Raw genomic sequence first — 72,089 nt, forward strand, 5'->3', positions numbered from 1 at the left:
GCTAGTGCTTAGTAGAATACATGATGGAAGCTTATGGTGGAGGATGGTCTAGTGAAAATCACTAAAATAATTTTACATAGAGTGATAGGGTACCCAACCCTAGATCAACCAAAAACCCTTAGAAGTGATGCCAAGGAAACAATTGAAAAGAATATTGGTGCTAAGTGGAACAAGAGAGGAATGATAATTGATACCATTCAAGACCCTCTCATGGAATTTTTTGTTAGAGTCATTACACATAAGTTTGACCAATCTAGTAGACTTAATAGTGTGCCTTACATTGCAGTGGATGTAGGCTACAAATTAGTCAAAGAGGATCATACTTACGATCTTGCAAAACTACAACTACGACAAATTAATGAGAATTTAGTAGCAATAAGAAGGACAAAGGGAGCACAATGCAAGTTTGGTGCTCTTTTGATTTGCATTTTCTCTTACGTGTAGAATGAGTTTCATTCTTTTGAAAAAGTTTCATGGAAAACTGATAGGTCAATCATAGCTCAAGTCAATGAATACATTGAGCAAATGGGAGCTAATTTTGAGACCCTAATGACTAGCTATTTTGAAGTCTTCAAGAAGACAATGAAGCAAAGGCTAAGAATACCAGTTTCCTTAGTAGAGAAACATGTAAATGATGTATGTTTTCTTGTAGATATTGACTATACATACATTCAAGATGTCATACCAAGAGTTAGATGGCTAAGACCTCTTGACTATAAAATAAATATAGATGAGGCATCAGTAGCTATAACTGCACTACTAGTAGAAGAAGTGGATAAGGGTGCACCACATTTTGGAACCTATAACATGGTAAGGTCAAAGGTGGATATGGAGTTAAAGATTGCCTCCACAATGAAAAAGAAAGAAAAACTTGTAAAGAAACTTAAAGCCAAATTTTGAGAGGGCACAACAGAAGAAGGAGAATAAGAAGAAGAAGGGGAAGAAATAGAAGGTGATGAAGAGGAACAAGGCTAGCAACCACTTTCTTTAACCCAAGGAATGGGGGAGGATGTTGTAGAAGAGGAAGGCATCGAGGAAGAAGCACCCAAGGCTGAGACAAAGAAAACAAAGGCCAAGAAATAGCCAATTGCATAGCCAAAGGCAAAGAAGAAAGTAAGAAAACCAAGCCCAACCAAGCCAACTATAAGGGTGAATACTAGGGCAACAACCCAAGTGGCAAAAGAATAGGAGAAGCAAAAAGAAATAGAGCAAGTAGGGCTTGCAGAGAAAAAGAAGAAAAGAAAATATGTTGCACCTCCTGAATCAGATGAAGAAAAGATAGATTTTTATAATGAGTAATTTAGATTGGTAATTTGTTCTACTAAATCTAAATTGGAAAATGTTTGCAATGACATTAGAGACAATGCATATTTAATTGGTTTAAAGACCATTTATTTTAATACATTTTCAAGGGAAGAAAAAACACAATGGAGGAGTTCATGTACACTATGATGGCTAAGTTCAAGACCACCCCACTTGAACTTGACAACTCAATGCCTAGGGAGCTAAGCTCATTAGTTGAGAATAAATGGTATTATTGTCTCAAAATGGAGAAGGAAATAAGGGAGTCTACATTGGCTCATGTAATTCCTAACCTAACTAAAGGTCAAATAACTAAGGCTGCTAAGGAACATGGGAGGAAATTTGCACCCAAATATAGAACCTTTAGTATATTGCAAAACCAAATTGAGTATGTTGTGCAAAAATCCACTCTTATGTGGAAGGTTATATATGGACTCCAAAAAATTGAGGAAGGGAAAGAAGACGCATTTGAAGGAAGAAATGATGAAGAAACTGTTCACCTTCAATGATAGAAAATTGGTATTATTATTTAGTATTTGAAACTGAAGTAAACTAATGAAATGTGTAGAAATGGATGAAGTTTAGGATTATAATTTTTAATAATTGTTTGGAATAAAAATTGGTATTTTTTCCTAATTTTTATAGATCATTTTTTAGTTGCCGAAAAATGCTAAAAGTTAGGGTTTTTTCTCCCACCACAAAACTATATGGAAATAAATTTATTTCCATTTGAACTTAGACTATGTTATAGATAACATATATATCTAGAAAAATCACAAAAAATAAAATAAAAAATTTAGACCTATACTTTCTCTTTTATCATGATTCAAATTTCAACTCACGTGAAATCGATAGTTTTGATCTCCCATGACATTTTTTAAAACAAATCTAATCTAACCAAAAGAAAAATTATGCATTCTAAAAGATGAATCTCTGTTCTCGAACATCATATGATTTAATATTTTTTATATGATTTAGTATTTTTTCTTTCTCAAAATCAACATATTTTTTAGTGTTAAAATATGTTCTTGTAGAATTTTTAAATTATAATATATTATATGTAATTAAAACACTATAAATTCTATATGATGATATTCTTAACTTTGAGCTCTATAAAATAGTGTTTATATGTTACTAAAAAAATATCATAAAAAATAGTAAGAGTTATTGAAACAATGGTTTTCTAAAATAATTTTACTTTCTTAGTAATTGGATACAAATTAGTATAAAACATGCATTTAAAATTGACATTTCCAATTGGAAAAGTGTGAGACCATATATAACTTAGCTAGAATGAATTTATCTACATCATATGTTTTAGAAAAAATGATTTTTTGATAGAAACACTCAAATTCAATCATTCTGATAAGTTAGCCTAAAAGGGGACACAACTTTATACTTTTACCTGTTCGTAGTGTGGGTAGAAGTTAGTAAATGGGCTAGAAAATTGATTTGCAATATTCAAGATTCCTTGTACCCATTGCATAGTGTGTGTTGTATGTGTTAGCTATATTTTAGAATGAGAGTTTTTTCCATTTGAAAGATGGTTTTATATTAGCTCTACTATTTTTTGTGTTATTTCATTTAACACTTGCAGTGCAATTTTGTTGTTTAGCTTGCAGATGAATGTCAATAGGCCTGTATGAAGTGTTTATTCTTTCACATTTTTTGTCACAATATTCCTAAAAATAAATTTTGGTGTTTCATTTTGGGGAAGTTGTTCTTTTGTAGAAATGTAATGGTGAAGAAAACTGGGATGGATTTCTAGCTTCCCAAAAACATACATACAAAGTTGTGAATATTTTGTGGAAACTACATAAATGTAAGAGTGAGTAATTGCAATAAGTGAAAAAGAAATGAATATTGCAACTTTTTCTTTACTTTTTCTTTGTCTTCCTTAGAATGACCATTCTTGATTTGTAGAATATTGGTATTGCCTTGTTTTTGTGTTGCAACCACCAATGCCTCTATTGTTCTAATAGGATAGTTTCTTGTGCTATTGAGGAGGTCCTTTATTGTAGTGTTGGGAATGAAACTATGCTCATTTCATATGTGATTAAGCATCTCAACTAAATACTAATCTCCTTTAGCTAAAGAATACAATCACAGTTTCCTTTATCATAATCTAATTTTGATGCAATGTCAAAACCTTTTATAGAAACTCCCTTTCCTACAATAATTTTATCTTCATATTGATGTACCAAGTTTCCACTTATAGTCACTATTATTGTCATCTCTATTTTATGATCTATCAAGTCTACTTGTAGCACTTCACGTGTTTTGTTGATCTTGTCAAGATTTTTTTATACACAACTAAAACATCTCTTTCAAATGTGTCGTCAATTTTCTTGCATTCAACTCTTCTATGGAAATGCAACCACCACTTTTAACTTTTGTCTTATAGTGCGTTCTTTGTTACTTTATTTTCAAAAAATAATGAGGAAGATTAAATAATTCATAACATGAAATTGAGGTTACCTTTTTGTTGATTGTTCTTGCCTGATTTGTGTATTTTTCCTATTCTTTTGTTTGCATCCATTGATTCCTATGAGTAAATTGTAATTAGGAAAAATTTCTATATTATTCTATAAGTAAATTGAAATTAGGACAAATTTGTGTATTATTTTGTAACTATTGCAATTATGAAAAATATTTCCAATTTTGTAGAGATCGTTTATCAAATAATAATGTTTAATGTTAAAGAAATAGAACAGGGATATGTTTTACTCAAGAAAATTTTTATGGAATAATTAGTTGTTTATTTTAAAGTTGGAAATGGTAATATTACATATTCTATTTGTTCAAATACAATGGTTTTTAGCATCACAAAATGTAGAGTAGTTATACTATGTTGTATGATTTTGTCAAGTTGTTGGCATTATATTAAAGAGAGTAGTTGGTTGTGGGAAATGTATTTAGAGGAATGTTGAGAGATGGTCTGACAAATATGTTTTTGTTTTATAAATGAAGCATACATTTGATGTAGCATTTGACCAAATGTGATCAATGAGTGGGTTATTCATGCTATGTGAATCATTGAGTAAGAATTTGAATTGATGATGTTGCATATAATTTTTTATTTTTTTTAAAAAGTTTTTCTTGATAACATGTCTATGTTGAAATCTCTTGTAATATAGGAGAGTGCAATTGGGTCCATTTTTCTTTTTAGAATGTCTAAGGAATTTTCAATCTCTATGAAGGGAAATGTTGGCCTTGCATAGATATTGCAAAAATTGAGTATATTATTTAATTTGGATATTATCAATGTCCTTCTCTCAACATTTTCAAAGGTGTGATATGTTGTTGCAATTACATTGATGGTATTTCATATTAGTCTCAATATCCCATGTATTCCATAGATGAAGTGAGCTATAAAGTCTTCATAGAGGATGTTTGAGGTGAATGATTTCATATGAATTTCTTGAAGGCACAATATGTCTGATGACATAATTTCAACATCATTTAGTAAATCATTTTCATGAGCATTTAGCCTATGTGTATTTAATGTGCAAAGTACCAAATGTCCTATACTATTTTTGCATGTAGGTTCATTGTCAAGTGTCCAACATGCATTTTTTTGTAAACGTTCCATTTCAATATTTATTTTTTGTTTTACTTAGAAATTAGTCAGAGCAAGAGACTTAACTAGAAATAAAATTTCAATTGATTTTGTATGTGATAATGTTGTATATTTTATTCCATGTTGTCTTATGGCTGGTGGATTAAAAGATAGTGCTTCCATTGTCAATCATTGTTATCTATGAATTGTGCGTGCACATGCTAGTTGTATTAGAAATTGTTTTCTAATAGTAAATTTTCTTTTATGTTTGATATTTTTTGGATTGGTCTACCAATTCGTACAATGGGGATCCAACCTTTGTCAATCCATTCATTGTAATGTTGTGCATATTTTACTTTTTGTTGATGACCAATAGTGGGATCATTAAATTTGATCTAGACTATGTCAAAATTGTCATGATTTGTGTAATCCTTGAATAAACCATCTAAACCATTTACTAATCCATCTATAGTATTGTAGTTTCCTAAGTACAACTCTATGAGCATGTTTTGTTTCATTTGTATTTCAACTAGAAAAATTATTGTGTGGTGATAGAGTCTTATGCCATATATGTTGTCTTCATATTCATTTATTTCCTTTAGAACAATAGTTACTCTAGACATGAGTATTGGTATTTTCATGTTGTGAGCATCTACATCAATTTTCCTATAAAAAAGGAAATAGAGTGTTGGGTCATTTGGTATTGGTTGCAAACATTTGTGGTTGAGATAATTTATGTCATCTATTGTTTGATTTTCCTTACAAACTCTATTTAAAATTTGAATAATTTTTTCATCTTTTTGATGCATTTTTATAGGTAAAGTATAACATTTGACAATTTCTTTCCAAAATTTGTATATTAATAGTTCTTTGTTTGTAGCCATATTTTCAAACACATTAGAGTCCAATACTGGTTGAGCTTGGTATAGGTCACCACAAAAGATCGTGCCCAAATTTCCAAAACAAGATGTTGGCAAGTGCATAATTTATCATAGTCTTTTGTCTATGCAACACAAAAAAGTTGAACCTACTAAAGAGATCTCATCGATCAGCATAACTCTAAGTTTTGCATAATGTTTTGACAATTTATCAAGTGTGTCACTGTTCAGTGATAGAAATTCAAATTTATATAAAGAGATATGTAATGCAAAATGTATTATCACACCTCCAATATTGTATGTTGCTTTTCCTATATATGCTACAACTTATCCTTTCAGTATGTTAGGATCATCCTCTATAGTATTGTTATATATATGCAAAAGTGCTTGATAGATGATCTTGGATGTAAGCATCTTGCTAGTGCCTATACCACCAATAAGGAATAGATGAATTGGACTAGTGTTGTTTTTAATTTTTTTGGTGACTATGTCTTTGGTGACAATTGTGTCACCCCACTAGAGGGTGCCCATGTTTTTGGTCTATTCCAAGGACTCAATAACATATACATTGAATGACCACCCTTGTGGCAGTGGTCAAACACATATACCACTTTCCATCATCTAGCTACATGCCTATGGTGAGTATCTATAGGAAATATTCTTCCCCCTCCTTGCACAAAGATTATGCCCCCTTTTAGAGTTGAACTAGGTAGCAACTAACTAAGGGGTTTTTACTTGGCTTCCATTCATATTAACCCCTAGTGTCTTTGCAAATCAAGTTGAGGCCAGCAGCCCACACCAACATTTGAAAGTACACACACATGACTAGGAAGACTGGGGCCATTGCTGGCTAGTGCAACAGATAGAGCCTCTTCTTGATATGCGATATAAAAATGAAGAAGAGGAAATTAACATGGCTTTGAAGTCTTCCACTCAAAAAAGATTTTTTATTATGGTGAATTGGAATCACTGATGAAGGGAGCGTGGTCACTTGGGTCATTCTCGGAGGTTGGATTGCTCCAGTAGACCCTCTAAAGGTTGATTGAGATTGGTGGTTCAGATCTAATGATCCAAGTTTATAATTTCCCTAAAGGGGAAAGAGCATACTCCTATTTATCTTGTCACCTTACCCAAACACACAAGACATGTTCATCACTGAGTTACCTTATTAATCTTGACTTGTCTTTTCTCAAGATTTTGATTTCCTAAAAGGAAGTCATCATCCTTTTATAGAAAAGACTCATGTAAGAGAACCACTAACTTTCTTGCCTCCCTTGGGTACCATCTTTCAAAGGCATCTAGGTTTTTGAGTTACTCTTGGGCATCACTTCCAAGCAGTAAAGAGCATACTCCCCTATTCCTTTGTCTAGCACCCAATGAAGTTCACAAGCCCTATTAAACTATGTTTGAGAAAGCAGTGAGGAAAACACAATGTTTGAATGGATTTGAATTGACTCTTTGACATGCATGTCTTTGACAAATGTCCTACAATAAAATGGTTAGTACTATTTCAAGGGTTTGTAATAAGGATTCTTTGACAAGCATCCTACAAACCATTGTTAAGCTGCTAAAAATCATAAAATCAAAATCAAAATGCTTTAGTAACAATCATTAGTTAAATCATTATGATAAAAACTAAATCTAAAAAATTGGACTTTACATTTATTGATGCATAATTTCATGCAAAATCCTACATAGGCCCATGCAAGAAAATGTCATGTACAACATGAAAAATTACATAATTATACATTTTTTTCTTGGAAGGAAGTGCATAAAAGGGAGCAAAATCTTAGTTTCTTCATGCGAGAATGAGATTTTTCACATGAGAAAATGGAGTACTATACGAACTATAGTGATAGCACATTATAATATGTAGAAAAAGGAAACAAACGAGGCCAAAAATTGAAATGTGGGTCTCAATCTTCACACACACTTCAACATGATCATTCTCTAAGAGATCATCCTAGAATAAACGTGGGACTGTTCATCCAAGATGTCCAACAGATCAATTTGTTGCCTTCTAAATAGAATAATTATGTTGTTGCTCTTAGACTGAGAAGCTAGCAACTAGACATTTAGTATGAAGGGTTTTTAATAGCTATATGATAGGTAATGTTAAAGCTAAATCAAATGCAAGTATTAATCTAAGAACAATTTAATCTAAATGAATGCATTATTAAACTATATGAGATTAATTTAAATGTTTACTAAATTAAGAACGCAAGAGAAATGGGTAATTATTTCAGCATAAGTTTGATGCAAAAATCAATTCATCCCTTGATTTTGAGCTTCTTAAATAGAATTCAAGAATTGATCAACAATTGAGATCAAATTGAATGGACAATCAAGATCTGAAGAAGATTCGATCAGAATAGAAAGTTTCCTTATGAAAAAGGAGTTAACTGATTTTCTTTTGAGTGGAATAAGGAGTTAACTAATTTAATTCCTTTTCTAATTTCAGTCCACTTAGAATTTCCATTTCTGAACTAAAGAGAAGATTTGGAGAATATATTTAATTTAATAAAATAGATTATGACCTCATTAATGAATATTCTTAATTAATTGAATAATTAGACTCAATAATTAAAATGAGGAAATATTTCATTAAATCAAATACATTTAATTTCATAGTATGTATTTTAATAAAATGTATCAATTTAATTTAATTAAAGTGCTAGGACTCATAATTAAATTAAATTAATTAATAGGTTTATTTTTGCTAATTCAATTAGGCTTAGGAATTAAATAAAGAATGTAATTAATGTAGAGTAGAGATTTTCTACATTTGACTCTTAGGTCAAGTAGTGATTATCAAAATCAGAATTTCCTTGTAAAATAGGACTTAGGATTGATTAAATAGAACAGAATTGGTTTAGCATGGCAATGTGCCAATTTTGGGGTATTACAATTACTTTATATTGTTAATATAAAAATTCAAATACAAACATACCATAATGCCTATGTAGAGATCAGATCTCAAAACTTGACTTATTGTTTAAGTTTATCAATTAAACTAAAAATTTAAAAATAACCATATTATGATTTTCAACCTAATTAATAAATACATAAATAAACTCAACCAATAATACGTTTATTTCATGAGTAGAAAAAGAAAGAGAAATAAATATTTTTTTATAGTTCGTAAAATTCAACAATCTAGATATGAGTCTATAGATGACCTCTATAAGAACATTAAACCATTCCATGCTTCTTATTAGAGACACCTTATTTTTCTATAGAAAACTCATAAAAATTCTAGTATGCCTAGTATTCATTGCAAGAGGTACCTAATATTTCTAGGCATAGCTTATAGTAATATAAGGCACTATATATTTTGTGAGAGAGACACCCCATCTTACAACAAACAAGGTTTATGTACATTACCCTCTATAAGTTTTTAACCTATAAGCTCTCTTTCAACAATGTCTATGCAACGACCATAATACATTTGAATAGACAATTTTTTTTGCATTTATTAATTATTCTATAAATTCTAGTAGTTTTTTTGTCAAATTTAATTTACTTAAAAAATATAAACTACATGAATACTAGAAGAATTAAAGATGAAAAGAAGGCAAAGGCTGATAACATTAGAAAAAAGATGAGATAGAAATGGGTTCCAAAGTCTACCAAGTATCCAAGTGCAAACAATAATGAACAAGTCATTCAAGAATTGGGTGACTCCACCATTTCTACTTGATTTCTCAAAGGGGAACTAGAATTGTGATACTAAAGGAAACATCAAATATCAATTCCAGTTGATAGGATGAAAGATCCATATCAACATTCAAGATGCAAAAGGGTTCACCGAGCAATAAATGAAAGTTATCATTGAGCAAGGTTGGGTCATAGACTCTACCAAGTGAGGTTGTGAGTAACTAAATCTCATATGGCTACTGAGTCACAGAGACTTCACCGAGAATTTAGTAAAAGGAAGTGGATGACTATCTGTTAATTTGAAGTCAATTTGATCTAGCATTCGTACCAAGCATTTATGACAAATTTTGATAAAAGGAATGAAATCAAAGTCATTTTCAAAGTGAATGTTCAAGAGCTATTGCATAGAGTGATCTTCAAGAGAATTCAAGTGATTTGAATGAATTGTTACCAAAAATTTTCAAATTTTCTCAAACCCTACTGAGCAAAGATTGCATCCACCAGTAGAAAAGAAAAATAAGGATTTGATATGTCAGTTTGTGGAGTTGAATGGAAAGCACCAGACTTCAAGCTAACACCTGCCATCGTAGAAACCCTAGATCTGAGTGGAGTTCAGTCTCAAATCCCTCCTAAGGTACTATTGATTAATGATATCCATTTACATTTCATATGTGTTATATAATATATTAGTACACTAGAAATGCATGAATGTCTAAAGGAGTTATGTGTTGATGGAGTGTTGAAACTTGAACATCAACATCTTGAGGCAAAAGGTTTAACACATATTCCTCACATGCCAAGGGAATTCCAAGTGAAATGGATAAGTTTTATCCTCAATCGTGTGTATAATGGTCAATTGTGGTTGGAGCAACCAATTTTGATCACTAAGAAAATGATCCATAGGATCACTAGACTTCCAATAATGGCAAAAACTAAGATGACCAAAACTCTAAGTCGGGTTGAACTAGAGAAGAAAACCCTAGTTGAGTAGGATAGAAGAGGTATGAAGATAAGCAATGTAACTGATATGGAATTGAAGTATTCCATTCATATCATTGCCCATAAGATCTATAGTTCAAGTAGGTTGAACAGTGTCTCATGCGAGGCAGTAGACTTGTCGTACAAGGTAGTCAAGAACAACCTATCTCTTGATCTTGCCAAGTTGCTATTGAATCAATTCAACAAGAACATGAAGAGAATCAAAACATCAAAGAAAAATCCATGTAAGTTTGGCTCACTTTTGACACGCTTATTCTTCTATGTTAAAAATTCTTTCCATCAAAAGGTTCTATTTTTTGGAGGAAAGATGTGTGAGTACTCTATCAAATTAATGAGTACATTGCTAAAATGGGAGAATATTATAATAGTATCATGGATAATTATTTTGATGCATTCAAGGAGAAAATGAATAATAGATTTTGGATCCTCAAGAAACTAGTAGAGGATTATAAGGATGATGTTTTTTTTATGGTAGATAGTGATAAAGTATACATTCAAGCAGTTAGGCCTAGGATTGCATGGGTGAAACCTCTTAGATATGAGATTAACATTGATAAAACAAAGGATATAATTGAGGCATTAGTTAATGAACCACTTGATCCTAAGGAAGCTTATTTTGGCACATATGATGAAGCCAAGGCTAGGATAGACTTGGAGGTTAAGCTCCCTTAGGTAGTAAACAAAGGCAAGAAAAGGATTGCCAAGTTGAAAACTAGTGCCACTCTTTTGTAAACCAAGGGAAAAGGTGAAGCTGAAGAAGAAGGGGATAAGGAAAATTTAGAGGAGGAAGAGCCAGTAAAGAAAAAGGGCAAGTTAATCATTACCAAGCTAGTTCAGGCATCCATTGTAGTGTTCTTCAAGAGATCCTCTAGGAGGAAAGTGAATAAGGAATGAGGAGACATAATATTCAGAGAAGCTCCACTCACCTTCCAAGATAGATTGAAAGATTTGGAGTCAGGAGATAGAATAACCAATTTTAAGGTACTGAAGTATGAAACTAGGACTGAAGAAGAGCAAAAGAAGATTGAAGGTTTGGTGATAGATAAAATGGGTAAGTGGAAATACTCACTTGATTAGCTTACACTTTAGGTCCCAAGTATTTTGCTGGATAAGATCAAGCCAAGATGGGAATTTGTTAGGAAAATTGCAATTGACATATATGAGAAAACCTTGAGGCAGCTTATGCCAAGTTTAAATAATAAAGAGGTGAAGGAATCTCTAAAGAAGAATGAAGAGAAATTAACCTTGAGATTCAACACTTGTCTGGTATTGATGAAGGATATTGAGCATGTTGTGAAGAATTCTACGAACACATGGAATAATGTCTATCTTCTTCACCAAGTGATTTTCATGTTAATGTAAATGATGAATTTGATGATGAAGAGAAAGATGGAGAGGAAGATGATGTAGAGGTAACTCATTTTGATAACATTGATGATGAAGAGGAACCGAAACAAGAGGCTACCAAGGAAGAGACACATGATGTTGAGGAAATTGACCCAGTTAAGATTATTGTAGCAGTTATAGCCTCACTTACTCACTCTCTAAGGAAAATATTGTCAACATCAAGCATGGAGACAGCCTCAACAAGATTGACTATAATTAGCATTGCAAGCACACGCATCCAATCAATCTTTGCACCAGTCCAATTCAGCAACAACATTGATTGAAGTGACCTCCACTTCATCTATCGAGCTGCAAACTCTGTCCTCTTCAAAAATGTTGAATACATTAGTTTTGGATACATAAATTTTGGATACTATAGGTATTTTTACTACTACTTCAATGAGTGCAGTATCAATTTTTGCAGCAAGTCCTACTATTTCTACTATTGTTTCCATTCCTAGTACACAAGCAATAAGTGCAAGGATAGTTGAGACCAAGCCTCAACTAAGCACAAAATTTTTAAGTAAAGGAAAAGAAAAGGAGGAGGATATAGATCTTGATGAGGAATTTTTGATTCCAAATTGGGACATTTCCAAACTCAATCTAGACTAGATGCAAACCTTTGGTGAACTTCTCCAAAAGAAAGCCAAGCAAAAAAGGCTTAGAGAAGAAAGAGACAAGCAATTCAAAATCATTGAGGATGCCAAGAATATTCTGCCAGAAGCTCTAGGTATAGAGGTTGATACTTCTCAACTAATTTTGTATCAGTTGGCAAAGGCAGTCCAAAAGTATAGTGGAGACTTGGATGGATAGGAAAAATTATTGTAGAAAGTTGAGAAAAAGCTTGAGAATGAAGTGTTAGAGATCATTGCTCAACAAATTTCCATTTACCAAGTAGAATTATCTATATGTTTTAGTTCTCTGGAAACTTCATGTACAAATTTATCATCACTTTTTGGTAAGTTATGTGATGTTTCAAATTTTACTAAGGAAATAAAATACTTCTCTAAGATTGATGAAGACCTCAAGGAAAGTGCAAAATAGTTACAACTTGCCCCAAGTTCAAGTTTTGCCCATTTCAATAAGATTAGATTTTTGATAGATATGTAGGCAGAATTTGATTAGAGAGTAAGCTAGAATTAGATCTACATTGGTAAATATCTAGAATATGATTCTCCCTAACATGGATACACTACAAAACCATATTGTAAATTCAAAAGCCCTCATTCATGATAATAGTTTATCTATTGTAGACCACATGTAAGGTCTTGTAGGACAACTAGGACAAGACTTTGATGATTATTCTCAAAGTACATTAAGATTTCTTGTCTCATTTTGGCATTACTATGTAAATATATAGAATAAATCTTTGGCATTAATGTCAAAAAGGGGGAGAAAGATGTAAAGATGTGTAAAGGGGGCAAAATATGTAAAAATTTATGGGGGAGAAGATGTAAGATGTAATATAAAAATATTGTAAAGAAAATAAACAAAATGAGGGAGAAAGATGTGAGAAAAATGTGAATAAGGAAAGAAGAGTGTACATCAAGTGTATATTGTATATAGAAAGAAAATTTATTTAGATGTATAGTATAATATATAATATACTATGCAGGAGCCTTACCATGTACAAATATATATCTTACAAAACCAATTTTGAAAAATCTCAAAAATAGTATACTCTACCAAGTTAGAATCACAAGGTGATGTATTAAGGTATTCAGGAACTTTTTGAATTCAGTTTTGACTAACAAGTATTTTTCTCACTAATGCCAAAGGGGGGGATTGTTGACATAACAGTCAAGTTTGTTATTAGTGACATACACTTATTCAAATTGTAAGTATCTACCAAGTTTATTGTATAGTTAACAATGTTAACCAAGCATTTTAGTTGTTACCAAGTTCTATAGCTACTACCAAGTCCTTTGGACAAATTTTAGTGTGTGCCGAGCAGTTACAACTATTGTGAAAATCAGCAGTCTTAACCGAGCATCTTAGTGTATGTCGAATTTACCAGTGCAAACTAAGTTTGCAGTTGATGTGACATGAATCCAATGTTAACTGAGTTAGTCACTATTAACCAAGTGATTCAGCTTATACCAAGCTCATAGTGGAAGCATTGACCAAGCTAGAAAGTGCAAATCAAGTGATTCAGTTTATATGCAAAGTTTTGTAGTATTTATAGAGTCACTAGTGCATACTGAGTTCAAGACTACTTGAAAGTGATCAGTATGGACCAAATTTCTATATCTATGAAGTTCATGATGATGTGGAGCTTTGGAAGTGGATGTCGAGTATCAAAATCTCATTGAGTTCATCTTCAGAACTTGAGTGTCTACATTTGAGCCAACTCTATAATATTTGTGTAAAATGGTATTGTGGCCAAGTTTCAATTGTATAATTGGATTAATATATATGTAATTTATTGTATCACATCCAAAGTATGTAAGGAAGTGCATTTTAATCTAATATAATCAAAGAAGAGATTATTACAAAGGCTACAATAGTATGAGCAGCAAAGATATACCTATCACAATAAGGTGATTTATACACACCAAGGAATCTCACGCAACAAATCAAGTTGTAGATCAAAGATTAGCTATTTCTTCATCCTAATAGGTGGATCAATTAAATCCTTTAACAAGGGAGACCTAACAATCTTATATAAATCTCTTTACCAAGTGCCTACTTCATTCTATGTTTGTAAATCCTTTCAAATAGTGGACCTAGCAGTCCTTATTGCTCCTAATAGGGTAGATCATCAGAAGTGATGAATATAAGCCTTAACATGCCAACTTTATACTTTAGTACTAAATCTTGTGGGTATCATCCCCACCCTAGTTTTACTTTCTATTTGGAAGGTTTTTGGGTCACCAAATCTATCTGTTAAAGTGTTATGTATGTTTTCATGTTTTCAATTTCTTATGCATGCAATTAGATCAAAATTCACATAAGGGATTAATTGAAGATAAATGTTTTAAGAGTTACTGATTCACTTCTCCCCTCTTAGTAACTTAGCCTTTGATAATAGTCCCAACAATCCATAAGCTCAAAATAAATAAATGACATCTCACAAGATATTTTATAAACCTTAAGATGGGTCTTGAGATTAGCAAGAATAAGCCTCATGTTTTTATTATATGGTGCACACATCTGTGTATATTAACACACTTTTGGGAGTGGTGGTAGATGGTATTTGACCATCCACCACACACAAAGCAAGAGGTTCCCATGTACTTCCTTAGGAAGCTATGGGCTGAATTTTAATTGGGTTTGAAACCGAATTATTTTGATATTAGATCATTTCAGGGGGTTGGTGGAGGGATGCCTCAAGATAGGCCTAGGACAAGGCTAAGTGATAATATGAGGAACTGTAAATGGCCTCAGCCTCTTGTACCTCTTCCCCCCTAGTTATTCTAGTGCCACACCATCATCAACCAATGTCATCTACTCTTACCTCACTAAGTGCCCTTTGAGGTAATATAGTAGAGCAGTGGATGTAGGTGAGAAATATTTGTCCACTTGAACACATTTGTACTAGTTGTGGAGATATATGTAGAGGCCCCTAGAGTGATTTTGATGCAGAACATGATGACCATTATGCTAAGAGTGTTATTTTTGTATGATGATGCATATGTTGCCCATGGTGATTGTAGTGATGATATTGATGTGTCATCATTGGTTGACCTTCTGTAGGGAGAGCCCAAAGATAGTTAGGAGTGGTAGGTAAAATTTTAATTTTAATTTAAATAAAGTACATAATTATTTACATTCTACATACATGTGTAATTGTACTAACCATATTAATGTATGTTTATTTTGAAATAATAGAGGATGGATGATATTGTTCCTCCTAGGAGATAGTATAGTTTTTTTGAGACCTAGAAATGTTGGCATCCCTCATATAGTATGCACTTTGAATTACACTATAAATAATTTACATTCAAACTTGAATTTAATAACATGTCCTCATATGTTATTTTTATCTAATTTTGTAGGGATTTTCATTTGCTACACAGTTTGATGTTTGTACAGGTCCTCATCATTGACTTATAATCTTCAACTTTGATTCATGTATAATTTTGTATTTTTTGGTTTTACGAATAGGAGATAGATTGTACTTATCCACATAGGCCTCAGTATAGTTTATTTTTGACTCCATCTTTTGACCCTTTGAGACATGATGATGATCATCATGGTACCATATCTTTAGACATGTCTATGAGATTGGCTACTACTTAGGTATGATATACATACATGTTTTTATAGTTTATAAAAAGTGAAGTGCAAATTATGTACTTTTTAGTTTACATTATTTGTAATTTATGTATATATAATTTTGACTCAACATTTATGTATCCATAATTTTAGGACTATGTCACCATGAGTGTTGCTGAGAGTATGGGACTAAGCTAGATGGAGGTACCTACATCATCTTTTGAGGTTAGTATTGTGATTTATGTACATACATAGTTCATTATGCTCTTTACCAAATTTTTAAAATGTATGTATTGTAAATTACAATACCTCACCATTGCCACATTTGATATCTTTCACAATGCACCTCCTTCTGCTATAGAGGGACACCCATCTCATGTGGTATTATTTTTATTGTATAGTGAATATTTAATTTATTTGCAAGCTATATTTTGAAACTAATTTCATTTAAGATTGTGCATGATGAGACACCTCATGTTACACAAGAGGGTCTATCTACCTCACAGGGTGTCCCACATGATGAGACAACTTATGTTACACAAGATGATACATATGAGTCCTCTTTAAATGGACTAAAGAGGACTGCAGATCAAATAGATTAGGTCTTTTTGTAACCCTTAGATTGTGTTTTTATGACACATATTGTTTATTTTGATACACTTTTTATTAGGACAGTTAACTGTATTATACGTATTTTTTGACTTTATAGATCATGTTATGACATGTTAGACCATGTACAATTTTTTACGACTTCTTATCTTGCTAGTGTATGTAGTATAGATCATTATGTTATCATGTTCTAAGTATGAACCATATTGAGACATATTCTATTCATGTTATATGACACATTTTATAAGTATATGGTACATGAACAATAATTATAATTATTATAATTATTTATATAGAAACATTAATTTAAACATGTTTGAATGTAAAAGTAATGAAAAAAAATAGGTCATTACTTGAATTGGCAATTGATTTATAATATCAAGTGCATACCTTTAACTTTCAAATAGAAGTAAACTCCTATTTTTAAATGTTTAAAACATGTTTCACAATATATGTAAGACAATTTCAATGACATAAATAGAAGTGAACTCAAAATATAAAATTGGTTTGACATAGTTATTCAAATGAGGTCCTACAAAATAAAATTGTAAAACATAAACAAATGTTAATAATAGCATAAATTAATATGAGCTATCTAAACTATGTAAATATGTGTAATTTGTATGTACTTACTATGTGTAATTGCACAAGATGTTGATGTTCGATCCACCTTAACATTGAAATTTGCATAAATTGTAATTGAGACCTGAATAAGAAGTATATATAAGTTATGTAATTTTGTATTGACAATGCATACATACATGTAATTAAATTATATAAGTACATATATTAAAATAGCACAATAAAGTAAAAAATTACACGTGTTTGATTTAAATGTAGTCATCCCACTGTACCATCCACATCCTCTCTCTTTTGCAATGCATCTATGATTGTCTTGTCCTCGTCCATTGAAATTCTCCTTAATATCTTATTGGTGGGTCTCCCTTTGTATCTTTCTAATTTGATATTCATTGCTAAAACCAAATGAGAATAGTATAAAATCTTCTTTCCAGATTGATAGTCTTCAAATGCTAGTAAACCATTTCTTCTTGTTAGGTATGTACATAACCAGGTGCCAACTATAATGATAGACCCAATTGGATACTCAAAACCATCATCATCTACTTGATGATATATAAAAAATTTCTTAGGTTCCACACATCTAGCTAGCTAATACTCAGTCTTTTCATCATTATCATTAGGTGAAATAACAACATAAACATGTCCTGCAAGATAACATAAAGTATATATTTACACTTTAATCACATGTGTAAATATATAAATAATATATTAAATACATGTACTTGAATTATATTAATGACACTTACATAAATAAATAATATAAATTCAAGCATGATCACAACAAAATTTAATTTAATAGTGCATACTAGGTTGTATGAGGTCTGAAATACTGTTAGCTTAAAGAATAAATTTGACAACTGAGTGTCAATACACTTAACCAAGATCAAGAATAGGTGCCGAGTGCAATAGATGCCAAGTAATCTTTAGGTGCCGAGTAAAGTGTAGGTGCCAAGTAAAGTGTAAATGTCAAGTAAAGTGTAGGTGTCAAGTAAAGTGTAAATGCCGAGTAAAGTGTAGGTGCCGAGTAAAGTCTAAATGCCGAGTGAAGATCAGGTGCTGAGTAAAGTTTAGATGCCGAGTAACACAGTTTTGTGTAAGTGCCGAGTAACTCAGTAGAATAGCATGTGCCAAGCAACAGAAATATTTCAGGAGCTGACTAATCTAGGATATCAGCATAAGAGTTTGGAATCGCACAAACTATGATGAAAACAGTCTTTACAGCCGACATAAGGAAATCTCGAAGGATTTAATGATCAGATCGAATCTTTTATATTTCCTATGTAATTTGCATGCAGCCAATAAGAAAAATGATAAAGGCATGCAAACAATCAGCAAAAGATAAGTATTAAGTGGAAATGAAGATTGAATATGGATCGTAGATCCAGATCTAACCCTAAATCCTTGAATGTCTTTATAAGGAAGACGATATCTCATAGAGATGATATGATAGAGAAGGAGATGATGTAGATGATGATATAGAGGAGAAGATATAGAGTGGTTGATATACTATTTTCAGAAGCAAAAGATATCAGATCACAAAGGATCAAGATCAGACGAAGCAGAACAGAGCCAGCATTCAGCAATCAAGGATTGTAAACTATCAGGTTCATTTTACCTAATACTTTCTAGCCATTGTATTAGCATGGAAATCCTATGGTGATAGGTTAGCTTAACAGCTATTTCATTGAAACTAGAGATAGGTGATTAAATCCTTTAACAGGGTGACACTTCATGTTAAGTGTTTGTAAATCCTCTAACCAGGTCACTATTGACACAGTGTAAAGCCTTTAACAGGGTAGGCCTTTAACAGGGCAAACCATCAGAAGTGGTTAAACAATATTGCTGCAGTAATTTTTGTGGGTATCATCCCCACCCCAGTTTTACCTTCTTATTCTTGGAGGGTTTTTGGGTTACCAATTTCAGGTGTTATGTGTTATTGATGCATGTGTTAGTTTCATGTTTACTTAATGTATTTACATGCATGCAATTTATTTTCACATAAAAGTTTTATAGGACAAATTTTAGTACTTCTGATTCACCCCCCCCCCCTCTCATAAGAACTCTTTCCACATTTGAATGTTGCAACAATTGGTATCAGAGCCTTACCAGGTTCTCATAAGGAAAAGTTTAACAGCTTGGAGGAAAAGATCTAGAGATGGAAGCTTTCAAACTTGGAAAGATCATTGAAAATCAGGTGATAGATGTGCAACTTGCTCTGCATAGCTTGGAGGAATTTAGAATCAATTTGAGAAACTCATTAAAAAAAAGGAAAGATCTAGCCATAGCTGAGAATGATATACACTACAAGGAAATTGACACCACCAACATATTTTCCAATGGAGATACCAAAGAGTTTGATGCAGCAATAGCAGAACTGATGGAGAAAAACAAAATTCAAGCAGAAGAGATTAGATCTCTCAAGATGGAACATGAATCATAGGCCATAATGATATGTGAAATTATAGAACAAAAGAAAAGAGCAGTTGATGATAAGGTCATGATGGAAAATGACAAAAGGAATCGTGCAAATAGACTTGAAGAAAAATGTACTGAACTGACAAGGATCTCAAACATGCAGATGGATACACTTGCTCAAATGATGAACCTTCATCATGAACTCAATGTGAAGGACATTGAGATCTCTACTCTGAAGATACAGAATGAACAAATGCAGAATGAATTCAACAGAGAAAAAGAGGTAGCAGAAAATCTCAACAAGTCAAGTGAAGCCATCAAGTATTTTGAACAGTTGCTGAAAACTCCAAGATCTGCCCATGATACATCAGGACTTGGTTACACTAGCACTGAAGTTGGAGAATCATCAAAAAGTGCTGAACAAAGAAGTGACAAAGGTAAGAATACTAAACCCACTTGTCATTATTGTAATAAGAAGGGACATACTGCTAATGTGTGCAGGAGCAGAAGATTCAATCAACCAAACACACCCAAGAGTAAGAGTTTCTGTCACAAGTGCAACATGCAAGGACATATGACACAAGATTGCAGATCCAATTTCACAAGGACTCAGAGATTTGATGGACATTGTTATAATTGCAATAAGTATGGACATAGGGCATTTGAATGCAGATCAAAACCTATGTGGACATCAAATCAACCAGCAAAAACAGAAGGAAAAGAAAGTCATCATCATTGGGATTACAATACCAGGTACAGTTGTCATTATTGTCAAGAATATGGACATACACCACAGAACTGCATAAGAACACATTTCAGAGGGAACTACAAAAGATGGTTGAACCAAACCACATGTTTCAGTTGTCTGAAAACTAGTCATATCAGCAAAAACTGTCCTACAAGATCAAAGGCACCCAAGTCTGAAGAGAATAAAGGCAAAGAAAAGATTGATATTGAAAAGATAAGGGGGCAAATGAACAAGACTTGGCAAAAGAGAGATGAGTGCAATACATCAAGTGAAGGGATCACCTCACCCAATGGGTCAAGTGATCACACTTCATCAAACTAAGCATGAGAAGTGTATGGGACTGATATACAAAGTTATATCAAGACATCAGTCCCAAGACAAAGAAGCAATTCAAAGTATAAATCTACATGAAACAAGATGTCAAGACGAAAACTAAATGTTGATGCCGAGCTACCTTTGGATATCGAGTCAAAACTCAAAACAGATGTCGAGCTCCCAACAGCGACTGAGCTAATAACCAATGCCGAGTTAAAAAAACTCCAATGGAAGCCGAGTAGAAAGGAAATTTAGTAGATGCCAAGTTAGGTTGAAATTTCTTCAGAAGCTGATTTGGCAGTTGAGCATTTAATGCGATGAAATCAGGGTATATTATCGCGATTTCAATCAGTTTTTCGCATCGCGATCAAGAAGCAAAGCCGAAAAAGGAGCGAAGAAGATCAAGAAAATTTCAGAAGCAATTCGTGAAAGATTCCAAGAACAATCTCGTTGATTCAAGGTATTTCTCTTAAGTGCCGAGCTACGTAGGTCTCACAAACTTTTTTGAATTATAAAACCCTAGTTTGGAAAACAATGGCATTCGGGTCAGGAACCACCAAGGGTTTAGAAAGCCATGAAGTTCAGTTGGTCAGCAACGAAGTAAAACAACCTGAATTTAAGCCCATACCTGAAGTAGCATACAAGAATGATCCTGCAGGTGCATTATCAGTTATTCCGGATAAAGTTGTTATGGTAGAAGATGTTCGCAGATGCTACAATTGTAAAATTGGTGCCATAGGAGACTTAGAAATTCATAATGCATATGATAAATTATGTGAAAACAAAGTACTGAAAAATGAGTTTTCCATTGTAGAAAGAAAAGGATTAACCAAAACCCTAGCATTTTCGACTGTCTTCAAAACAGAATGGGTACGGATAGTTTTGAGCCGAATACATAACAGAGCTTTTTGGTTAGAGTCAGGGCCAGTAAAATTCACCAAGAAAATCGTTCATAGGGTTACTGGTATTCCAACCCTAGATCGGCCAAAGACCCTATGAAGTGACAAAAGGGAAGTAATTGAGAGAAATATAGGTGCAAAATGGAACAATAGAGGGATGACTATCGACACAGTCACTGATCCTCTACTAGACTTTGCTGTAAGAATTATTTCACACAAATTCTATCAATCAAGAAGATTAAATAGTGTACCTTGTATAGCAGTTGATGTTGCATACAAGATAATAAAAAGGGATCACGCTTATGATCTGGCAGAGCTCATGTTTCAACAGATTAATGAAAATCTGGGAGCTATAAGGAAGAGCAAAGGAGCTCAATGTAAATTTGGATCAGTTTTGATATGTATGTTTTTCTATCTGATGAAAGAATTTCCTTCTATAGGGAAAGTTAAATGGAATCTAGAAAAAACAATTGTTGAACAAATTAATGGATACAATGAACAGATGGGTGAAAATTTTGATGCCCAAATGACTGGTTATTTTGAGGACTTCAAAAAGTCCATGAAACAAAGAATGAGAATTCCAGTTTCAATGACTGAGAAATATGAAAAAGATATTTTATTTCTTGTAGATATAGATTATACTTATGTGCAAGCAATTATACCTAGAATAAGATGGCTTAAGCCACTAGGATATGAACTTGATGTTGATCAAGCCTCTGCAGCAATAACAGCCTTACTTGCAGAAGAAGTAGACAAAAATGCAAAAATCTTTGGAACTTATGATGTTGTCAAATCAAAGATAATAACAGAGTTGAAGACTGCTTCAGCAGTAAAGAAGAAAGAGGAAATGGTAAGACAAATCAAAAGAAAGTTTGGTGTAGAAGAAGAAGGGACGGCAGAAGAAGAAGGAGATGACATTGAAAAAGAAGAAGAAGTCATTGAAGAAGAAGAAGACAAACTTCAGGATCAGACTCAAGGGTCAAAAGGAGACAAAGAGGAAAGTGTTGAGGTTGAAGTAGCCAAGGAAGCACCAGTCAAGAAAAAGACCACAACTCCATCTGCTCCTAAATCCAAAGGGAGGAAAGTAGCTGCCCCAGCACCAAAAAGACCAACCATAAGGGCCACAACTCAAAAAGCAAAAGAAGAGGCTAAAGGGAGGAAGAAAGACTCAAAGAAGACTGTCGCTGAGTCAAAGAAGAGGAAGTTCATTCCCCAGCCTGAAACAGATGAGGAGGAAACAAAGTCAGAAGACAACAGTCAATCTCAAGAGGTAAGACAAATACCCCAGATTGATGTTGATAAATTATGTATAGAAATTAGAAATAATGATTTGAAAGGATTAAAGAATTTGAATTTTTCTAAGCTCACCAAAGGAGAGAAAAATAAATTAGAGGAGTCTGTGTATGCTATGATGGCTGAATATAAGCACACACCTCTAGAATTAGATGACTCTATGCCGAGAGAACTGTTTACAATCATAGAGGATAAATGGCATTTTTGTTTACAAATGGAAAAAGAAATAAGGGAGTCAACATTGGCAAGATTGTTGCCTAATTTGACTAGAGATGAAATAATAAATGCCATAAAAAGGCATAATAACATATTCACTCCCAAGTATAGAGCATTCAGTATTCTACAGAATAAAATTGAAGAGGTAGTTACCAAATCCACAAGATTGTGGAAAATAGTTTACAAGAAGATTGAAGATGTATATAATGAGGAATATAAGGCATAAGCAATTGCCAAGATAAAAGAAAAGGGAGCATCAGAAATAAAAGAGAAGAAACTAGTGGAGAAGGAGAGTAAAAGAGAAAAGGAAGGAGAGGCACTCAATGAGGAGAAAGAGGAAGAGAAAGATACAGCTGAGCCACAAGATCAAAGTATGCAAGACATACAGGTATCTCCTCCTAGTCCTCCTCATGCCACCATCACACCTGCAGATTTCATAAAAATAAATGTTGTTGCAGAAATTTCAGTTCAAAACATCAATCCATTAACTGCAGAGGATTTGGAAATCCTTGATCAATCATCTTTAGTAGCAAAATTAAGTTCAAATCCTATATTGGTCAGTGTTGATGAATTACAGAATCCAAAAGTCAAAGAAAAAGCAAGGGTAAAAGCACAAATGCCACCTTTGATCACACAAACTACTGGTATTCTATTCCTTCCACCACCACCTCCACCAAGTATAAGTACTGATACACTCCAAGTGCCAAGTACAGTAGTAGGGGAAACAAGAGAAAAATTTGAACAGCCACCAAGTTCAACCCCATCTAGCATTTAAAAAAGGGATACTCAAGCTGAAGAAAAAGAGACATAGAAAAAGGAGGAGACTGCAATACAAAAACTGGTTGCATTACCCAAATCTGGGACTCCAACACAAACTCTTCAGCAGCCGAGCACAGATGGATTACAGCTGAAAGTCAGAACACCAGGCTCGAGTTCATCAAAAGCAGTCAGGAGACTTCACTATGGAGTTCCTGAGCTTGATGAAGAAATTAAAATCCCATATTATGAATCTAGCACTCTTACAGAAGAAAAGATTAATGAAATTCAGAGTGCACTAGACAAAAGAAGGAGACAAGAAGCACTAAGAAAGGAAGACAAGCATAAGCGTACATTGAATGAAATTAAGGACATATTCACGGAAGCTTTTTGCTTACAATCTCCAGATGAGTCAAGACCAATCATGGAACAACTTTCTGATATAATTGACCAGGTGACTAATGAAGACTAGGAAACAAATGTAAAATTACTTGAATGGTCAAAAAAGAAGTTCCAAGGAAAAGTAAACAGTAAAATATCCAGTGATATAGCACTAGCACAAGAAGAACTGGAAAAGAAAGTTACAACAGTTAAAATTGTACTAGGAAACATCTTTTCCCTGTACAACAAGTTGTGTGATTTTTCAACATTCACACAAGACACTAGCCAGAAAATACTAATTTTGGAAATCAATCTGAAAACTTCTAGTATGCAACTCCCTACAGATCTAGCTCACAGTGAGAAGCATTTTGTCCAATCGCTTCACACACAAAGAGAGCTAGCCGTTTTGGCAGCAGAGGAGGTGACTACAAAAGCCAAATTGATACAAATGCAATCATCAATTACTCATTTGGGATTACTTCATAAGGAGCAAATAAATGCAGAGACAGTCCTCAGGAAAGACCCCAATCTTTTTTCATTTGATGGACTTGTACACCTAGCAGCAAAGATTGCCATCCAACATAAGACATTAGATGTTGCATTAGCAAATTGGGATGCAGCTCTGAAGATACTCCTTGAAGTAAATAGCACATTTTTGGCCAAATATGGAATTTCATTGTAAAGACCCTTGACATAAGTGTCAAAAAAGGGGGAGAATAAGTAATTAAAGAAAGAAGTTGAGTACAGGAGTGAAATGATAAGTATAATAAAAGGGGGAGTAAGTATAATAAAAGGGGGAGATAGCAGAGATAGCCAATTTTGAAATTTTGAGAAATTTTGACAGGGAGATAGCAGAGATAGCCAATTTTGAAATTTTGACAGGGAGATAGCAGAGATAAGCAAATTTTGGAATTTTGGGGGAGAAAGCAAATTTTGGGAAGCAAAGTTTGAATGAAGGATTAATTACTGAGTCACATGGGTTAAGTGTTTTTGCCACTCATGTCAAAGGGGGAGATTGTTAGCTTAAAGAATAAATTTGACAACTGAGTGTCAATACACTTAACCAAGATCAAGAATAGGTACCGAGTGCAATAGATGCCGAGTAATCTTCAGGTGCCGAGTAAAGTGTAGGTGCCAAGTAAAGTGTAAATGCCGAGTAAAGTGTAGGTGCCGAGTAAAGTGTAAATGCCGAGTAAAGTGTAGGTCCCGAGTAAAGTGTAAATGCCAAGTGAAGATCAGGTGCCGAGTAAAGTTTAGATGCCGAGTAACACAGTTTTGTGTAAGTGCCGAGTAACTCAGTAGAATAGCATGTGCTGAGCAACAAAAATATTTCAGGAGCTGACTAATCCAGGATATCAGCATAAGAGTTTGGAATCGCACAAACTATGATGAAAACAGTCTTTACAACCGACATAAGGAAATCTCGAAGGATTTAATGATCAGATCGAATCTTTTATATTTCCTATGTAATTTGCATGCAGCCAATAAGAAAAATGATAAAGGCATGCAACCAATCAACAAAAGATAAGTATTAAGCAGAAATGAAGATTGAATATGGATCGTAGATCTAGACTTAACCCTAAATCCTCGAATGTCTTTATAAGGAAGACGATATCTCATAGAGATGATATGATAGAGAAGGAGATGATGTAGATGATGATATAGAGGAGAAGATATAGAGTGGTTGATATACTATTTTCAGAAGCGAAATATATCAGATCACAAAGGATCAAGATAAGACGAAGCAGAACAGAGCCAACATTCAGCAATCAAGGATTGTAAACTATCAGGTTCATTTTACCTAATACTTTCTAGCCATTGTATTAGCATGGAAATCCTATGGTGATAGGTTAGCTTAACAACTATTTCACTGATCCTAGAGATAGGTGATTAAATCCTTTAACAGGGTGACACTTCATGTTAAGTGTTTGTAAATCCTCTAACCAGGTCACTATTGACACAGTGTAAAGCCTTTAACAGGGCAAACCATCAGAAGTGGTTAAACAATATTACTACAGTAATTTTTGTGGGTATCATCCCCACCCCAGTTTTACCTTCTTATTCCTGAAGGGTTTCTGGGTTACCAATTTTAGCTGTTATGTGTTATTGATGCATGTGTTAGTTTCATGTTTACTTAATGTATTTACATGCATGCAATTTATTTCCACATAAAAGTTTTATAGGATAAATTTTAGTACTTCTGATTCACCCCTCACCCTCCCCCCCCCTCTCATAAGTACTCTTTCCACATTTGAATATGCCAACAAATACAACCATAGTCCTCTGGTGCAAAAGTAATTATGGCCTTCATTTACTATATCATCTTCAAAATGTGTGTCAATAGGTGCTAATGATTTTTGTTGTCAATCTTCAACCCATTCTATATTATCACATTCTTACCATTCACCTACAAAAAAAATATGATAAAAACAAGCAAGCTCCCTAGTCCATATAGTCCAACTGTTAGAGTTTGAACTCCAAAATGAATGTCATTAGCTAACCCACTAATTGTATCATAGTCATATCTTGAAAGGATATTCTTCTCTTTAACTAGGTAGTAGAAATGTTTGATTGTAGAGTTCTGACTTGATCCTGTGTATAAATATTTGTTATACCATTTGACAATCTCATTTGCATTTTTGAGTTTGGCTTTTTCCTCAAATTTTAATTTCTCTCTACTAAGGGCTCTCTTCATGCATGCACCAACACCATAATGTTCTCCTTTCCCTTGTCCAGCCTCAAAAAAACTCCACACATGTTAGATATTAGTTTGCCTACAACCAATAAAACATTCTAGCATTCTTGAATTATCCTGTATAATTATCTGACCATATCCAATGTTGTGTCATTTGAATTTTTCTCTTTTAAATTATCATAAAAGACCCTAAAACAATATTGGACAAATGCAAACGAATGAAGTTTATTATTACTCATATAGAAATGGTACTCTCAATATTTTTTGATCCTCCTCTATACTATCAAGTGCATGCATATAAACTATATGAACATAAATTGTTACTTGCACTAAATTGTAATATTGTAGTTGTACCTCATCTTGCAGTGCAAGTGTGTAGTTTTCTACAAAGTAAACAACTGAAATTATAGTACCACTTGGAAATGTACTCTTACATATGCAAAACTGTCCATCAAGCCATCTAGCATATTGATAGCTTAACATACTTTGATATGATCACACTCTTAAATTCATCCATAAATGCATAAAAACTAACTTTATCTATAACTAGATCATACCTTCTTCGAATATTCTCATCCTTCAATAGATATTTAATAGTTTTGAATCTTTTTACATCAACTAATTATTGTCCAAAAGTAGTCAAAGCATTTTCATGCAAACATTGATCTAACGAAGAAAGATTGCCACACATATCACATGTACCAAAAAACATGCATTGAAAATAAAGTATTGATTATTAGGTGGCTTACAAAACAAACCTAATATGAAATACTTTATAGTTTAAGGTGGTATTTTTATACCACATTCTTGCAACATTTCTTTACTATGCATGGTACTAAATATAGATCGAAATATATCATAATGGTAATGAAATTGAACATGAGTTTTACAAAAGCATGTGGTTCTTTCCTTATTAATCCTTACATACCATGGTTTACACTTTTCGAAAGATCTTTAACTAATAGTAATAGTTAACACTTTACCATCTACAAATTTTTTGAACAATTCAGTTTGAGTCATGTCCAAAAGGTGTTTAGGATGTGGATCACATATTTTTGAGCCAAATCTCAATTTAAGAACATCTCTTGAATTAGGTGATACTCTTGTATTATCATGCCAAAAAATTTCAACCAAATTTTTTACTTCACTAGTAAATTTCATAGCAAATCTTGGAAGTCTACCTCTAGAAGTCCATAAAATATTTGTTGGATCACATTCAAAGTTAACCCTTCTCTTTATAGCTCTTTCTAAATTCTTGTGATTCACATTAAAATGTCCACTTATGTTACTAATTAATCTTTTTTGAGTTGTTGATTTGTTAACTAAAGCTGATGTTATTGCTCATTGTGTTGTATTCTTATCTTTAGAGAGACTTATCTTTCTGATAACATCAAGCACTAGCAACAATGGATACAACTTGTTTTAAAGACTCATTTTAACTCTTGGGTTTTGCATAAATTCCTAACCTTTTCATTACTTTTCACATTTTAGACATTAAATAATTAGTTGCAACATCAACTAAAATTGAAACCCAAATTTCTTATTCAAAAAAAATGTCTATATAATCTATTAGATTGTGTCCTAATTTATCTCCATGAAACCAATCCCTCAAGATTATCTAACACATTATTATGAAAATAAAAAGTATGTCTAGGCACTTTAGTATTTCTGACATGTTTGTCTAGTAATTGGTGTTTCTATGTCTACATTGATATAATTGTTATTTTCAATCAGCATTTCATTTTCACTCTTATTTAGAATTTGAATCTCATTTTCATTTTTTCTTTGTATTTCTTTTAGGGCATGCATTTCCATTGGAGTTTATTGTGCATGATTGTTTGATAATCTATTCTCATAAAGAAAATCTAAAACATTTAAATCATAACTTGCTTTAAAATATCACCAATTTTATCATCAAATTTTTTTTGAGGGTTTGGAGACACACCTGTATTGAATGTTTGATTAGAATGTGCACCTCAATCTCCTTGTATTAAATTCTCTTCTACAACCTCTTCATCCATTATGGTATCCTCAATGTCTTTCTCCTTTGAAATAGTGCTCAACTCTCTAATTCTTTGTCTTCTCTCTCATTGACATTGTGCTTCATTCTCTTTATTTCTTGTAATCTTCTCATTTGTGAGAACTTTTATTTTCTTCTTTCTTCGTTGTTTTGATCTCATGTTTGTACCAATTTTGAATTCAAATCAACAACTTGCAAATTGTAGAAGAAGACAACAAAACATAATAAGTATGATAGAAATTTGTTGTTGCAGTTTGAAATTGTCATTCAATCATTGCAATCATTGAGAAATGGTTTGTGGGGCATGTTTTGGGCCCCAATGGGTAGATTAGAATTGGGTACCTGATTATTTGAAAATTGGGTACCCAATATCTAAACAATTAGGCACAAGATTTTTAAACAATCGGGCACCCCATTTTTAAATATCAGGTGCCCAGTTATGTTAATGGATAAATCCAAATTGGGCACCCAATTTTTGAATTACAAATCAAGTGCCCGGTTCTAATGACATGGGTGAGAATTTGGCATGGGTGCAAATTTGCATGGGGTTTTGTCTTGGGGAAAGGCATGGCATAGGCTTGGTCCCACCAAGCCTATGCTTTTATGAACCAATTTTTTACTAAGGCATTTAATCGACAATTTTAGAGATTGTCATAATTTTTATATGGTTGTTCCCATTGAAGTTTTTGACAAAACAAAAACCCATTATAGGTCTTTTTGTTCTGATTTAAAAAATGTAAATTCTATAGTGTTATTAATTCATTTGCTATTTTTCTATTATTTATTAATCAAATGTATGTCTTAAATGTTAAATAGTGACATTCACTAAAAATTTAATAAATTTTTTAATTTTTCATACTTTGTAAATTAATTTACATGTCATCAATCCTCACACAATTATTTTAAAGTTAATTTTAAAAAAAAAAAAAAAATTGATTAAATTATGGCATCTATACATGAGAGGTTTTAGAAATTAGCTTAACCATCAATTAATAATTAATAAAAAAATTATTCATTAAAAAAATTAATCTCATCAATCTTTGGTGTGTCAAGTAACTTCGTTTAAAAGGATTCACAAAATTTCATTTAGTTGTGTCAAATTATAGTGTCTATACACAAGCGTGGTATGGTCTTGAAACAAGCATTTTGAAAAATTAGTTTTTAAAGATCTGTATAAAAAAAAATTCTATCATATGGGTATACAAATAAATTACATATTTAGGCAAGAGCCTACAACACAACGGTAAATTGTGACCCTCTTATCGAAGAGGTCTTGGGTTCAAATCTACCTGTGCTTAATAAAATAATATTTAATAATAATATATAATAATTAATCTTGGCTTCAACCTCTTACTGATCAAAATTAAAAAATAACATATTCAAAAAGATCCTGGGCACTACAATTATAATTTTTGAATTTTTTTATATTTAATATCTAAATGACTCAAATTTTGACATCAATTGACAATATATTTCAAAAATAGGAAAAACACTTCCACTTTTTGACCAAAAGTGAGACACTTCTTACAATGACCCCAACACAAATAACAATAAAGTGATACATTTGACAACAAATAGATGTGGCTGACAATTAATTGAAACTTGTTGACAAATTTGAAACTAGTTAATCTTTAGAATTGAACTTATGTTGCCATCAATTCAAACATAAATTAACAAATATGCAACAATCACTTGATTTATTCACTACATGTGTGGCTCACAAGTGGGTCACAAGGCTAACTAAGCTCTTATTTGCAATGGAATGCTAACTAAGATTTTCATTGAGTTTTTAACTTTTCATGGGATTCAAATGATCTCTGACATGAACTGCTGAAAAGACAATGAAGAACACCCCAACTATGAGCAATAAAAGCCAAAGAAACAAGAAAAAGAACATGAACATAAAAATGCTTGAACAATAATCCACGTTAGTCAAGAGGCACTTTAGTACGATGGAGAAGCTTGAACAATCCATAAGTGACAAACATGGCAATCCATCCTCCATCGAGAACTTTGAGACCACCTTTTACCATAGAAACTCCCCCAAAATAAGCTCCCACTACTCCAAACATAAAAAGCAGCAAGCTCGAAACTCCCACAAGAACCCCAACTCTAACATTATAATCTCCAATGAAGGCAGTAGAGATCAATGGAAGAAACGCAACCATAGAAAAAGCAATGGTTGATGAACATGCGGCCAGAAGAGGGCCGGGAAGGGCGGGTATTTCACTACTTGTAATGGAGGATGATGGAGAAGAAAAAGAAGAGATTTTCTTTAGGATTTCTCCACATGGTGAGGATTTGGCTTGTGTCTATTCCATCTATTTTCATCATTTCTTTTCCCCCTTTCTTCATATTCTTTCTTCTTTTCAAGATTGTAATTCCAATGTCTCATTGGGTTTGTACAGAAACAAATTCTCCAATGGTCATGCTAAAAGCTCCTACAATCAGTGCTGCCAGGCTGGATAAAATCATGAGTTTGGGATTAACAATGCCATCTCCCATCATCAGGGAGGCCATTCTGAGAAGGCCATCATTTGCTCCTAATACAGCGGCACGAAGGGCCTACCTAATTTGAGAATCATGTGGAGATTGTTCTTCTTCTTCTTCTTTTGTTTAGGCTTCCTTGCTGTATTGCATTGAAATTGTCATGCTTTTGTCTACAGAAGTTGGGGATGGTGGCTCTGGTGCTACCATGGCTCTCTTTCAGGCTCCTTGTTGATTTGGGGTTTTCTTGGGCTCTTTTTATAGGGAGTTTTTTTGCAGAGATCACAAGTTTTTCAAACATGGAAAACAAGATGGGTGCATAGAGATTATCTGCAATAGAGAAGAGCCAAGATTACATAGGTTGAAAGATCAGAGAAGTAGCTAATTAAATGATTTATTTATCACAATCAATATTGTTAGTTTCATTCTTGGTAATGTCTATCATCACGATGCCATATTTTGTCATGTTCATCCTTGGTAAAGTCTAAAATAATGAGCTCATAGTTTATAACTATGTATTATGTACTTCACTTAATATCAAACAAGATGATTGATCTATTTGTAGTATTTTAATAATCAAACAAGGCTATTGATCTCCTCTTTCATTCTCACCTTAAACATATTCTATTTGTATTTATCTTTTTTATATTTTTATATACATATACATATATATGTATTTATGTATATTTGTGTGTGTGTGTGTGTGTGTGTGTGTGTAAGGTCAATTGATCAAAGACATTCCTTTATTTGGTGGGTCAAAGCCTTCCATTATTTGGTCTTGCATCCACTAGGGTTGGTGATGCCACAGATGCACTCTGAACCACATGAATGGTGCTGATGTATTTATGCTAATCCTATCTTAATGTGTTGATTTGTCTTAATGGTGTTAAATTTATGATATAGATTGTTTATTTCTTTTGAAATTATTAGGTAAATTGGGAGGGGTTCTAGTCAAAGCTCTATGGATAGAGGAAAAGGATTTCACATTCCTTTGCTTCAAAGGACCTTCCAAGCACCAAAATTGTGCCCCTACCAGTTCCATATCTCGAGACCTAGTTCTAGGTTAAGTTGACTTTGAGAGCTAGTTCCTTACTAAGCTTAACCATAACCACCAAGAGTAACCTCATCTGTCTCCACCCCCTAGTACACACACACACAAAAGAAAATGAGAAAATTGAAGGCACAAATGAGAGAGAAAAATGTCTATAATGGTATATGACTCCTAGAGGATATTGCTAATGTCTTTTCTTGGATGTTGTATCGATAGACATAACATCCACTCTACACATCAAGTTGTATGGTTCTTTATGTTCTAGATTTAATTTTTATTATTGTTTTTTCTTTTTCATATGTTTCTTTTGTACAATTATTTCCCTTGACCCATACATGTGTAAACCCTTATGGTGCCATTTGAAGTTAGGTTGTTTGAGTTCTCTCTTGTGTCGAGATCTTGGAAGTTGAGAGATATAATTTTGAACATTATCGAGATAAGGAAGTATTTGATTAGATATTGATTTTTTTTGTGATATATGTTGGACTAATGTTTTGGTGTTGTTCCTATAATACAACAGATGGAACAACACATCATAAAAAAAGGGGGAATATTATCGGAGAGAGGTAGTCTAACCTTGTAAAACTATAGAATGGTAATGGAATTCACACACACACAGAGAAAAATTCTTAAAATGATTAAATAATTCATATTCTTATTTCAAATGTGTGTTTTTCCTTTGAATTGTGTTACTACAATTATGCATTAATATTATCTTTGAAAGGTTTGGGGGGGGGGGGGGGGGGGGGGGGGGGGATGTCATAACCCACATTCCCTTTTTCTGAATAAATTGGCATTCCAATTGCCACATGGATTAGTTGATCCAGTTCTTGTACCCATTATGATTTAATGACATTAAAAATGAACTAGTCAGGCACGTGATCTTGGAGAAGGAAAGTTAGGTTAGTTATACCAAAAAAAGGGATAAAAGAATGAGTTATGACAAGATATGGAGGAGGTAGCTAGAGAAGTCCGAGGAACAGTTGATAGCCATCAGAATTAGCACAAGTTTCTTCCCTTTGTGATTATGTTAGTGGATTAAGATGCATAAGTGGTAGATTGATAAACTAGTAGAGTAGTTTCTATAATTTGAACAATCCAAAGCTCTATCTCTATTTCTACATGCTTTGCCTCTATGTTTACATGCTTTGTGTCTATTTTTATGTACCTTGTCTCTATTTTCACATGCGATAATATTAGGGTTGTTCTTTTTGCTAAGCATTCCTTTTGTTGAGAAAACTTATGACAACTCAAATTTTCCCATGAAAACAACAAGTTTTAGTAGCCTAAGTTGAGATGAGGAAATTTGTGGAATGTTGTTATATCTTACCCCAATTTGGTGCTACATCTTGTAGGTTGTTAGTTGATTAATGAAATTAGAGAGGAATCATATTAACCCTAGTGTTGGTTCAAACCATCTCATCAGATTAAATGTGATCAAACCGTGGACCGAACTATTAAGCTAATTGATTGTTTAAAAGGAAAGCAATTCGGTATTCATTAGGTTCAAACCTTCTTATCCAGTTCTAGTTATAAGATATGCGTTTATTATGAAAATTTTCTCGCTAGATCAAATAATTATAAATTTGCATATCTACTTGTTTCACACAAAACTAACTCCAAGAACCTCTTGGAGTGACTCTTAAAACTATTGGGCAGTCTTCAGGGATAAGTTTAAGACAACCCCTTTAGAAAAAAGTATAAATTTTTGGCGAATCGAACATTAGTTTAGGGGAATAAAATAATTTCTTTGGTGAATTTTTATTTTTAAGTACAATTTTTTAAAATTTTATTGGTGATTGTTTTTCCATCACATTAAAAATCTATAAAATCATTGCAATTTTTTTGTTATTGATGAAAATTGTGGAAAAAAGTACACATACCTAGACACAATGATTTTATTATTATTATCATTATATAGAGCTTAATTAATTATCAAACTTTAAAGTTAAATTTAGCCCACTTTTATCATTACAATTTCTCTCCAAATTATTGAATGGTGATTTGGTGGAAGCACCCCTATTATTCTTAATCGTTGTATGATCCTAAATCAATGACCTAAATCCTATTTCAAGCCAAACTTTTAAAAGGATACCAAGTTTTAAAGAATGTTCCCAAAGTAAAGATACATGTCCCAATCAAATCTATTTTGCAACAAAGTGAGAAAGGATAAAAAAATTTCATGAAAAATCTTCAGAATAGAGAGACATGTCAAATCTACATATTAATCTATAGTGTAACTTAAATCTTTACCAAATATTGGCAAATATGACCATCAGACAAGTCTTGAAAATTGTAGTTGAAAATATTTAATTTACTACATAGAAAAATTAGATTCCATTAGCAAATTCATCATAAAACATAAATAATTTTGTGTTGTTATTGGTGATTAGCCTAAGCATGGGACTCGATTTTAGTAAAGTGTTGGCGACATGGACACCCCAAAAGTGCAAACAAATTAGCCAAATTTGGGGTCCCCAATAAGTGAGATTAGCCAATTGGAAAATATTTGCCACCAGAGTTATCTTTGGTAGTCTTGGTGCATTAACTTGGAATAGAATAACAATTTTATCATATTTTAAGTACTACTTTTGCCGAAGTTGTGTAAAATGCTCATAATTTGATCTTCATACTTTGGTGTTTTCAATCTTCGAACCTTGTTTGAATTCCACAATTAGATAGAAGTTGTTTAAACCTCATCTTATATTCTATTAGTTACTGTGGTGTATCCCAATTTAGGTAAAAAACATTGTAAATTTGTTTCAAATTGAAAGCAAATGTTATATTTTGTATATCCAATTCATGTCAACATAACATTGAGGACACCTATGAGAAAGATCCATGTGTGTACAGAATACAATTAGGCATAACCCTTCTTTCTATATAATCACCCTATTACAAGGTAATGAGGCCAGAACCTCTAGTGGAAGTGGTGATTGAGGGATCGGGTTATTTTTCTGTTAGAAGGAGCACCAAATCATATGGTTTCCTTATTGCAAACATAATCATATTCTTAGACACCGAAGGAGGGTAGTTTCTTTTACTATTAATTGACATTTAATCAACTACCAACATAGAAGTTAACTCAACTTCAAATCTCTCATTAAACCTTGTTGTCATGTACTTTGACCAGAGAAAACAAATTTGGTAGAGAGATGCAATTATAGCAACGTTCTCTCTTGTAGTGTGTGTAGAGAATGCTAGGCACTAAGCTACAACCAGGATGCTTCATTGGTAGTTAATAAACTAAAACTTAGTTATGTTCTAGATCACATGCAACAATCACTTAGTTATGTTAGTTATGTTATGATTTATTCACTACGTGTGGCTTGCAGGTTGCTCCGAAGTGGGTCGCAAGGCTTGCCTATTCCATGCTCCCCAACCATCTAAGCTCTTATTTGCAACAGAACGCTACTAATATTTCCATTGAGTTTTCAACTTTTCATGAGATTCAAACGATCTCTGACATGAACTGCTGAGAAGACGAGGGAAAACACCCAAACTATGAAAATAAAAGCTAGAGACACACAAAAAAAAAAAACATGAACATAAAACTGCCTGAGCAATAATCTACGTTAGTCAAGATGCACTTTGGTACGATGGAAAAGCCTGACCAAGCCATAAGTGACAGACATGGCAATCCATCCTCCACGGAGAACTCTGAGACCCCCTTTCACCACAGAAACTCCCCCAAAATAAGCTCCCACTGCTCCAAACATAAAAAGCAGCAAGCTTGAAACTCCCGCAAGAACCCCAATTCTAACATTATAATCCCCAATGAAGGCAGCAGAGATCAATGGAAGAAATGCACCCGCAGAAAAAGCAATGGCCGATGAACACGCGGCCAGAAGAGGGTTGGGAAGGGCGGCTATTTCACTACTTGTAATGGAAGAGAAGGAAGAGATTTTCTTTAGGATTTCTCCAGATGCTGAGGATTTCGCTTGTGTTTCTGTTCCATCTTTTTCCATCATTTCTTTTCCCCCTTTCTTCATATTCTTTCTTCTTTTCAAGATTGCAATTTCAACGTCACGTTGGGTCTGCACAGAAACGAATTCTCCGATGGCCATGCTGGAAGCTCCTGCAATCAGCGCCGCCAGGCCGGATAAAATCATGAGCTTGGGATTGACGGCACCGACTCCCATCATCAGGGAGGCCGTTGTGAGAAGGCCGTCATTTGCTCCCAATATGGCGGCGCGAAGGGCCTGCCCGATTTGGGAATCGTTAGAGGATTCTTCTTCTTCTTTTGGTGGGCCTTCCTTGCTGTTTTGGATTGAAATTGTCATGCTTCTGTCTAGAGAAGCAGGGGATGGCGGCTCTGGAGCTACTTGCTTGGAATCCATGGCTCTCTTTCGGGCTCCTCGTTGATTTGGGGTTTGCTTGGGCTCTTTTTATCACGAGTTTTCCAAAGAGGGAAGACAAGATGGATGCATAGAGATGATCCACAACAGAGAAGAGCCAAGATAAGACAATGGAGGATCAGGGAAGCGGCTACTCACCCGCCAAAATTCTCCAAATTTTTAAACGATGTATTTATCACAATCTGTATTGTTAGTTTATTCTTGGTAATGTCTACAATCACGAGCCCATATTTTGTCACGTTCATCCTTGGTAAAGTCTAAAATAATGAGCTCATAGTTTATAACTACCTATTATGTACTTACTTCACTTAAAATCGATCTATTTGTTTTTTCTAAGTGCCGCAAGATTCGAGGTTATTGATCTATTTGTTTTTTTCCTTAATACAAGCAAGGTTCAAGATTATTGATCTATTTGTTTTTTCCTTAGTACGGTAAGGTTCTTCCCAAAAATTAGAAAATTGAAATATATATATATATATATATATACACACAAACAAAAATAAAGAAAGAGAGATGATAAAAAAGTTGAAAATAAAAATTAATTATTGTTTTTCAACTAATAAATAACTTTTGATAGAATTTAAAATTAAAACTTTATCAAGTGTACAAAGTAGTATTGTGCAAACTCTTTATTTCTCAATTAATTTTTAATTTCATGTATCATAATTCAAAAAAGTAAAAACTTTTTACTCATTGAAATATCATGAATTTACAATTGTACCTTCATTTAGAAAGTTAATGAAGAAATGGAATGGTTTTTATTTTGCATACAATTGCGTTGTAGAAGTCAATTGTGTTAATTAAGACATATTTTAAATAATTAAAATGAAAAATAATTTTTTAATATTTTAATAACTTTACATGTCAAATTTCTTCATAGGATTAAGTAATTTATAAAATTATATATATTTATAAAATAATATTAAATACTTATAAGCGATAAATAAATTAATTAAAAAGTTGATGGATGAGTATATACTATGATGTAATAAACAACAAATAGAATATATCATTAATTAATTAATTCTAATATATATTTTATAAATAATTTAATAATAAATCTTTATTTAATCTTTAATAATAATTCTATTTTTTGTTCTTAGATACAATTTTTTTTACATACCATATAATATATAATAAAAATTTTAATTTTAATTTTAATTTTTTTATGAATAGTCCTTTTCTATTAACAAATTAATATACTTTTTATAAATTTCTTTTTATTTAAACTCTATAATTAATTCAAAATAATATCATAGTTTAATAAATGATAAATAAACTTGTCAAGATATCAAGTGGTCACAATTGTCTAAAAAAAATCTAGATAGGAAGAAAACCTAGACTAATAAAACAAGATTTCCTAAATAAAAATATTCATAAAACATAATATAATATTTGAATTGTAATTATGATCAATTACACAAACATTGCCTCTAATTATAAAGTTTTTCTTAACATAAAATATCTCATATAAAGAAACAAATAAAGAAATAAAAAATAGAAAACCTTATAAAACTCGCATACAAATGCATGGAATGGAAAAATAGTACAAAACAACATGTGGAGTTAATTACCCTATAAAACAAGAGATGCAATGTGTCAAAGTTCCTACCAATAATTGGAAAAGAAGGAAAATATAGATTTATAGATAGAAAGGAATGATAGAAAGAGAGAGCTAAAAGAGAGAATGATATGTTATTATAAGGAAAGGAATTTAAAATATTAATAATTATATTATTTTAAGACATATATAAATAACAATAGAAATTATATTATATGAATGAACTACTCATTTCTACCAATTCAACTATAAGTTAAATATTTAATTTTCAAAAATGAATTGTTGATTACTTAATTCACAAACTACCAAAATATCTAGTATGTTCGAAGGGGTAGTATTAGTTTAACAATTTGTAAAATGGTATTAAAAAATAATTTAAAAAAGATTGTAAAATAGTAGCTAGTAATATGTAGTGTAAACTTAAAGAACTAGCATTTTACAATTGGCAAAAATAAACATCAATGCAAAACTATTAAATATATTTAAAATAAAAAAATAAAAGATATTTAGCTCTATATTTGAAGTTGGTAAGCGAAAAAAATTATGATAATTAATATTGATTACATTCATTTTTGTTCAAAGTGGTGTGAGGTGGAAGATAAAAATATTACTTTTTGGAAAATCTAATGAACTTGTCACAAGTGTGGAAAAGATAAAGTTGTAATTAATGCATTCATTAATACATGATAGTGTTAGAAAATATTTGTATTTTTGTTGGAGAAAATTGAATTTTCTCATTGCCAAAAATAGATTGGTCCAATAAAGTGAATGAAAAATATGATTTATAAAATAATGAAAAATCAAGAAAAGATATAAAAATTTGAAGTTTCTTTTAATCTTTTAAATCCTATGAGTTGATTGGTTAGTTGAATTGAAAAAATGAATTGAATGAAAGCAATAGTATCCTATCTTTGGTAGGAATTGGTAATCGAAACATACTACAGAGTTAATTACCCTCGTACACAAGTATTCAAAGTGTATGTTTTTTCTTCATAAGACATCTATACACTTTCTTATTAATGCTATTGAATTTTTTTATTTTTTTGGGACAAAAATTAATTTTTCTCCCTACTATATTTTGTATCAGCCAATAGTAAGATGGATAAATGAAAAATTTATAATTGTTAAAATAGAAAAGTAAATGAAGCTATAGAAATTTCGTTCAAAAGTTTTAATTCTACATTAGTATTGGTTAAATTAATTGAAAAAATGAACTCAATGAAGACAATAGTATCCTTCCAAATAATATCAAACAAGGTTATTGATCTCCTTGTCTTTCTCACCCTTAAACATATTCTCTTTATAATAAAAATAAAATATATTTAAGATATTGTGTGTGTGTGTGTGTGTGTGTGTGTGTGTGTGTAAGGTGACAATGAGAAAGCAAAAACAAAGTTATTGATCTCGTCTTTCTTTCTCACCTTAAACATATGCTCTATTTGTATTTTTCTTTATTATATTTACACACACACACACACGCGCGTGCACACACACACACACACACACACACACATACATGTATATATGTATATATGTGTGTGTCTATTTATGTATGTATGTATATCTATATGTATGTATGTCTGTGTCTATATATATATATATATATATATATATATATATATATATATATATATATATATATATATATATATATATATATATATATATATATATATATATATATATATATATATATATATATATATATATATATTTATATAAGGTCAATTGATCAAAGATTTTCCTTTATTTGGTGGGCCAGAGCCTTCTATTATTTGGTTCTACATTCACCAGGGCTAGTGAAACCATAGATGCACTTTGAACCACACAAGTGCTGCTAATGTGTTATTGCTAATAACATTTGAATGCGTTGATTTGGCTTAATGGTGTTACATTTATGACATAGATTGTTTATTGCTTTAGAAATTATTAGGTAAAATCGGAGGCATTCTAGTTAGAGCTCTATGGATAGAGGAAAAGGGTTACACATTCCTTTTCTTTGAAGGACCTTCCAAGCACTAGAATTGTGCCCCCTACCAATTCCATATCTTGAGATCTAATTCTAGGTTAAGTTGACTTGGAGAGCTAGTTGCTTATGATGTTTAACCATAACCACCAAGTGCAACCTCCTCTATCTCCACCCCTAGGTACACACACACACACACACACACATGAAAATGAGAGAAGATTGAAGACACCACAAGAGAGAAAAATGTCTACAATTGTGTATGACCCTTAGAGGATATTGCTAATGTCTCTACTTGGGTGTTGTATCGACATATATAACATGCACTCTACACATCAAGCGGTGTGGTTCTTTACGCTCTAGATTTAATTTTTATTTTTGTTCTCTTTTTTGAAATGTTTCTTTTTTACCATTATTTCACTTGACCCTTACATGTGTAAACCCTTATGGTGTCATTTGAAATTAGGTTGGCTGAGTTCTCTTTTGTGTCAAGATCTTGGCAGTTCAGAGACGTAATTTTGAACATCATTGAGATAAGGAAGTATTTGATTAGATATTGATTTGTCTTGTGATATACATTGGACTGATGTTTTGGTGTTGTTCCTATAATACAACAAAGGGAACGACACATCATAAGAAAGGGGGAATATTGTTGGAGTGAGGTAGTCTAACCTTGTAAAACTATAGAATGGTAATGGAATTCACACACACATGTAGGAGAATTCTTAAAATGATAAAAAACATTCTTATTATTATTTCAAGTGTGTATTTTTTTGTTGAATTATGTTACTTCAATTATGCGTTAATATTATCTTTGGAAGGTTGTAGTTTCATTCAAGTGAAAATTTTGAATTTTTTAAATAGATGGTAAAAAATCTTGTTGATTTTTATAGCATCTTAATTAGAATATATGTAAAATTTTAAGTATTGAATCAATAGAAGTAAAAAATTTGAAAAAAAAAAAATTCTCATGGGTTATGAATGCAATATTCATCAAGCATTAGGAGTGATGCATCTCTTAAGGGGGGGAGGATGTCATAACTCAAGTTCCCTTTTTTGAATAAATTGGCATTCCAATTGCCATGTGAATCAGTGAATCTAGTTCTTGCAACCATTATGATTTAATGACATAAAAAAATGAACTGGTCAGGCATGTGATCTTGAAGGAGGAGGAAAGTTAGGTCAGTTACAATGGAAAAGGGGATAAAAGAATGAGTTATGACAAGATATGGACAAGGCAGCTGAAGAAGTCCAAGGAATGATTGAAAACCATCAGGAACAACATAGGTTTCTCTCCTTTGTGATTGTGTTAGTGGATTAAGTTGCATAAGTGGTAGATTGATAAACTAGTTGAGTAGTTTCTATAATTCGAAAAATCCAAAGCTCTTTTTCTATTTTTACATGCTTTGCCTCTATGTTTACATGCTTTGTCATTCTTTTTGTTTAGCATTCCTTTTGTTGAGAAAACTTACAACAACTCAAATGTTCCCGAGAAAAAAAAAACTTAGAAGCCTAAGTTGAGATGAGGAAATCTATGGAATGTTGTTATATCTTACCCCAATTTGCTATTGCATCTTGTAGTTTGTTAGTTAATTAACGAAATTAGGGAGGAATAATATTAACCCAATGTTGGTTCAAACCATCTCATTAGACTAAATGTAATCAAACCGTGGACTGAACCATTAAGCTAATTGATTGGTTAAAAGGGAAGTGATTAAGTGTTCATTAGTTTCGAACCTTCTTATCCAATTCTAGTTATAACTTGTGGATTCATTATAAAAAAATTCTCCCTAGATCAATAGATTATGAATGTGTGTATCCACTTGTTTCACACAATACTAACTCCAAGAACCTTTAGGAGCAACCCTTAAAACCATTGGGTAGTCTTGCTACATTAACTTGGAATAACATAATTTTTTTTATCATATTTCAATTACTACTTTTGCCAAAGTCGTGTAAAATGCTCATAATTTGATCTTCATGCTTTGGTGTTTTCTGTCTTCAAACCTGCTTGAATTCCATAGTTAGATGGAAGTTGTTTAAAGATTGTCTTATATTCTATTAGTTACTACAGTGCATCCCAATTTAGGTAAAAAGCGTTGCAGATCTATTTCAAATTAGAAGCAAATGTTTATATTTTGTATATCCAATTCATGTCAACATAACATTGAGGAAATCTATGAGAAAGTTCCATTTGTGTACAGAATATAATTAGGCTTAACCCTTTAGATTTGTGTCTCTTTCTATATAATCACCCTATTACAAGTTAATGAGGCTAGAACCTCTAGTGGAAGCAGTGCTTGAGGGATCAAGTTATTTTTCTATTACAAGGAACACCAATTCATATGGTTTCCTTATTGCAAACATAGCTATATTCTTAGACACCAAAGGAGGGTAGTTTCTTTTACTGTTAACTGGCTTTTAATCAAGTACCAACATAGAAGTTAACTCAACTTCAAATCTCTCAAACTTTGTCAATTGTGCAAAGGGCATTGATACATCAAACCTTGTTGTCATCTACTTTGATTGGAGTGACCAAAATTGGTAGAGAGATACAACCATAGCAATGTTCTCTCTTGTAGTGTGTGTAAAGAATGCTAGGCATTAAGCTACAACCAAGATGCTTCATTGGTAGTTAATAAACTAAAACTTAGTTATGTTCTAGATCACATGCTAAGACATTAGTTCATTCCTGAATGATTGATTACTTCTAATATCTAGTTCTGAAATGTAAACATATGCTTGAAGACTCTACTACATCAATTATATTTATTTGATTGTTGAAGCTAATGTATAACTGCATAATGTATTATAAGGTGTTGTATAAAAACTTTTAAAAGTTGTTTATTGGAAATAGAAATTGATGTCATTGAATGGAAGTATCAACTTTATGTTTAACGTTAAATACTAGTATTTGAATCATGTACATTGAAGTATGTATGATGTGTAGCTCTATATCATTGAATAAATGTAATGTTTACACATTTATTTATGGATTGATTACTATCAACCTTTTATTATGGAATTCAATTCCATGATGGTTAATATTCAACTAGGGTCTCCATATGTATTTTATGCACTTTATATTCTAAGGGTGGTGTGGAAATGCTTAATAGGATTGAGAGAATATATATGATCTTTTATGATCCTAATGTTGGGTAGAGCTTTTTCAAAATAAATAATAATGATGGATGTTTCTCCTAGACTTTCCTTTTGATTTATGTTGGTTAATATATTGTTTCCCTTGTATAAGTTAGAATATGGTTTTTAGAATACTTTTGGACAACTAATAAAATGTTGCTTACATTGTTGTTATATGCACCTTGTATAATAATATCTTATGAGACGAGCTCAAGGCTTGATCGTACTTGAATTCTATTCGAAGGAGAATGAGTTCATTTATACTAGAGAGATGACATTTTGTACTTGTTGTACACAATTTCATTATTGCTCATAGTTTTTCTTAGTTAGACTCCCTCGTTGTCAGGTTGGGTATCTTTCATTTTAGGAAAGATTTCAAGGAAGCTTAAAAGCATCGTGATAGGGTGGTAAAACACTCTTACAATATTCTCACCCTTGTGTTCTTAAATAGTTTCTGCGGTTTCATTTCAACTTGGTCGTCAAGGTTAGGCCATCTGGTATCTGGTATATGCATTCTTTTAAATTCAATGTTAATTAAAAGTTAATGTTGACTAATCAATATTCCAATTACCTTGACTCTCGTTAACCTTCCACATTTTATGGATATTGCTGATGGGCAGTCTTTACACTAATTGGAACTTATTGACACATCTATAATTAGTCATTGTTTCAAACTAAAAGTCTATGACACTTGCATACAAGTGAATTGAACTTATATTACCACCTACTCAAACATATATTGCTACATATGCAACAATCACTTATGATTTATTCAGTAGTAGTTGAACATTAACCCCAACAATTTTCACCAAAACATCAAAATAGTAAAATTGCACCACACAAGACTTGCACGCTTCTTTTTATATCCTAATAGTCTTCACCATAACATCAAAACAGTTGCATAGATTGCTACATATGCAACAATCACTTATAGATTGCTACATATGCAACAGTCACTTATGAGTCATTCACTACGTGTGTGGCTCACAAGTGGCTCCAAAGTGGGTCACAAGGCTTGCCTATTCCATGCTCCCCAACTATCTAAGCTCTTATTTGCAACAGAACGCTAACTAATATTTCCATTGAGTTTTCAACTTTTCATGAGATTCAAATGATCTCTGACATGAACTGCTGAGAAGACGAGGGAAAACACCCAAACTATGAACAATAAAAGCGAAGGACACAAGAAAAAGAAGAAGAAGATAAAACTGCCTGAACAATAATCTACGTTAGTCAAGAGGCACTTTAGTACGATGGAAAAGCCTGAACAATCCATAAGTGATAGACATGGCAATCCATCCTCCACCGAGAACTCTGAGACCCCTTTTCAGCATAGAAACTGCCCCAAAATAAGGTCCCACTGCTCCAAACATAAAAAGTGACAAGCTTGAAACTCCCGCAAGAACCCCAACTCTAATATTATAATCCCCAATGAAGGCAGCAGAGATCAATGGAAGAAATGCACCCACAGAAAAAGCAATGGCCGATGAACACGCCGTCAGAAGAGGGTTGGGAAGGGCAGCTATTTCACTACTTGTAATGAAAGAGAAGGAAGAGATTTTCTTTAGGATTTCTCCAGATGGTGAGGATTTGGCTTGTGTTTCTGTTCCAACTATTTTCATCATTTGTTTTCCACTTTTCTTCATATTCTTTCTTCTTTTCAAGATTGCAATTTCAAAGTCTCGTTGGGTCTGCACAGAAACGAATTCTCCAATGGCCATGTTAGAAGCTCCTGCAATCAGCGCCGCCAGGCGGGATAAAACCATGAGCTTGGGATTGACGGCACCGACTCCCATCATCAGGGAGGCCATTGTGAGAAGGCTTCATTTGCCTACCCGATTTGGGAGGATTGTTCTTCTTCTGCTTCTTTTGTTTGAAATTGTCTAGAGAAGCTGGGGATGGTGGCTCTGGAGCTACTTGCTTGGAATCCATGGCTCTCTTTCGGGCTCCTCGTTGATTTTGGGTTTTCTTGGCTTCTTTATTATAGGGAATTCTGTGCGGATATCACGAGTTTTCCAAACATGGACGACAAGATGGATGCTTAGAGATGATCCACAACAGAGAAGAGCCAAGATAAGACAGGGTGGAGGATCAGGGAAGCGGCTACTCACCCGACAAAATTCTCCAAATTTTTAAACGATGTATTTATCACAATCAATATTGTTAGTTTTATTCTTGGTAATGTCTATCATCACGAGGCCATATTTTGTCCCAATTGGCTATGCAGCCAAAATGTTTGTATAATAGAATTTATTAATAGTTTAGAAACTATAAAACAGTTATAATATAATTTGAATTTGAATTTAATATTAAATAATAATAAAATGTCTATTATGTAGCTTATCAAACAAGATTATTGATCTCCTTGTCTTTCTTAGCTTAAACATATTCTATTTGTATTATATATATAAAGACGAGAGAAAATGGAAGACACCATGAGAGAGCAAAATGTCTACAGTTATATATGACCCTTAGAGGATATTGCTAATGTCTCTACTTGGGTATTGTATCGGCACACATAACATCCACTCTACACATCAAGCTATGTGATTAATAGTTTATAAATTATAAAACTGTTATAATATAATTTGAATTTGAATTTAATATTAAATAATATTAAAATATCTATTTTGTAGCTTATCAAGCAAGATTATTGATCTCCTTGTCTTTCTCACCTTATATATATATATATATATATATATATATATATATATATCTGTGTATGGTGAGAAAGACAAGAGAGAAACAAGTTTATTGTTCTCCTTGTCTTTCTCACCTTAAACATATTTATAGAATACAATAGAATATGTTTAAGGTGAGAAAGACAAAGGAGAAACAAGGTTATTGATCTCCTTGTCTTTCTCACCTTAAATATATATTCTTTGTATATATATATATATATATATATATATAAAATTCTCTTTGTGTGTGTGTGTGTGTGTGTGTGTGTGTAAAGATGAGAGAAAAATGAAGACACCACGAGAGAGAAAAATGTCTACAACTATATATGACCCTTAGAGAATATTGCTAATGTCTCTACTTGGGTGTTGTTTCGACATACATAATGTCCACTCTACACATCAAGCTGTGTGATTCTTTATGTTTTGGATTTAATTTTTAGTTTTTTTCTCTTTTTCAATATAGTCTCTTTGGTACCTTTATTTCCCTTGACCTTTACATGTGTAAACCCTTATGGTGCAATTTGAAGTTAGGCTCTTTGTGTTCTCTTTTTTGTTTGTATCACTTGGAAAGTTAACATAAAACATATGACCAAATAAGGATAATAGAAATTTTAGTAAGGATGAAGATGTGCATAAGAAAATTTAATCAAAGTCTATCTCTCAACTATTGTTGTTTGAAGGGAAGGAGAAAGAACCCACAAAACCCTCATATTTAAAATAATTATCACAAAGGATTGTGTGGTTTCTTGCCCCCCTCTACTAAATTTGATGGAGAATTCATCATCAATAAAGTGGAAAAAGTAGGATTATTGGGGACCAACTCCAATGGAGTGGGAAATTGTAGAAAAATCATATATATATAGGAAAAAATAAGTTCCCTTCTAATATCTCCAAGACTTTGGCCCTTTCTCTAAATGAAGACACAAGAACATCTATAAAAAATGAAACCTAACAATAAACAACATGCATATTCTCATTGTTGTTATGGATTTTTATTGACTGCCTTCAAGAATTTTTTCTGATGTCTAGTTCTGAAACATCTGGGGTAAGAAGTTAGAAATTGATGCAAGTTTCTACTAAGTGTTGCATAAAGGTTTCTTTGCTATCTTTCCTAAGAATATTAATATGCAAGAAATGGTTTTAAAGTGGTCATTTTGGAATGTGGGAAATCATATGGTTAGAGCCATCCTGTGGTCACCTAAGGGAAATATAGAGCCAGTGTTAGCCCATTCCTCACCTAATTGGGTTGAACTCAAAGGGCTTCAGCCAAAATTTTGGCATTTTATTTCTTAAATCCTTAAACCCCTAGGCTCTATGCTACAACTAGAGGAATCTAGGGTAGATTTTCCTTATTTGAACTCCAAGATTTTTATTGCCCTTGTACAAGAATTTTGCATACCAAAAAAATTTCTTTGAATTTGGATGGAAGTAGTTATCAGCAAGAACTCACCCTACTTGGTAACCTAAATCCATTCTTTCATTGTAAACATAACACCACACTAGAAAGGGTTTCCCTTCTGTTAGAATCAATCAAAAGGGTTTTGTTTTCAGTTGCGAATCAAATATAAATGAAATCAACCCTAATAATACAATACAAAATAATATCAAGGAGAATATGAGGAAAAATCTTGATCTAAGAAACAATTCAGAGAATGAAGAAAGTAAGGACCTTAATAGAAAACCTCTTGGTGGGTGAAATGTAAATGACAATACCAATTTTTTCTCCCTCTCAAATCCTCTCTTTGGGGATAATTATAAAGTGATCACTTACATGAAGCTTGATAAATCTCATCCCACGTCCCTAGGACATGGTGAAGATGCACCTCTTGAGAATCAGGGATCCTAATGCTTGAAAAATTCCCAATAGATAGTCATAGAGACCATCAAAGAAAGAGATGAAAAAATTAGAACTCTTAAGTTGTACATTTGGAACCTAAAGATATCCCCTTGGGTACCTCAATTGCTATGGATGTGAAAACTAGTGATAGTCAATTAGTTATTATGCCTCAATATTCTAATGGTTTTTTTAAGGATGGATTTACATAAGTGGTTATTAAGAGTTGTTAAAAAAGAGGAAGATCACAAAAATGAGTTCATTTTCTAAATATGGTAGCCCAAGTAATAAATCTAGAAAACTAGAGATGCTCAATTCTTTAATAGAATTTACAAAACCCAAAAATATTCTTAAAACTTATCAATGATGACGACATTTAAATTTTAAAATGTTAGAATGTTAGAGGCATAGAAATCGAGGATAGGAAGTATGTGGTGAGAGATTGGAAAAATAAAGTGCAAAAAATTGTTTTTTTCATCTCACTAGAAACTATGCTTAGTCAATGCTAGATTTTCTCCTTCATCTTGCTCAACCATAACTATCACTCGACTAATTTTGTTTTGCTAAACTTCTACTTAAGTTCTATTACACTACCAATATTATTCTGTTTTGGTTGCATTACACTTCTCCCTCTATGATATTGATTATATTATCAACTACATCGACTCCCTCTTTCATTGGATGGTAACTTAGCACATAACCTCCCACACTACTTTTGATATTAGATGGAAATTGTTATACCATATTCTCCCTCTTTGACAATAATGCCAAATACATCATCCACTTATACACATTATCTCCTCTTTTTCATTGTCTATCTGCTCTTGTACTAATCACTTCCTTTGTCATCTTGACTTGCAGCTTCATCTACTCATGATTCTTTTTCATCGTTTCAAAACTTTAGGAAGCCCCTAAAGTGTGACCTCCTACATCAATTTATAAGATATTCTAATCATAATAATTGATGTAATGATGTATCTCTTTTTAGTTTTATTCAGATAGGAGAATGACCCCTAACTTACCTCTTAGATACTCAAAAGCATCCTAAGTTAGTTCCTTACTAAATATATCATGTAGCTGGCCCTTTGTGTTCAAATACTCCAATTTCACTTCTTTTTCTTGTATTATCTCTATCAAGTAATGATACTTGATTGCAATGTGTTTGGTCTTTATGTGCATCACAAGATTCTTAGATATGTTTATATATCTTTTGTTATAACAATATATCACCATAGGTTTAGTAATCTCTTCCTTCATACCTTTAAACAATTTCTTGATCCAAACAATGTTTGAACAATTAACTACTATAACAAAATAGCTATCCTTTTCTATGAATTGAGAAATAAAATATTGCTTCTTTTTTGTCCATGAAATCAATCTCCTTCCTAGAAAGAAAGCATTTTCACTTGTATTCTTTCTATCATCATATGTCTATACTTTCATCTCAAATTTGTCACTCTTCTTATATACCATAAACCATAGTGTTTTGTTCCTTTCAGATATCTCAATATCCTTTTCACAACCACCATGTGATTCCCTAGGATCAAGAGAGAATCTAACAGCAATACAAAAAATAAAGGCAATGTCAGATCTAATATGTACAACATATTACAATTGACCAATCATTGTGTTGTACAATGCCTAATTTACTTTAGCAAAATCATCATTTTTCAATAGTTTGTGACTAGTGACCATAGGTGTTCCAACTAGTATTGAATCTTCCATTCCAATGATCTTCAATACCTCCTTAATATACTTTGATTGTGTAATGTAAATTCCTTTCTTCATCTGATAAACTTGAAAACCAACAAAGAACTTAATCTCTCAAAACATTGACATCTAAAATTCTTTCTTCGTTTCATTAGAAAATGATTTTCACAATACATAATGTCCTCCAAATATGATATAATCAACAAATATTTCAGCTAGAAATATATTTTTCATAGATTCACTTTCCAATTATAGATTGATATTGTCATTAGTTCTTGCAAAACTAATTTTCATTGAATATGTATGTAACCTTTCATACCATGCTCCAGGGGATTGTTTCAAACCATGTAATGCTTTGTATAACTTACATACCATATTCTTCTTGCTTGGATTAAAAAGTCCTTTAGTTTTATAAAAAAAGACTCCTTCTAAGATTTCATTCAAAAATGCAGATTTGACATCCATCTAGTATACCTTTAAACCTTGTAAGAAGGAAATGCAAGAAAATTTTTCACTCCTTCCAACCTTGCAATTGGTGCAAATGTCTCTCCATAATCAACTCCTCTTGTGCATATCCCTTACAAACTAGTCTTTCTTTGTTCCTTGTCACTTCACCTTTCTCATTCAACTTGTTTCTAAATACCCACTTTATTCTAATCACATTCTTGTCCTTTGGTCTTGGTACCAATGTCCATGTCTTGTTCTTTTCAATTTGATCAATTTTCTCATTCATTTTCTTAATCCAATCTTCATTCTCTAAACTAGCTTTGACCGATTTAGGTTCAAATTCACATAGTAGACATGTATCATTCTTCAACTTGCTTCTTGTCATGACTCTTAAATCTTTGTCACCAATGATTTGATTAGGTTTATGGTTCCTCCTTAAACATTTTTCTATGAAAGGTTTAGATTTTCTCACTTTTTGTGGTAGCTCACTTGATCCAGCTTGCTCATCCTCTTCAAGTATCTCTAGCTACAACTTGACATTGTCTATCTAGTGTTTAGTCTCCTTTCAATGACATTTGACTTCTTCTACTTTGTAAATCGACTCTTACATGTTGATGCTCAACATATCTTTTCTACTAAACCTTGATAGTTAGGTAATGTACCTAGTTCTCCTTCATAGATGAAGACAAACTTTCTATGATATTTAGTTTCTTTGTTGCATTCCTCTTCATTCTTCTCTGTAAATTCACCAATTCTAATATTTTCACTTACCATAATTGTGTTAATAGTAGGATTGAAACACTTTTATTCCTTTATTTTAGTGGAATATACTAGGAATATACCTTCATCACTTGTTGCATCAAGTTTTACTTTTCTTATATCTTTCAATATGTAACACTTGCTTCCATTTTTTTTTGAAATAATTGACATTAAGTGCATAGCGATACCAAAGTTAAAAAGGGGTTTTGTTTGTACCTTTCTTAAATTGAACTTAGTTTAGAGTATAAATTGTAGCACTTATAGCTTCTCTCCAATACTTTTGTGAAACATTCTTCTCCATCATTAGTGTTCTTGCATAGTCCATGATCAATCTATTTCTTCTTCTAGCTATTATGTTATGTAGTGGAGAACTTGGAGCACTCATTTTATCTCTTACTTCCTTTGTCATACATAATATATTAAACTCATCTGATATGAATTCACCTCCTATATTCGATCTCAAGCACTTCAAACTCTTTCTTGTTTTCTTTTCAACTATAGGAAAATACTACATAAAACATTTGAAAAGAATCAAATTTTTCTTTTAGAAACATCACAGTCATCATCCTAAAGAAGTTATCAACAAACAAAATAAATTACTTATCACCATAATAGCTTTTCATTCAAATAGGACCACATAAATAAGTATGAACCAACTCCAAAATATCATCAAAATAATAGGTCTTTCTTTTTAAACTATACTTTATTATTTTTTTATCTAACATTGTTTGCATATCACCTTATCTAATTTTCTCAGTCTTCGTAATCCTCTTACCCTTTTCATCTTACTTATGTTTACCAAATTATCAAACTTCACATGAAATAACCTCTTATGCCATAACCAAACATCGTTGAATTGTGCAAATAGAAAAGCATCTTCAAATAGGTCTAGATAGAACATTTTACTTCTTTTTTTATCTCTACTTCCAAATTTTTCACCAAGAGCATCATAGTTTTTCTCCTTCTTGTTTTCAAATTCAACACGACAACCTAAATTATTAACTTACTTGTATCACCAATCATATAATGTGAGAAACTACTATCAATTATTCATCTAACATTCTTATTCATATGTGAGTTCAAAGTAGTTTTATCATCTTCATTAGATTCATCTTTCTTTGCAACATAAACAATTTCTTCATCATTTTCATTAGAATCATTATAATAACCACCTTCTTCATCAATGTAAAAAGATTTCTTACCCTTTCCCTTATATTCTATGTTACCTGGACTATCTATATTGTCTCTCGTTTCTCAATATTTGTTGTCTTTCCTTTCATCATTTTCATCTCTGTCAGTACACCTTGAGCAATATGAGTAACATTGTTACATGTAAAAAAATAATAGAGAGTTTACCTTTGTAATATCCTTTTCCTCTTGGTAGCCTTCTTTCCAATTATCCTTCTAACTCATCAAGATCATCATCTAATTCACTATCACTATCTATATGCTTACTCGTTTTCTTTCTTTAGATCCATCAAGGGTTAGTTAAGAACTGAAAGTACATTCAATACTAGAAGGTGTATAGTTATCAAAATTTGAAATTCAAATGAAATGAGTATACCAATTAGACTATCCATGGTCAGGTCATTTCCAAGTGTACATCTTAGTTCTTGTATTGTAGATACTCTAATTGCTTAGATGGAGAGTAAATTCCTCAATACCTTACTTACCATAGTCTCATCAAATATAGCTGCTCCAACACTTCTAATAATATTCACAACCTCCCTGATTTAGCCACAATACTATGGAAAAACCTCTCCTTTCATTCTCATGTCATCAAACTTCCCTCTCAAACTCTCTTCTTTAGCCCTAAACACAGTTTTTGTCTCCTCCATGGATTTGTGCCAACTTATCCTTGATCTTCTTTGCATTGGTGCACTCCTTTACATCATCATATTCAACATAACTTAGAAAAGATCTCAAATCTTTCATCATTTGATTATGCTCCTACTTCTCCTTTATCATGTCAACCCTAATGGGTCCAGGCACTTCAATGTATTCATTTTCCAAGTGTGTAAAAGTACAAAGTTGTGTCACCTTTCAGGCTGACTTATCAGAATGATTGAATTTGAGTATTTCTATCTAAAATTCAATTTTGTTAAAAGATATGATCTAGATAAATTCATTCTAGCTAAGATATATATGGTCTCACACTTTTTTAATTGGAAATGACTAATAAATGCATGTTTTATACTAGTTTGTATCCTATTACTAAAGAAATAAAATTGTTTTAGAAAAGTGGCGTTTCAATAACTTTTACTATTTTTTATGATTTTGTTTTAATAACACATAAACACAATTTTATAGAGCTCAGAGTCAAGAATATTCTCATATAGAGTTTATAGTATTTTAATTAGATATAGTATATTGTAATTAAAAAAAATTACAAGCACATATTTTAACACTTGAAAAGATGCCAGTTTTGAGAAAGAAAAAATATTAAATCATATCAAAAAAGTCTAAAATTTATATGACGTTCTAGAGGAGAGAGTCCTCTTACAGAATGTATAATTTTTCTCTTGGTTAGAATAGATTTGTTTTGAAAAATGTGGTGGGAGATGAAAACTATAGATTTCAAATGAGTTGAAATTTGAATCATTATAAAAGAGAAAATATAGGTCTAAAGAATTTTATTTTATTTTTATTGCTCTAGCTGTATATGTTATCTATAACATAGTCTGAGATCAAATGTAAATAAATTTATTTCCCTATAGTTTTGTGGTGGGAACTAGACCCCCAAATTTCAACATTTTTCAGCAGCTAATAAATTGACTTCAAAAATTAGGACAATATATCAATTCTTATTCCAAATAATTATTAAAAATTATAATCCTAAACTTCATCCATTTTTATACATTTCATTAGTTTACTTTATTTTCAAATTCAAAATAATAGTACCAATTTTATGTCATTGAAGGCGAATAGTTATACTTTTGTTAGCCTTTTCCTTTATAAAAAAGTGACACAGGTTTGTGCTTTCACGCAAGTAATATAATGCAAAATCTCCAACTCTAGATAGATGCAATTTCATCAATTGTTTCCATTCTAGGAAGTTCTCTTTTATCAACTTGGGCACCTCTCTCTTCTACATACTGATTTTTAACTTAAGTCCCTTCAAACTTTTCTTAGAAGCACCAAAGCTCTCATAACAATTGTTAAAATGACTAGAATAATTGAGGGGATGGGGGTGGGGGGTGAATTGGCTATCCTTAGGTCTGAATGTACCAATTTAGCTTTTAATAACTTTAAACAACTTGTTAGCCCCTTTTTTGAACCCCATTATTTCAAAGTGATTTTGGAGTATTTTTTAATTCAATGGTCATATCTTTTGTCTAGGGTAGGAAGCTTTAAAATCAACCCTAAATGCGATGTAAATATTTTGAAAACCCTTGTATTATTTTAAATATTTTGATAGGTTCTTTTCCTTTGCTAGGATTTTTTTTGAAGAATGGGATTAATTCTTTTAATTTCCTAGTTTTACTCTACCTATGGTTACATCCTAGTTAGTTCACATACTAGTTAAATATGTTTGATAAACCCAAGTGACTAGATTTTTCTCAATCATTTGATTCATCTCAAATCAATGGATCTCTCTTTGTCACTATTACAAGTTGTCATGCTTTTAATTTTTGTGACAATGCGAGCTTCTAACACTTGTCCAATGGGACCAAAGAAATGCAGCAATCCTCATGATTAATCTCAGCCCTCAGATGCTAAAAGGATAAAAGCTTATCACTTTTTTGTAACTGAGAAAATTTATGTGTATCTATAGTGACACATGGATATAATGGACCTAGCAAAAATCTTTGAGGATTTCATGTCATCATAAGATAGCTATTACATAGTGATTTTTTTACAACTTAGGCCAATCATATTTTTGGGTTGACTTCTTGATCATTGATCAAAATGAGAATCCATAGATGTTGTGTTCATGCCATGGAAAGGTACCCAAAATTTAAGCCTTAAGAAATTGTGAGAAGCTTCTACATGTTCATATGGGTCCTAAAATGATGGTAAAATAGGAAAAATCTCCAACTGTTGTTTAGAAGTGAAATCAAAAATTGTCATAATGTTCCAGTTTTAAGGTGCATGTTGTTTAACCAAAGTGAAAAAATGACTACATGACATGTGTCTAGGGTTGGACCAAGTAGCTTGCAATTTTCAAAAGGAAAAATATATTGTCATAAAATAGAGTTGGCAGATTGTGATTTCCCTTGATTTATCTTATGCAATAGTGAGGTGTTGTTCCAAGTCATTGATTAAAATAGAGATCAATGATCCTTGCTTTATCATTTTAGGAAATAGTAAGGTCATTAACTATAGAAATTTTGTGAAATGATGAAATGTGTCCTTATGGACCACACATAAGGAATGGAACAAGGGACTCCCAAATCATCTAATCAAGGAGGGATCAACTCACTTTGTCTCTATGAAAAGATGCTCAAATTTTAAGACTTCTGACAAAGCAAGAAGTTACCATGTGTCCTTAGTGGGCCCACTTTCTAAAAAGAAATAGTAAGAAGCCACAATTATTCCCGATTGTTCGATGCATAGGTAATCAAGGGTTTTTGCTATCTCATTATTTTAAGATGCACATGCTTTAACGAAAGAGACAAAGTGTAGAATCACTACATGTCATGCCAAGTGAAAAGATGACTCAGTACCAATTTTAAATCACAACCATCAGATTTCTTTTTGATCAATGACCAATTTTTAAATTTCTTGTATTACATGCACATTCTAACTATTGCAAACATTAATGGTGAGTTAAGATTTTCCTTGTGTGAATGAATTTGGAATAAAAGGTTTAAGTTATTCCTAATTTGGTAAAATGTAAAAAAGAGTAAGAAGAGCTTGATTTTTCAAGTCTTTAGATTGCAAATTTTTGTGATTCAAGTAGAATTTTTTGTGATTAGAAGATTGTAGTCAAGTGTTCAAACATTTTTGTAGAAGTTTTCTTTGTTTAAGCTTCTAAAGTTGTAAATATGCCTCCTTGAAGGGAATTTTCTAGGAAAACAAATTATCAACATAGGAATTTTCACAATGATTTCTTTTTGAAAGACCCTAGGTTGAAGATTGATGAAGGCTTCTATGATAGAAGCAATTGGTTGAGGGATACAAAAATATCAATGGGTGGTCTAGAGATGTTTAAAAATGGTTTTCAGAAAGAAATCATAATACACCACTCAACAATGATTGGGAATTCGACATTGGGAAGCTTGTTGTGCCAAGTGTTTTTTTTATGTATGTCAATCTATTAACAATGTTGGTCAAGAGGTATGTCCATGTGTTGTGGGTCATGAAGAACCATTCTAGAGATAAAATTTTTAAAGTTGCAGCAGAAGGAATTAGAGAGTCTTTATGTTGAACCCCAACATTGCTCTGCATGGGAAGATTGACCTCAATGACTTGTAGGTCAGTTATGATGTGCAAAGATTATATCTTCAAGGTGGACTACTACAATAACATTTTGTTAAGGTAGGAAATCAAACATTAGTGATACCATCTACCCCAGATCCCCAACTAAAAAATATTTCAACCCTAGAGCACAAGCTCTATATATTTCCCTAAGTAAGATTATTGATATGCATGAATAAGAGCATGTTCCAATGACACAATTTTTCATAATGGCACAAATATTACAATATGGAATGAGCTCTATGTTTGATTTTTCTTCCCATTTAGTTAAAGAGATACATAATGGGCTAATTGGCATAAAAAAGTGTATAGTAGATAAACCTTTTGGTCAGTATTCAGTCCTTCCTTATATACATGTCCCTATTCAAAGGTGTTTCTATCTCTGGAAAAGACATAAAATTAGAATGAGAAAGGGATGTTGAAAAAATACCAATCGAACTATGGAGTGCAGATATGAATTGGGAAGTCATTGATGTTATTTCTATCCATTTTGATTGATACTTTGCTTATAAGATGAGGATGTTGTTAATTCAAGACAACCCTCAAATTCCTAAACCCTTACTAGAGCTAATACAACATAAAGATCATGCTAGGGGTTTGAAGGTTAGCCACAATTGGGGAGATATTATCCAATATTCCATTTCCACTATTTTCAAAATATATGGTTTCCAAGGGAAACCTCATGTCTTTCCCTACCAAGTATCATTTAAGGTAGGTGTTGCTGAATTTATGTGGCCAATTAGAGGGTTCAAAGAGAGACAACTAGTGGGAAGATCCAGAGGAACAATTTTTTTGAATTTCATAGTTGTCCACCACTTTGTTATAACAAAGGGATAATGGAGACACTTGGGTAAGCTCCTAGATAAATATCAAATTGCCCAATCTCATCCCAGATTTATAGATCCAAAAGGATTTTATAAAAAAATTAAAGAAAGAACTAAGGCTAAATCTTATTATCACATGTTTTACTATCTTGAGGATATAATTAGAAATGAGTTTTCGTTACAAGAACAAGAAGTAAAGAAAGATAAAGGAGAGTTTTTAGAAAAGTTCTTGAATACACTAATGCATTAGATAGTAAATATGATCCTTTGGGTGACATAAAAATTTGGAGAGATAACATAAATAAATTGATGACACATTTTTCTAAGATTATGCAAATCTTTAATGAGAAAAATGAGGCATTAATAAAGGCATATTTAGAAAAAGCCAAAGAGGTGAAGAAAAGACTATTAAGAAAAATTGTCATCGGTATAGGGAAATACATCCTCCAAAGAAAGGTTGGATATACAGTTGCTAGAAATGTGGGGGCACATCCTATGCTAGTTTATGAAAGGCAACATTTAGTGAGCCCACCTTCAAAACCAACAACTAAGAAGCAAAGGTTAAAAGAGGGATCTTCATCAGGGATGCAAGAATACTTTTCCTCTAAAACCCCAATACATTTTTATAATGAAGACTCCTTGAGGGAGAAATTAAAACAAGTGGGCAGCTCGAATGATGTTTTAATAACAACATCAAAAATAGAGGAAGGAATGCATCGAGAACCTCTAATGCCACTCTTAGACCTCACTACTGAAGATTAAAAGGGGAGGGAGATAGGCCCTTTCATAGAGAAGGCTACTAGAAAATTTGTGATTGATGATGATTTTGTTAAATCTAGGGCCTTCATTCAATTTTTGTGGAGAACCAATATTTCCAATTTTGAGGAAAAATGTAAGAAGATAAATGTAGAGCAAAATAAGAGATAGGACTTAGATATTGAAGAAAAGAATAAGGATAAAATGATGCAAAAATTTGATCAGATAACCTTTAATGGGGGAAGATAGTTACTCAAGGATGAAGGTGTTCTTATATTGCATGAATGGGATATTGATAATGCAATGATCTTTGATGCATCAAAAAAGAAAATGATACAAAATTTAATACAGAAGAAGAAGAAGTTAAGGAAGCCTATAGAGGGGTAAAATATAGTGAGGATCACAAAGCCCTAGTTATGTGGTCAATTCAAAGAAAAGACAAATCTAGACTTTAGAAAAATTTAGATGCCAAACATACAAGAAGCCTAGTAGTGCATTGAGTAGCAAATGTAGATAGTGACAAAACTACACTCATGAATAAGTAGGTGGCCAATTTCAATGTAGTAGTTACTAGACTAGGTAAGAAAAAGTTTATTGAGCTAAACACTAAGTTTGAAAAAGTGTTATAGGCCTATGATGATAGAGGAAGGAAGATAAATAAAATAAAGAAGATTATTTAAAATTTGCAAAAGAAACAACGAAAGAGAAAATTGGAGGAAGTATCTAGCCAACTCATGATTTAACCCTCCACTACTCCACCTCTTCTCACTAGACCTATTATTGATGTCCTAGATACACCTCAATGTCAAGAATTATATACAATAGATGAATTGAATGAGGAGAAGGCTAAACTTAGGGTGACCTAGATAGATGTGCAGTTACAATATGAGGATAGAGTCAGGGATACAATTTTTTTCTTAGTGGATAGAATAAATTGGCCTCTATTCTATTTAGAAATGTAAAAAATAGTGGAGATATAGAATGACTTTAAGTGTGATGAGACTTCTTTGAGATGAACTTTAGATAAATGGATCAGTAGAGAAAATGATATCACTTCTTTGTGTGTCATTGTTATTGATCAAATTGGTGATCAGATCAAGAAGACATATGATCAAGCTACTAACTTGTTAGACATTGATCTTAAGAGGGAATTATTACATAATAGGCTAAGAACATGCTTTTCCAAGTAACTTAGTAGAAGCTTTGGTCTTTGGCCTTTTGTGTTAAAAGGCCTTGGTAATATTAAGGATGAAGAGGAATGGTAAAATGAATCGAGAGAAATAATAAATATAATGATGAATGATGTTGCCAACAAATAAAGTAATATCTAGTTTTTTTGAACTATTGAAAAAGAAATTAGTGTCCAGATATTCTTTGATTCTTTCCACCGAGAATTTGAGGAAATAAATAAGCTTGGAAGATATATTTTGAATAGAGAGAGAAAGAAATCCTTAATTTCAACTTGCTAGAGAACACAATTTTTAATAAGTGGCATCAGAGAATAAATAAATGGAAAAATCCACAACTACTAAAGAGAAAGAAGTGAGTGGAAAAGGTATTGAGGTATTAATGGAAGAGATAGAAGGGGAGATCCAATCACCAACTAAAGAAGTTAGAGAATCAGATAAAAGAAAAATGGAGGAGGAAAAGGTGGTATCATTTGAAGGGGAGCAAAAGGATGAAAAAAATCATAAGATTTTTTTGCGAAGAAAGAAATAGACAAAATGAAAGAACCCCTACCCCTCCACAAAGGATTTGATGAGAAACTACTTTTTTGTCAAGAAAAAATTACAATAAATGTTTTTTAATTTTCTCGTGCTATAAGGATGGTAACATTTTGTCTTTAGTGTAACCTGTTTTGTCAAAAGGAAAACTCTTTATTTCCCTTTATGAGTGAAGCTTGTTACAACTCATCTTTATATAAATAAGTTCCCAAGGCTAGAGGAGAGGTCCAAGACTGATTTTGTTGAACTATTTTTGTTCATTTTCTGAGTCAGTCCATGTATACTATATAGTGACTTTCATGGTTGGAATAAAAAACATGGTTAATAGTTTCGAGTCTATTTGAGCATGTCTATAAGAAATTGATGTTGAAATTTATATTTTTCAAGGAAGATAATACAAAGGCATTAATAGAATGGTTATTCATTTTGAATCTTATCTCTTCTTGGTAACTTTTGATTTTCTAAGATTTGATAGAAAAGTTTAATGAGTCCTAGTTTTGAATCTTTCTAGAATTGCACTTCAATTCATATTTTGTTGATAATCTAATAGATTATGTAAATGCTTGTTGTGGGTTGAGAGAGTGACTAGTTATCATAAGAAGATTATGATGAGAATGAGATTTCTAATTGAATATTGATTTCTTTTCACAATGTGTTGAGATAGATCTGATTGTAAATGTCAAGTTTTTGTGAGATAGTAGCCCAATGCATAAGGCACTGGTCATCATCAAAATTTAAATAGCTTTAAAGTTCATATGGTGTATCAATTTACAAATCAAATTTTAATTTTTACTTTGTTGAAAGTTTGGAACTGAGCCTATGCTTGATTCATTGAGTCTTAGGGTCTAAATGTATCTAGTATATTGAGATTCATATTGAAATTTTAAAACTAGAGAAAGAAAATGAATTCCTTGTTGGTTTTAGAATAGTTTGACATTTGAGTGTCAACACACTTAATCACTTTTTACATTAAAGCTAAGTACACTATGTATGCCAAACCACAGTTGGTGCCGATTTAGAATTCCAATAGGTGTCGAGTGACCTCAAGTGCTGAGGATTATTTGAGTGTTGAGTGATATACAGGTGTTGAGTCACATTTGATGTCAAGCAAGTCAAAATGCTTCATATGCCAAGTGAGATAGATTCATACATGTGCCAAGCAAGAAAGGATGTAATAGGTGCTGAGCAAACTAGGACAGTATATGTGTCGAGCACTAGTAGTCCAGTATGTGCCGAGTAACACAAAATCAACATATGAGTTTGTGTCCTCACAAACTCAGATGTAAACTATTTTTGGAGCTGACATAGAAGGATTTCGAAGGAAGATAAGGATAAGATTGAATCTTTTGCATTTCCTATGTGATTAGCATGCAATCAATCAAAAAAATGAAAGAGGCATGCAACCAATGGAAAAATACAAAGAATGAGTAGGAACTTAAGATTCAATATGGATTGTAGATCCATACCTAACCCTAGGTCTTCACAATCTTTAAAAGGAGGATGAAAACCCCATTATATGTAAGAGGATGGAATAGTATATGGGAAAACTATAGTGAAATTCAGAGTGAAGTGTGAAAGACTTAAAGGAATAGAGCAACAATTTCGTATCCAGTTGATCAGAACAAAGGAAGGGACACAGTCAGATATCAGATCCTAGAGGATCAAGCTCAGAGAGAACAAATCAAGTGCCTAAATCAAACAATTAAAGATTGCATACTGCTAGGTTTATTCTTATAATACTTTCTTGCCATTGTATTAGATGTTGGAAATCCTACATTGATAGGTTAGCTTAACAGCTAGGTAGGGGAACCTTTGGAGAAGGTGATTAAAAATCCTATTGAAATAGGTGGTTTTAATAGCCTATTTTAAATCCTTTAATAGGGTGACACTTCACATAAAGTTTTTGTAAATTCTCTAACCAGGTCACTATTGACATAGTGTAGAGCTTTTAATAGGGTAGGCCTTTCACAAGGTAGACCATCTGAAGTGGTCAAACAATTATTGCTGAAGTAATTTTTGTGGGTATCATTCCCACCCCAGTTTTACCTTCTTATTCCTGGAGGGTTTCTAGGTTACCAAATTTGGTGTTATGTGTGTTATTGCATGTTTTTATTTTATGTTTACTTAATATTTTTACATGCATGCATCTCATTTCTAGTTATTTGATTTAAAGGATTAGAAAAGGTTAAAAGTGTTGTACTTCTGATTCACCCCCCTTTTTAGAAGCACTCTTCCCATTTTGAACATTCCAACATTCCTAGGTAAACCCACCTGAATTTTGCAGAGTTGAAAGTGGAGAAGACATTAGAGAGTCCTATCAGTTGGTCATTTTAATCTGTTTCTTAGAATACTTATCATGAATTTTAGCTAACTCCTAGGTATTCTTTTCCTATAAAAGGTTGTTAAAATTCTATCAAATTAGAAGCCAACAAAATTGTGAGTCTTCCAAGGAGCTTGTATTGATTTCTTTTAGTAGACAGACCTTGATAATCTAAAATAAAAATTAATATAGAAGGAAGTACATGAAGTAGGTAGTATCCCAAATTTTGGTAGGTCATGTGTGAGAGTAATGCTTTGTCCATGTGATAGAGTTTTTCATTTCCCAAAGTGCATCGTGATAGAACTTTATTGTGTATTGGGACCTTGTGTCATATTTGTGGTCAACATCCCATTCTCTTCATGGTCTCCTATTTTAAAGCCATATTAATTTTTTTCCCTCCAGTGGGTGGTGACTCAATCAAAGGTTTAGTAGCTAGTGCTATATTTTAAGTGTTGTTTGAAATGATTGATAGAAGAAAAAAATGAGAGCATAAAAAAAGGAAAATACAGAGGTTTCTTTATACATAGAACTACCTTAGGTTGGTAGGAAGAATTGTACTAAGAAAAAGGGAGATTCTAGCCATACATGGAAGCCTTGAGATAATACCTCAAACTATTCATAGTATAAACATGTGATAGAAAAGGAATCCTCATCTTTGGATTCTAAATCTAAGAATATTGGGCTTCTAGGTGAAATTTCCATTACCTGATTACCTGAAGAAAGGCTATACTAGGATAAAAATTGTTTCTTCCATAAGGGATACTACTATCAGACCCAATATTTATAAAGGGGTAAATCAAAGACATGGATATAAGAATACCCTAAATTATATTAGACCAAACCTCTGGAAAATTCCATATGTTGAAAGAAATTTCATAAATCTAGATGATCCCTTAGATTCAGAAACCACCTCTATAGATCTTAATGACTTGTTAACTACGATTGAAACACTTAAGAAGAAAGTTGTAGAGGAAGATGCCAAATTTATGCATTTGGAGAAAGAAGAGGAGGTAATTACCATAAATTCCCTCATAAAGAGGGAAGCTTTTCTTAGAAGAATGGAAGTACTTAAAGAGAAGAATAGGAAGTTGGAAGAGAAATCTTCTACTTTACAATCTGATATATTTGGAGATATGGGAGAAATAAGATCTAAAATCCAAGATCAAGAGTGTGTTCTAATAGAAAAATTTGGACCTTTCATTTCTCAAGTTCAACCTTATAAACCCATTGAAGAGAATGTTATAGATCTTACTACCAAGAATGTTGATAATGGAAAGGAGAAGGTGGTGGGTGTTTAAATTAATGAGCCTCTTTTTCCTCCCAAAAATATTGTTATTTTCAAGATTGATTCATAATTAGAAAGATTAAACAGGAGAAGGAAGATCTAGCAAAGGAATTGGAGAAAGTTGAAAATGAGGTTGAGATAGTAGATATAAGAAGGAAGACCCATTTCCTTAAATCAACCTTTTTCTTAACAACTTGGCAAAACTAGACTTCTCAGGATATACCTTCTATCCCAACTTGTGGACCTGTGATGAATAGTTAAAGATTTTCTCAATCAATACCAACTTCCTCTTCTACTACTACTACTTCTCAGTTAGCTGCAACCCAACAAGGAAAAATTCCCATGCAAACCCAAGGGGATGGACTTAGTACTTCAAATATATCAGGATTTCAAAAATGACCCATCTATATGGAAAGATATAAACATATGTCTTTTATAGTATTCTTGGATTTTCTCATCCTATTTGAAATGAGTTGAGAGATAAAGTCACAAAGTTCTCTAGAAACAATGCCATTATTGGTGAAGAGCATCTCAAAAAATTTAAAAATATGATGAATGGTTATGAAGTTGAACATGAAGATGTTGTCATGAAGTTATTTGTACATTCACTAACAAAAGATATCAAAGAATGATTTAGGAGACTTCCTGATGATAACATTGGTTGTGGGATGATCTAGAGAAGTTTTTCAAGGAACGGTATCAGGCTAATACTAATTCATGTTTCATGCTAAAAGAATTTAACAATATTAAGAAAAGTAAAAATGAATCTAAATTTGATTTCAATGTGAGGTTCCAAAAATGAATTTATAAGTTATTTCAAATCATGAGATTAGGAGAGAATGTATGCCTCACAACCTATTTCAATGCTTTTGACAATAAAATGGATTATATTCTGAGAGTTAAATATCCTAAAATATTAAGGGATGCTTTCAAGATAGCCATCAATGTTGAATATAATAGGAGAGCATCTAGAAAGCTTGGAAGGAGAGATGATCCTAAGTATTTAGTTCTAGGGGATACAAGACAGAAGGAGATAAACCTTTCACAACCAAAAATACCGAGGAAGATAAAATGGATTAGGTGTTGGACTTTCTTAAGAATTTAAAACTTCTAGCTAACAATATAGACAAGTCTAAAACCAAGTGGAAACTCATAGTTTAATAACAACTATAATAGGCAAATTACCCATACAACACATAATGGAAATATGGAAAGCCCATTTCTAAACATGTATAAGGCACAAATGACAAGAATACACTAGATCCATTATACAGGAATTATGTGAATATGATGGAAGAAATGCCTTGGTGTAATATTTGTCAATATTCTCATTCTCCTTACTATTATGCAATTGCCAAATCATTCTCTACACCTCAAAATACACAACCCAGAGGGGGGAGGAAGAAAAGAATAACAATAATGTCTCCTAGGACATGATTTATTCATGTGATAATTATGAAGGATACAATGAAGAAGATTTTGAAATGGATGTGAGTAGTCAGAGAAATATGTATCAATTGTACCATCAAAAAATCTTCTCAAATAATGAAAATGAAATTGATGACATGACATGCAACATGATTTTAGGTGTTGAACATATTGGTCCACCTCACAATAGGTGTGTGATAGTCATGCCCAAAGCTTTACTTAGGAATAGTTTATTAAATCTAAGGATTATTTCTCCCACCATGAGGTGCATTTAATTTGTCACCTAGGGATGTATACTTGCAATGGTCAGCATAGTATATGCACTAGGTTGCTTGAAGAGTCATTATGCTTGATGTAGGAAAGTAACACACTTAACTCCTTACTGAAATGAATGTTTGAAATGAAACTCTATAGTAACCTATATTTCAACCCAGACCATCCACTATAACCATTCTTTTAGATGTTGTAGGAACATTCACAAAGTACGATGTAGGAAGAAGAAATTGTAACTTCTATCTAAACTACTGGAAATGTTGGAAGTAAATCTACACTGCTCTAATCTAATCCACCTCCCAAGTGGGCCCCCTTGGTTGGTTTCTACTAATCCACTAACATATAATGTAAACCAAGAATCACTTCATTATATTTCAAAAAATCCTTACATAAGGACAATACATAAAACTACAGATAACTCACTACAAGATACAACAAGATTTTTTCAAAAAAAATTCTGACCTCTTTAAAATATCATTCCAATCCCTACAAATAGAGGATTGAAACTTATTCTAAAATAGAAAAGAAAAAAAACTGACTAAAGATCCACCAGAGAAGAAGAGGGAAATATACAGCTTGCAGAACAAGTAATAAAGTTTGGGTGACCAATTCAGCACAATAGTAAATGTAGAGGGAATATAGCAACACTTCATCCCTATATTCCTATAATAATGGCTCCTTCTTTTTTGTAGCTATGTCTTCTAGTGCCATAATGATTCCTCACTACATCTGGGCCTTGACACTCCTTCTCAACTACTGTCAACCACTCTCCATCTTCTTCCTTTCCTTACAAGTTAGTTGTGATGCAAAAATGTTTATGCAAATAAGCATAATCAAACTAAATCCAGATATTATAACACATATTCTAATGGTTATATGAAATACTGCATTATATGTATAAATATTTGCAAAATATGAAAAAACCATCTACCCATAGTTTAATAGTTCTATCTAGACTTCATCATAAGTTCAACTGGTTATGAGTTCAAAAATGTTCACAAAAAATAGAGTATTAAAATTAATATAAAATAGAGGCAATAATTGGTCTCATCATTTGCCCCTTGGTAATTTTAATGCTTGTCCTTAAGCATTGCATCTTCTGGCAATTGATGGAAAGTCTCCAACCCTAGTCCTCCCTCACCTGTGACTCCTAAAAGTGTAGTATAATCCCCTTGTTCTTTCCTAGACTTCCCTCCTATGATCCTCCTGCAACCTGTCAAGTTATTTAGAGTTAATTTCATATAGGGGAGAAAGGAGCATGGGTGGTTCATCATTAATAGACACTAGAATTCTTGTCTAATTTTCCTTCCCAGTTGCATGTATTTTGGTGCACAGTGAAGGGCTACCTCAAGGTTGATAGGGTTGTGTGGTTCTAACCTTCTAAATCCATTAGGTAGTCTACTCCATCTACTTTTCGCACTGACCATGGCTCTTTGAAAGAAAGAGTAAGGAATTCTATCATACTCTACATACACTTTTGTTCTAGCCTCAAAGACTTATTTTCTTATTTCCTTGTGAATGTCTCCATACGTTAGCCTAAACCAATCCCTAAGGATTTTTCTTGGTGTATTCCTTTCTACTCTTATTGGTAGGGGTTATGTTGTCTCCTGTTCTTTGTAATTGTTCAATTATCTATCATAGCTAGCCTCATTGTGAATCCAAGACATTAGGGTCTTAAGGTGTATATCCCCTATATAAATTAGAGGGTTCCATTGAGTTTCTATAGGGACAATGAAATTATGCACATATAATTCATATAGTAAAGTTTTCTACCATGATGGAAGGGTCTAGTACAAGCCATAAAATTCTTGAGTTGACCTAAATTCTGTATCTATATCTTTGAGGGTCATCATCAACTAGACTAAGAGGAATTGTTTGTTTAAATATATGGCATAGATCCTAGGTGGTAGCCTATAAGTAATTATTTGGTTAGCCAGCTTAAGGGCATGATCCTTCTTTTTCTTCTATCTTTCCAATTGCTCTTTTAATTTTGCAATTTCTTCATCTTGGTCTGTTATTACCTTCTACATTTTCTTTTTCTCTTCTTCCCATAGGGTTGTTGTTAACACATGTTTATTATATATCTAAAAAAGAAGCATTTGTAAGCTAAGTCAGCCACTTTCTTCATCTTGGTTATTTTTCTTCCTATGTTCCCTCCATGAGCATTCGAAGAAGCTTATAAACCATATTTTCTTCTAGGAAACTAGGGTCATTTTTGTACAAGCTAGTTGGTGTGTTACTGGGTCTTCTTCTTCTTCATGGCTTGGGGTATCCTATTGTCTTACTTGGGAATCATGTTTGCATTCATTCATCTTAGCTTTACATTTCTCATTAGGATTCTGAGGAATGTCTAGAATTTCAAGTTGACTAGGGAATCATCTAGGATAAATTGTACTGCAAGTTCTTTATCAGATTGTTTAGGTAAAGTGTGCTAGGTTTCTGAGGGCACTTTAGGAATTTGTCCTCTCTTTCTAGGGCTTCTTTACGTAGGAATTTCTTCAACTTCCATAGCCTTTTTCTTTCTAACACTCTTTGGTGTCTCTATTGTAGGAGTAGTTGATGTAGGAACTGACTTTATTTTCTTCCATTTTGAGACTATAAGGTTTTTTTTTTCTACTACAGGAACTAAAATTTCTTCTTTTAAGTTCCATTTTCCTTTTTCTTGAGAAAAAGTAGGTACATTTCTCATTTGAGTAGGTAAAGGCACATTTTCAATTTCTACACCTTGGATGCCTTGCTCAATAGCTATGTCAATGGAGACTGTATTTTCTTGGCTAGGTTGCACATTAGGGGCAATTTGAGGCTGCAGGGATTTATGTTGGAAATTTTTTTCCCATACCATAGGAAAGACATCCCTAAGAGATCTCTCTATGATAATTTTACTTAAAGCATGGTGAGTAACATAATTTTCCTTTCCTTTCTAGGTTTCATCAACACTAATGCATAACATATTGAACAAGAAATTGGAGATATTTACTGGAAGATTATGCCTTACATTAATGAGTAACTTAAAATGATGTGCATGCAAATTAGAAAATCTTCCTTCATAAGTAAAATACCTAATAATATGCATGGCCAGCTCATTGTATGGTGGAGGAACAAACATTCTTTTTTACCCCTACTCAATAATCTCTAATGGAGGGTCACCTAGTAGGGTAAACTAGGCCCTATTTGATTTGGCATCATGCTCATTGGTGTAGTGTTCCCTTGCTACTGGTAGCCTAGTTACTTCCACTATTCATTCCTCTATGGCAACAACTGTCAATCCCTATACTATTGCTTCACCTCCCTCAAATATATTTGTAAATTCAATAGTTGCCTCTTCATCAAACTTTGTTACATTGATGGTTGGACATTTAGGCTTAACATTGAGCAAGCATTTTATGGAACAAGTGCTCTCCAAACTGAGCTTGATAGTCTCCTATCACTAGGCTCACCGACCAACATGCCTATCAAATTTTAGGGCACTTCCATCTCATTCTTATTACTCGCTAGACTATCTCCTCCTTTGTGCCCCTAAAATTCTATTGGCCCTACTATTCTCTCTAAATAGATTATTGCCCTACTATTCTATGGGCTACTTCAAAAATTCTTCATTTAGATGTTTTTCTTGTGTCAGCAACCTACATTTGCACCTTTAGCCCATAGAATAGTAGGGGTTGAGGATATTGTTGCCAATAGTAGCTGGAATTTCAAGAAATATCCTAGTCAACCACATGCATTGAATCTTCTTACTGCTTCTATATCAAAAAGTAAAACACTATGATCTATTAGTTCATGTCATTGCAATTGACCTCCTATTTTTGCTTACTAATCTCAACCTTTTCTCTATTTTCAACAACTATCGTCTTCCCTTCTGTGAATTTTAGACTTCTTCTTTATAAAACCATAGATCCTTTTCACATTATTTAGGTGTTTTCATCATGAACAATAATAATATGCTTTTAACAAAATGAATCATAGATATGCAAGAATCACTTCAAAATTTAATTCAAGTCACATCTTAGTCTAACAATGTGGGATTATTTGAGAATAAAGTTACAGCACTTGACACTATGGAAACTATATTTTAATCAAACAAAGGGAAAATATAGATATGATGATCTTTAATGAGTAAATAGAAATTTCATTTGGAATTAGTAACCTTCCATGCTCCCTATGAAATATGAACAAGTGTCCTCACTTGACATACTTGTCATGAGATATAGAACTAGTGTAATGCCACAATGATATATTTATTACAGTAGTAGATATAACCAACTAAATCTATGTGCTAAAAATGAGTGAAATTTGAAAAGCTTATACTTTTCAATTGGATCATTACACATGCTAGATAAAGGTGGCAAGAGTGGAAGAGCAACAATGACAACATCTGTCAGTAGACTCGCCATATTATTGAAAGCATAGAAAAATGATAACATGGAAGGTGGGTGGGTGATAGAGAAAGAAATCAAATGAGTTGAAAAAGAATAATTTAGAAAGTGAATGGAGAATTTATCTTTATGTAAACAGAAAGTTTTTATTATGGGCATGCTTCAAGGAATTCTTATTGAAGAGCTTCACGAAGAAGGTTGGCACCCTATACTATAGGAAATGTTACCCATTGTTTGTTCAAAACTAGCTATTGAAATTGATATAGGGAGTCTTCTTTCATTTGGGGTTGGTGATACAACTTTAGCCAATGTCCATTGACTAATAACTTGAAGTGTATTGGATCAATTGTGGTTAATTGGACTGCTCCATTTGTAAATACATGGCTTATTTCATAAGGACCCAGCCATCATGTTTGTAGCTTGCTTGGTATTTCTTTGAATATGGAATCATAAAGTAATTCCAAATATCCAACTTGAAATTGCTTACTCTTAATGTGAGATTTGTGCTATTGTTTCTTTTTCTTTTGTATGATTTCTTTTTGTTCCAACATAGACTTGTGCATTCCATCTAAAGAATTAAGATGTAGTAAGTGGTCTCTTTGTGTTGTAGAAAGATCAATATTTAACTACAAAATTTTTCTTAAAGTTTTGTGCTCAAATTCAATAGGTAGCATTGTTTCTTTTCCATACAATAGTTCAAATTATGTGAACCCTATGGTAGTCTTCCATGTTGTTTGATATGCCCAAACAACTTCTGGTAGTCTGCTACTCCAATCTCTATGGTGCAAGTAAACTATTTTTGTCAACATGGCTTCTATCTCTTGATTTGTAACTTCTAGTTATCCATTAGTTTGAGGAAGATAGGGGCTTGATTTTTTATGTCTGATATTATATTCCTTCATGAGTTTTGTTATCAAATTGGAAGTGAATTGAGCACCCTTATCAGTAACAAGTTCTCTAGGTACAATATATTGAGTAAAGATTTCTTCATACATAAAGTTGACAACTTTATAGTTGTGAGCATGCTTCATGTCTTTGACTTCAACCCATTTTGTCAGGTAGTCAGTCCATACAAGGATGTATGATTTTCCATTGGATGGAGGATCTATTGTACCAATGAATTCCATGCCTCATTTGTTGAATGGTGTCACCACCACCTACAGATTGAGAGGCATTTCATTTGATCTTGTTGGTTGGCCCATCCTCTAACATTTATCACACTTTCATGTATAACTGGTTGCGTCTTTATAAAGTGTAGGCCAATAGTAACCAGTTATTAAAATCTTCAATGTTGTTATTTTTGTTACAAATTGTTGCCTACATGGTTCATTATGATGTGCATGTAGAATTTTTTATGTCTCATCTTCTTGTACACATCTCTACATAACTTGATTAGGTCTAGTGAAAAATAGTGTGTTATCAATCCAAGAGAGATGGAATCTTTTCTCAACAAGAAGCCTCCTATCTGTGTAAGAGAAATGTGTGGGCCTTTTGTTAGTTGTAATGTAATTAGCTATGTCTATATACCATGGGGTTTGGATAGAAATATGAAATAAATTCTCATCTAGAAATGTATCATCTATCAAAGTAGTATCTTCTGCATCATGTTAGATTCTAGATAGATAATTAGCTCCCACATTTTCTTTCCTAGGTTTCTTAATGATTGTGATATCAAATTCCTACAAGAAAAATGTAGCCATCTTGCTAACCTACCTATGATGGCAGGTTTGTTCATGAGATACTTAATTACTACATGGTCAATATGAACAAATATTGGATAACTAGTTACATAATGCCAAAAAAATTTCAGAGCATAAACTACTGCTAATAGTTCTTTTTTAGTCACTATATAGTTTAACTTTGGCCCATGAAGGCTCTTATTGATATAGTAGATTGGATTTTCAAGGTTTTTAGATTTTTTTCCTAGGATTGCACCTATGGCATAGTCAAAAGAATCTATACGTATTTGAAAAGGTAAAGTCCAATCAAGACCCATAAGTATTGGTGTAGTTATCAATAGTGACTTGAGCTATTAGAAGGAGTCATCACATTCCTTTTTCTAGGAAAATTCAGCCTCTTTGGTAACTAAAGTATATAGACAACTAGCTATCTAACTAAATTTTTTGGATAAACCTCCTATAATAGCCAACATGTCCTAGGAAATATTTGACTTCTTTTTAATTTGTGGGAATAGGGAGTGTGATAATTACCTCTATTTTTGTATGATCTACCTGGATTCTAGCTTTAGAGATAAAATTCCCCAAGACCATGCCTTCCTACACCATCAAAAAGCATTTCTCGCTATTGAGAGATAGGTTGTGTTCTTCACATTAGATTAGTACTTTCTCCAAGTTCTTCAGGGCTTTCTCAAATGTGACACCAAACATAGTGAAGACATCCATGTATATCTCCAAATGTGATATGTTAGCAAAGATATTGATTATAGCTCTATGAAAAGTAGCAAGAGCATTATTTAAGCCAAATGGTAATACAAAATAAGCATACGTACCACAAGGACATGTAAATGTGGTCTTCTCTTGATCTTCTAGAGCAATACTTACCCAATTGTAACCACTATATCCATATAGAAATGAGAAGTATTTATTTCCAACAAAAGTATCCAAAACTTGGTCAATAGAGGGCAAAGGAAAGTGATCCTTCTTTGTGGCATTATTTAACTCTATGTAATATACACATATCTACCACTTACCTCCTTTCTTAGGTACAATAACTAATAGTGATACCCATTTTTTATCAGAGAT

The 72,089-nt window shown here is 32.5% G+C and overlaps 2 pseudogenes; both read right to left on the bottom strand.

Moving 5' to 3' along the window:
• Positions 1–36,041: 36,041 nt before the first annotated feature.
• LOC149563692 (vacuolar iron transporter homolog 3 pseudogene) lies at positions 36,042–36,772 on the bottom strand (annotated as a pseudogene).
• A 7,949-nt stretch (positions 36,773–44,721) lies between these two features.
• Positions 44,722–45,303, bottom strand: LOC149563693 (vacuolar iron transporter homolog 3 pseudogene; annotated as a pseudogene).
• Positions 45,304–72,089: the final 26,786 nt, after the last annotated feature.

This window comes from Cupressus sempervirens, chromosome 4, assembly GCF_028749045.1.
Source record: "Cupressus sempervirens isolate cs-2001-9-10 chromosome 4, ASM2874904v1, whole genome shotgun sequence".
In the NCBI taxonomy this organism is placed as follows: domain Eukaryota; kingdom Viridiplantae; phylum Streptophyta; class Pinopsida; order Cupressales; family Cupressaceae; genus Cupressus; species Cupressus sempervirens.